Below are 72,089 nucleotides of genomic sequence, written 5' to 3' on the forward strand. Positions count from 1 at the left end.
TCAAGTTTCTTCAAGTGCAGTCGCAAAAACCATCAAGCACTATGATGAAACTGGCTCTCATGAGGACCGCCACAGGAAAGGAAGACCCAGAGTTAGGAAAGGTGGATACCTAGTCAATTGTACAACTGAATGCCTTCAACTGAAATGTGTCTTCCGCATTTAACCCAACCCCTCTGAATCAGAGAGGTGCAGAGGCTGCCTTTATCAACATCTTCAGGGAATAGTGGGCTAACTGCTTTGTTCAGGGGCAGAACAACAGATTTCTGCCTTGTCAGCGCAGGGATTCGATCCAGCAACCTTTCAGGTTACTGGCCCAACGCTCTAACCACTAGGCTAGTTACTTCTGCTGCAGAGGATAAGTTCATTAGAGTTAACTGCACCTTAGATTGCAGCCCAAATAAACGCTTCACAGAGTTCAAGTAACAGACACATCTCAACATCAACTGTTCAGAGGAGACTGCATGAATCAGGACTTCATGGTCAATTTGCTGCAAAGAAACCACTACTAAAGGACACCAATAAGAAGAAGAGACTTTCTTTTGCCACGAAACACAAGCAATGGACATTAGACCAGTGGAAATCTGGTCTGATGAGTCCACATTTGAGATTTTTTGTTCCAACCGCTGTGACTTTGTGAGACACAAGGGGGCCTCAAACCCACTGTTACCGTATCCTGCAGATTCACAGTTCACTGGTATATGCTACCTGGCAGCAATAATAATGGAGGTACATGACAGCTATTTGACAAGACCATAAGTTCAAATGTTTTTAAAAGTTGTATGTTAAACGTAAATGTCGTATAGACCTCCTTTATCTTTTTCCCGTAAAAGCACATGGATGTGTGTGAAAAACATGAGGTTTTGTCATATAGCAAGAAATCAGCACAATGCAATATTGGCACACTACAATTGTGACATACTAAGTGGAACATAAGTAAACCTTGAATTTGGAGGTTTAAAATATCCCTCTGGTGGCCAAGTTGACCTATTTTAAGAAATGCCATTGGTTGGTGGATATAAAGTATATGATCTTTGATAGGCTGATGCGGAATTTGTTACAGGAAATAATCACTGGCCTGCTGGTCAGGTTAACATCGTGCTAAATGTGGCAGGTTATCTTATGAGAACAGCTATACATTTAGCATTGTATCAAGTGCAACTACGTAGATTATTTTAATTGGCTACTGCTCATTTTGAGACTGAGAAGTTTAAACTTGTGTGGACCCATATTGTTCATTATATTAAGTTATAGCATGTTAAGGATATATCCCTATCAATTTGCAGTGTTGGGGAAGCTACTCTGAAAATATAGTTTACCAAGCTACCAATTAAACACAAAACCTCTGTTTCAAGTGAGAATTTGGCAGGTCTGATGCTGAAAAAAGGAAATGATTGTCTACTTCACCCTTTTTTTTTGGTTGGAAAAAAATGTTGTATTGTTCCAGTAGTTTTCTACACCGCTACATGGCAAAAAAGTAATTAACTACTGAAAACACTACCAAGATTTGTATTGAGTTCAACTGCCACCAAGCTACTGCAAAATGTAGGTAAATTACTAATTGAACTACATGTAATTCACTACTCCCCAACACTGTCAATTTGAACATTGCTGGAAACAGACTGTTCTATTGTGCAGTCACAGTGATGTTCCAGCAATGTTCGAATTGACAGTGTTGACAGCCTAACCTGCAATTTCATGCTTGTTTCTTTTTCTAGTTTTGATGCATACTGTTGCTTTAGCTCAACCTATTCAATCGATACAGTTACATATCGCAATATTATTTTTGACAATATATCATATCGTATCGTTTTGACAATATTGCAATATTACTTTTGCACTAGTTGGCTGTACCTGCATCAAACTCCAGTATTTTTCCTTTATAGCTTGTTCTCCATCTTCTTTTTAAATAGGGAGCTAATTTGTCTTCAGCACTTTTATTTCCATAATTGATCAACACTCGTTATCATGGCTCTCTCTTGTCCCTCTACAGCAGACCTATAGTGATGTCCCTGGCAATTCCCAACCCGACTATTCAATGTAAAGGCTTCGTTAGAATTCAAGATAAATTACAATGTTTTTTGAACAGGTACCTATTTTACGGGTGCATCAGAGGAATAAAGGCCTGATATGGATATTTCTTTACTTTTTTAACACGTTTTTGACAAATCTAATTATGATACACATTGTTCAATTTAAACTGAAGAAGTGGCATTGAAAATGAATTTGAATAGGGAGAAAAAGCCCCATGGCTTTGGAATTAATATGGTGTTGTTTTTTGTATTTTAATAATATTTTAGATCCCTTACAACCCGAACCCTGATTGTTGATGCTACTGTTTATTTGTCCAGGCTGACATGTTGTGTTCTCCTGTCCTCAGCTGTGGGTGAACCAGGAGGAGAGCACGACGGTAGAGACAGTTGAGGGGGCTAGCCCCAGCCCCAGTGAGGTCCAGAACGGGCATGCGGAGGCCAGTCCCAGCAGCAGCGACTGTCTTTGCCTGGGCCAAACCGTCCAGAATAGAGACCAGATGAGGGCCAATGTAATCAACGAGATCATGAGCACAGAGCGTCACTACATCAAACACCTGAAGGACATATGTGAGGTAGGCTTGGCTGGCTAGAGGAGATCTTCCAGAGACAGAAGGGCATATGTGAAGCAGAGGTTAAAGACCATGGATGGGCAACTTTGATTGGGGTGGGGGCCACATAAAATCTGAAAATGTCATGAGGGGCCACAGTGGGTCACGGGTCTACGTATCCATATAACCTAGCGTTGGGCTAGTAAATGAAAGGTCGCTCGCTGGTTCGAATACCCGAGCCAACAAGATGAAAAATCTGTTGATGTTTCTTTGATTAAGGCACGTAACCCTAATTTGCTCCAGGGGTGCCGTACTACTATGGCTCACCCTGTAAAACAACACACTTCACTGCACTTCTCCGGTGTATGTAACAATTAAACATCTTACATGCAATCAGTGCCAGCCCTAGCCTTTTGGAGCCCCTAAGGGACATTTTTTGGGGGGCAAAATATCTTTTACATTTTTGTTTGTTTTGGTCTTCGGCAAGGGTTTTACGCCCCTTCATTGGTGATTGGTCAACAGTAGGGATTCTTCAATTAAGTGTTTATTGTCATTCAATGAGAGACGACCCGTTTTCATGCACATTTTTTCACTTGCGAAATATACTGCAGATGTAAAAAAAAAAAAAAAAAAAGAGAAAAAAAAGACCTCTGCAAAAACGTATAAATTAATTACAGATTTCTTGAGTTATCTTTGATTAATTCAGGATATTTTGAGGTGTGTATACTGGCTATGGCATCTCAAGAGGGACAAACAGTCCTATTGCCGTTTTTTTTATTTTCAAGCATTCTTTTATGGGAATATGCAAGGCATAGACGTTCACTTCACCTAGTCGAGTTCTGCTAGGAGCAAACTGAACCTAGTATGCAGACGCCTTTATGCACTATGCTTTTCCGCACGCTTACTATACAACAGATCAATATAGTCTACCAGTCAACTGTCTATCATGCCCTCTATCGATAGTGACAATAGTGGTTGTTGGATCGTTTGTCCAGATCTGCAATAGGTTAACTATCAATCAGATGTGTTGACTATCAATCAACACATAAAATAATTTAAATCTGCACCAATTTTCCATATCAATCAACAAGATGGAGGAATAGCTGATAGGCAGTGGGGAGGCCAGGTGCGTCACTAGGCATTAAAGAACATTGAAGACATGCAGCTTAAAAAGCCCCCGTATTGATCTTGTTTAGGGACAATAAAATTATCCTACCAAGACTAGCCTACAACACCACAATCCAATTAATAATAGCGTTATTGTTTTCAAGTGAGTACAATTGAGTACAATTCAACTCTAGGCTGTAAACTGCAGTGAAATGTAATTTGAATAATGGCGCAAAAGCCTTGTTTCATTCCATTTGGATCAGCGGTGGGTCTACTTTGGACAGATTATATAAAGGTACCATAGCAGCCCGGTCTGGCTGTATTTTTACTTCTGATACTGATGCGTTGTCTGTTGCCGATCATCATTCTCCCAAGTCATCCTTTATATGCTCCCAGCAGGCCCAGTTATTCAGGAAAGCTGAACAGGGTTCTGCCTCCTTTCCCATCCGAGCAGTTATGACACGACCTATAACCTAACGCTACAATCTATCCTAAATATTTGTAATTTAACTTTTAAAATTCATTACCTTTATGTGTGGCATAAACACAACTAGTCACAATGCTTTAATCTGATAAGGCTACTTCAAAAGTCTCCTGTATGCTGCCTGCGCATGTTCATCCACTCCATCCAAACTGTGCAGCGGCCATTCGATTAATGGAAGGAGACATCTGTTACAAAACACCAAAAAGTTTCATTACATTCGAGATTGTCAAACAAAGCCTACGATGCTGAGTAGGGAGGGATGCATTTTCTGCTGGTCAAGATTGACATACTCTACTTCAGTGGTCTCCAACCTTTTCTATTATGAGTAATACTTTAAAAAAAATGAAACATGTCACAAGCTACAATTTCCTTTCTAGCTTTCCTTTCTAGAAACTCTTCCCCAGGTCCTTAGTGTACATGAGAAAATAATGTTTCTGTTAATATACCTGGTAAAATAATAGTTAATAAACAACTCTAAACGGGGCCCTATCAAATCAGAGATTTATTTTCCCCCGAATGCTGTTTTATATTTTCCAAAATTCTGTTTTCTCTGTTTTATTGTTCCTGGTTTTAGATATTTTTTTCTTTACTCTTAAAACTACAATTGTTCATAGATAAACAATGAAATTGGATGTTCTGAGTCCATGTCAATGCTTACATCACATCAGAAGACCATTTATTTTAGGTCTGTAAGGAAATTAACAAGTAGATTTTTGAGTGTAATTCCCCTTTAATTGCGAATCTGGCCCTTTAATTGTGCATATGGTGGGTGCGGTATAATGTGCAGGTCTAGTGATGGTTCTGTTCTGCTGCTGTTCATTTCATGGCAAACTTTGCAAATAATATATACAAATGATATACTTCCTCATGATACACTTCTGCCAGGTAAGCCTACTTCGCAGTTAACATTTAATTTAGAAGGTTTTGGGGAAAGTATTTCTGTTAAACCACAAGACGGTTATCATATCACCTGGCTACACACGGAGTGATACACATACACGCACACAACACAGGGCATTATTGCTGGAAATTAATTGGCAGATATTGTGTTAGGTTTGTCTTTTTAAGCTATTGGTAGCTAACCAATGGTGGGATAATGTTGCGTTGATTGGATAGTAGCTGGGAGCTTGCAATGTCTGATACTTGGGAGATTTATTTATTACAGTTTGTGGTGGAACACGTAAAAATTGCATGCACTTTCAGAATTGTTTGGTGAGCTACTCGTATGTGGCCTGTGAGTTACTGGTAGTTTGTGATCGACCTGTTGGAGACCCATGCTCTACTTGATTGTGGTGTTGACAACGCAAACCATGATGATAAGCGTTCCAAGTCGGTATGCGGTTATGCATTGCTTATTGGTTGTGTGTGGTGCATTGGGACAGAAACCTGTTGGTGGAAAATTCGTTGCATGTATTTTATATAATTTATAAATATCATAAAATGTTAAATGGATTTCCCCCTAGCTGATTCTGCAGCCGATTCTGCAGCCGATTCTGATCGTAGTGTAACGAGAGTCATTTTTTGTTGTCCATTTTTCGGTCATTGTCTGCGAACCCTTAACCTTCTGGACCGTTAGCCCTGATAATAAACTGACTGTGCCACAAAACCATGCTAAAGTGGTAAAGTCGATAACTTCAACGGTTGCTACAGTTATTGTTATTTATGGTGGTAATCATTATTTTTGAGTACATTTTGAGGGGGGAGGATGTGCAACATTTTTTACAGTACAAAGGGAGGGTCATGTGAAGAAAAAAAATGTGTTGGGGAGGGGAGTGTTTTTTTTAATGACGTCTCGAGTTGCCTATCTCTGTTTTAGACAATTACCTTGTTTTAGGCCATTACCCAACCACTATTCATAGCAAGATAAGACAGGTTATTAGTGATGATCCAATATGAAATATTTAATGGGCATGGAAAAAAAGTGTATTTATCTAAGTACCCAATAAATTGTATATCCAATATTTCCACAGTGCTATAACAGCTCTTGTGCAGATTTAGATTATGCAGTACAGTGCTTTCCATGGGCTAGGAACAAAATGTGTCTAAAGGCAAACTTCAGTCATTTATGTTCTAAAGAGTAGTGACATGCTACAGTGTTTTAGTGAGAGATTAGAAGCGATGGCTGACCCGTAAGTGCTGGTTGTGGGCTCAGAAATAGCATCCCTCCCATCCCACACCACTCTTCCCCAGCATATATAGAAACAAGCACTCCATCTCTTCACGCACCACCTGTCTCCGTCAAACAACACACCCAGGAGAGTACATGAAAAAGTACTCAAAAAGCTGTTACCCAATCAGACGTTTTTCATCAGTTTTCCCTCTGTTCCCACATAAATATTACATAATCACAATGTGCTTCGAAACCCCCAAAATGACGCAGAGAAAACATAAATTGTGTAAGCAACATCACATGGCAAATCGTAATGTCTAGGTGACTGGAAATGCGTATTGAAGCGTGATGGGTCCCTTAAGTGTGAAACTATATGATATTTCATGAATGACTTGAAATGTTATTGGAGAAATGAGCTCCCACAGAGGGGATGAGTTACATAACTGAGAATCTTGCTTATAGAGCTGTAGCCATCTTCCCTGCCTTTATTTCCCTCTAGATCTAATCTGGGAAAAATGTGGTTAGAAAAATAAATTTGATGGGAAATTAAACAGTGAATAAACAATGATTATGATTCAGTCATTGGCACTGATGCCTTTTTTAAACTCAGACAAAACTGTTTGAATGCCCTGTGTTATGTACAAATATTCCCACTGTGAAATAGTTCCCAGTTCAATAATTGCACGCGCAGATCTTTATGTGGATGGCTGAGCTCGTGCAGATGTTTCTCTCACCCTGTCGTGACCTCGAAAAACTGTTCTGTGAGAACGCGCATTTGCTTCACACATCTGCCATTCAATGGTGACCAGGAGTATTGACACTGACCAATCAGAAGCTTGTTGAGGCGTGAGGTTGGCATATATACACCCGGACTCACGCGTCTAAGTGCTGAGGGTTGATGTGAGGAGAGATATGTTGCCAGTGTAAAGACTTGGGCGCTACGGGAGGGGGCGAAAGAAACATCCGCCTAGCTGCGCCATCCACATAAAGAGACGCACGTGCAATTATTGAACTGGGAATATTTTCACGTTGGGAGAAATTTTGCATGACGTTACAATCACAACACAATCAGAACGATTGGGAACTATTTCATGCTGGGAAGATTTTTACATGGACACCCTGCAGTAAAGAAAAAATCATCTGAGATGCCATGCAACATCAATGACATACTATCATTTGAAATGCATAATATTGGATCAAAACCATTTGTTTTTCTTTGTTGCCTCAGGGTTACTTCCGGCAATGTAAAAAAAGAAGAGACATGTTCAATGATGACCAGTTGAGGGTCATATTTGGGAACATTGAAGATATCTACAGGTTTCAAATGGGCTTTGTCAGAGACCTGGAGAAGCAGTACAATACAGAAGAACCTCATCTCAGTGAAATAGGTCCCTGCTTCCTAGAGCATGTAAGCATTTTTGTATCTCTCAAGATTTCAAGTGTTTTTTAAATGTAATCCCTCAATAGGTTTGAGTAAACCTTGTGTATCATATCTACATGTCCATTGGATTCTCATCATTTTTCATACATCGGAGAACCTTGATGATGGGGCATTTCAGAGTTCCCGTTGGTTATTAATTTCAATGGTAACTTAAGGCAGTAGTGCACCCTCACTATTTTGTTAACTCCAAAAAAAAAAAAAAAAATTCAGCTTATTTCAGCATTTCAAACATACTGTGTACACGTTTATCTGTTGCAGCAAGATGGCTTTTGGATCTACTCAGAGTACTGCAACAACCACGTGGATGCCTGCATGGAGCTCTCTCGGCTGATGAAGGATGGCCGCTATCAGCATTTCTTCGAGGCGTGTCGCCTGGTGCAGCAGATGATTGACATTGCCATTGATGGCTTCCTGCTCACGCCCGTCCAGAAGATCTGCAAGTACCCTCTGCAGCTGGCAGAGCTGCTCAAGTACACTGTCCAGGAGCACAGGTACCTGTCCCTTAGTCTCAATGTCACATCAAATATTTACATTCACCTCTGTGTCATGATGAAGCATTGTTTCTACTAATAAAGATACTGCTGGAATGATTGGTATTTTTTGCTCTCAGGCTAATTGGCCAGTATGAGACTTGAGGATCTTTCATTAATATGTGAGGATCCTAGACGTGGATGCTAAACTTAAAGTATTGTTGTTTTGTGCAGTGAAGCTGTGATAGAGATGTGGCACGGTATGCCTGACTATCTACAGTTCTTTTGTTGATCTATTCCTCCTTCTTAGTCACCCCCACTATAACATTGTGTCTCCTCCCCTCTCGTAGTGACTACCGTTACGTCGCTGCAGCGCTGGCTGTCATGCGGAACGTCACTCAGCAGATTAACGAGAGGAAGCGTCGCCTGGAAAACATTGACAAGATAGCACAGTGGCAGGCGTCTGTGCTGGACTGGGAGGTAGGACTGAGACAGGGTGACATGGCTGAGGAACTAACAAGTACTGTGGGACACACATACAACAAGCCGTTTTTAGTTAATGGTTTTGCTCTGTCAACTCACTCCTTTGCTACTAGTTTGTTTTGGTCAGAGTTTGAAACATAATGTATTTTACAATGCAAATATTTTGATAAGCTGTCACATAGACCTTTTATGAAGGTTTAGAGGCAAGAAGTTGTTTCTGCCAAAGGAAAATATATAAATTGCTCCTTTTGGAGTATGTACTCTTTTGATGAAATAAGAAAACAGACTGTCAGATGCGGTGCATTTTGAAGCACTCCTTTTCATCGGGGTGAAGTTAATCAGGAGTGAGAAAAGGAAGTGGAAGGATCTGTGTTGCTAGACTCGAGCCTGTATTCGATGTGAGAGAGCTAGCGTTATCAGGCCACTCTGACCTAGTTGAAGAGTTTTTCCAGAGTTGCACAATCACTGAGGTACTGTAATTATGTCAAGTTAAAAAAAATCAAACCCACCAGAGTTCTACTTTGTCACCATCTATGTATTTGAGGAAGCGGAAGCCTGTCTTACCAGAGGAAGCCTGTCTTACTAGTCAGTATCTTATCAGTCACTTTTCTAATGTCATAAGCATAAAATGATTCCGTTTTCTTGACTATGTATCACAGACTGTGTTATTGATCCTGTTTAAAGATCTGACCGTCTTGTATTTCTCTGTGCAGGGGGATGATATTCTAGACAGGAGTACAGAGCTGGTCTACACTGGGGAGATGTCATGGATCTACCAGCCATATGGGCGGAGTCAGACCAGGGTCTTCTTCCTGTTCGACCATCAGATGGTTCTGTGTAAAAAGGTAAGGTGGCCACATCTGGGTCACAAATGCTATTGAATTGATCGGAACCAGTCTTGGCACTCCCAGGTGTACATATTGCCTATGTAACCCCTCTCTTTTGCAGACAGAGTTGGCATGAATTTGTTAAGAATGTGATCAACCGGTCAGTTTGTTTGTGAATAAAGCATGGCAGCAAAATCAGTACGTGTGTTTGTACCCTTAGTTACACTCCCAGGTTCAAGGCAAATGAAGGTCGCTGCTTGATAGAGTCAAGTCACCAGATTAATGTGCCTAAGGGGTAATGATTTATTGTGCGAAACAGAAAGTCACAGGCTTGTATGAGAAAATGCTTAGCCTCACCGCTGTGGTGACAAAGACAGAGCTTAGGACATTATAACTACCGTTTTTATGACCGAACAGGCTTGTTTGATAGTAGTTTTTATGCTCGAACAGGCTTGTTTGATAGTAGTTTTTATGCTCGAACAGGCTTGTTTGATAGTAGTTTTTATGACAGCAATTCCTCTTTACTCCCCAATTCCGACATGACATTTGAGTCATATACACAAAACTTTAACTGTTAAAAAAATAAGCATCTCAAGAAAAAAATAGAAATTTACGAAGTTCTGAAATGCATCCAATAGCTCAACATGTGTTGAGAGATTCTCAAATATCATGCTAAGAGATTCTCAATTCATGAAGTGTTTAGCTCTTAAACCCACAATCAATCCCATGAATTAGGCCTATTAGTATGAGTCTTTGTAAAAGCTGTCATTCAAATGTGATGGTAGCTCACAAACTACTAACTTATGTGTGATATATTGTCACCATGCGATTTGTAGTTTGAAATTAAAATGGTCAGGAACACATCTTTAATTCAGCTCCTGAAAATGGACCCTGTGGTACTTGTTGTAACAGAACTGGATGGAGATTCATTCCTGCTTGTCTGTGAGGTCTTATCTTTTATCTCCATCCCCTCAGCACTGTGATTGATTCCTGCTCCTGAGGTGGATGACAACAGTGTTGTAACATAAGGCCGTCATGTCCAAAGGGGAGCTAGGGGAAGCTGACAGGCTTACAGTACAGTACACAGGGCTGTTGTGTCTCTGAGTTTACCCCTACCGCTGGGACATGTGTGACACAAGCTCTCTGAGGGGACAGGAATACATAGTACGCAGCAGAAACATCACTAATGGGGATGGGACACCTGGAATCAGGAGCAGCTGTTTACAGCAAAGTGCATTATTCATCAGGGTGATTGCATGGAACCCTGTCTATCACAGGGAAATTGATAGGCTGCAATTAGTAAAAATTCACTTATTTCTTCCTGGCTGCCAAGAATTCAAGCCTTTTCATTTCCTGTCTGTCACATGGGTTTCGCAGTGCCTCACTATTGTTCAAAGCACTGGTGTAGATAATTCAAAGTAAATTAGAATCCACTCTCTACTTTATTTTTCCCTTCCACTCCTCACTCCCTTACTTTTCCCTCAGGACTTAATACGACGAGACATCCTGTACTACAAGGGCCGCATGGATATGGACAGGTACAATTTAGTTGATGCTGTGGATGGGCGGGATGATGACTTCAATGTGAGTGTGAAGAATGCGTTCAAGCTGAGTAATAAGGACTCCGACGAGATCCACATCTTCCTGGCCAAGAAGCTGGAGGAGAAACTTCGCTGGCTAAAAGCTTTTCACGAGGAACGCAAGATGGTGCAAGAGGATGAAAAAATAGGTGTGTATGTGAAAGAAATGTTCATTTGTACAACAAATGAAAATGGTGAATGAATATAACAATTATTTATATTTTTCAGGTTTTGAGATATCAGAGTATCAGAAGCGACAAGCAGCGATGACAGTGCGAAGAATGACCAAACAAAAAGGTAAATGCACACTTTCCCAAATTAGTTAACTAACAGTTTTTGTTTTTAGTCCATCTATAGTGTATCTCTCTCCTCCTTTAATATATCTCTTCTCCCATGTGTAGGCCATAGGTCTGTGCCCCCTGGATACCCCCCTCCTATGGACCCCATGAATCCAGGACAGTACTTGGTAGGAGACGGCATGGAACAATCAGAATTTGAATTCCCTGAACCTGAAAGGTGCAAGTCTCCCTTCTGGCAGAGCTTCAGCAGGTTAACTCCCTTTAGGAAATAGAGAAGAGATATATTTTAGAAAGACCACCTTATTTTTTTGAGAAGCACCATTGTATTTCAATTGTGACTCTTAAGGGAAAGCTGAACACGAGTATTTGGATTGTCAAACATTTAGCTTGTGAGCATCTCATTGATGACTGTGCTGTTGTAATCACTTTACCTGTATGACTGCAATGACAACTACCAACACAACTACCACAGCGAATGACCACACCTTTGGAACCTGAGAGAAACCAAAACACCTTCCTATCTCTTGATCTGTGAGAATATTTTTGTGACCTCTACTAATCCTTGGACAATGGAAAAGGGAACCGTGAGTTTCAAGGAAAAACGAACAGAACATTTGTGTCCACATTTAAAACTGAGGAAGCACTAGTCATACATTGATCTTTATGCCAAATCTGGTTGTGTCCTACAGTTCACTGTGACCTTAATGGGCATTTTATGAGTTTTTATTTTTTTTGTTAAAGTAAAATGCTGGCCAGATTCATCAGTCTTGTATTGTTTTTGAGTATTTATTTCCATTTTATTTTTGTTAATTTATAATGCATGGTGAAGTCCATTGTAGGTATTTATTGTGCAATTATATTCTTACGGGTCAAAGGAAAAAGAGAATCCGCTTCATCAACTTCAGTGTGACTCATTCAAATACATCTTATATTGTTGACAGGGTATATATGTTGTATATATTTTTATTACATGTAGGTACTTAAGTCTGATAGGAATATCATCTTGTGGTGTTCTCTTAAATAGTCATTCACACTGATTTTACATAACCAGGATGGTAGTTTGAGACCTGATATTACAGTAGGCTATATTCAGCTATCATTGCATAGTGCTTTCTTTACCACCGGGCACCTCAGTCATTGTAGAATAATATGTGGTTATAGTTGCACTTACCTAAGATCCATCTGTGATTTCATCAGGTAGAAGAGTCTGCTAGAATGCCTTTCAACCTCCCAAGTCATTTAACAAAGATTGTGATCGCATAAGTTTCAGAAATAAAAAGGCCTACCATAAAATTATTTGACGATAGTTCCATAAATGACCATGGTTAAACCCCTATTCATTGGCTTTATTTTCATGTGATATTCATTCTTGATAGTGAAAGAATACCACTTTAAGGTAGCCAAACTACAGTTAAAACATCTTGGTAGTCTTTTTCCTGTGGTGGCTTTCATAGTGCCAGCACAATGTTATGACATGACTGATTTTACGCCTGTCATTGCAGGTTAAATCCTTCGCTTGGTCTGCCACCAGGCTTAGATGAAGCAGAAGATGGGGAACATTTCAGGGGGATTCCAGTGTGGGGTTTTTTTAGGCATTATGATGGCTACTTCAACAACAAAGTTATACCAGAATTTCACATGAAAAATGCAAAGGAAATGCTGGTGGTCAAGCTTGTTATCTATATTTGTATTCAAAGGGTAAAAACAATTTTTAAAAGGATATTTATTTATATGCCTAAAAAGATCAACTAGGATTTAATACATTGCATTAGATACAGTATAAAAGCGCAATATGAAAGTGTGCAGTAATATTGAAGGAAAAAAACACTTTAAATATTAAGGCATTTTCTCTTGATGAACTGATATGGAACATTCATACATTTATTTTAAAAAGTGCATTTTATAATGAAAACAAATGCTTAAATATCTGAATTGATAAGTTGTTTAATTTCATTTTTGGTTTTATTGATAATTATGGATGATTTATCATTAATTCTGTGACAATGGCTTGGAATAAATCAAAATGCGTTAACATGATTGTTTCCTTCTTAATAATTGAAGTTGTGCAGTACCCTGTTAGGTGTTAATAGATGTGCATTAACAAATTCTAATGAGAGGGATAACCACCAAGATTATCTAAATTCATTTCTCTGAATGCCAGGTGTTTGTTTACTTTTTCCTCAAATAATCACCATCTCTCCTTATCTTTCCTTCTTAATGTACCAAAAGACAGTCTAATGAAGCACACCAACCTGTAAGAGAAGTCATGTATAAGATCTACTATTAAAGAATTACCATTAATGTGTAAAGAAATCAATTTATTGTCTATTGCAGATACAGTGCCTTCGGAAAGTATTCAGACCCCTTGACTTTTTCCACATTTTGTTACGTTACAGCCTTGTTCTAAATGTATTAAATTAAATTAAAATCCTCTACAGTCTACACACAATACCCCATAATGACAAAGCGAAGATAGGTTTTTAGAAATGTTTGCAAATGTATTTATTAAAAACAAAACAGAAATACCTTATTTACATAAGTATTCAGACCTTTTGCTATGAGACTCGAAACTGAGCTCAGGTGCATTCTGTTTCCATTGATCATACTTGAGATGTTTCTACAACTTGGAGTCCACCTGTGGTGAATTCAATTGATTGGACATGATTTGGAAAGGCACACACCTGTCTATATATACGGTCCTACAGTTGAAAGTGCATGTCAGAGCAAAAACCAAGCCATGAGCTCGAAGGAATTGTCTGTAGAGCGCCGAGACAGGATTATGTGGAGGCACAGGTCTGGGGAAGGGTACCAAAAAATGTCTGTATCATTGAGGGTCCCCAAGAACACCGTGGTCTCCATCATTCTTAAACGGAAGAAGTTTAGAACCACCAAGACTCTTCCTAGAGTTGGCCACTCTGCCAAACTGAGCTCACGGGGGAGAAGGGCCTTGGTCAGGGAGGTGACCAAGAACCCAATAGTCACTCTGATAGAGTTCTAGAAGGACAACCATCTCTGCAGCACTCCACCAATAAGGCGTTTATGATAGAGTGGCCAGACTGAAGCCACTCTTCAGTAAAAGGCACATAACAGCCTGCTTGGAGTATGCCAAAAGGCGCCTAAAGACTCTCAGACATGAGAAACAAGATTCTCTGGTCTGATGAAACCAAGATTGAACTCTTTGGCCTGAAGCCAAGCATCACGTCTGGAGGAAACCAGGCACCATCCCTACGCTGAAGCATGGTGGTGGCAGAATCATGCTGTGGGGATGTTTTTCAGCGGCAGGGACTGGGAGACTAGTCAAGGATGAGGAAAAGATGAACGGAGCAAAGTATAGAGAGATCCTTGATGAAAACCTGCTCCAGAGCGCTCAGGACCTCAGACTGGAGCGAATGTTCACCTTCCAACAGGACAATGACCCTAAGCACACAGCCAAGACAACGCAGGAGTGGCTTTGGGACAAGTGTCTGTATGTCCTTGAGTGGCCCAGCCAGAGCCCGGACATGATGTGCACCCTATCGAACTTTTCTGGAGAGACCTGAAAATAGTTGTGCAGCGACGCTCCACAACCAACCTGACAGAGCTTGAGAGGATCTGCAGAGAAGAATGGGAGAAACTCCCCAAATACAGGTGTGCCAAGCTTGTAGAGTCATGCCCAAGAATAATCAATGCTGTAATCGCTGCCAAATTGTGCTTCAACAAAGTACTGCGTAAAGGGTCTGAATACTTATGTAAATGTGATATTTCACTTTTTTTTTAGCAAAAATATCAAACACTTTTTTTGATTTGTCATTATGGGGTATTGTGCATAGATTGATGATATATATATATATATATTTTTTTAAATTAGAATAAAGCTGTAACTTAACAAAATGTGAAAAAAGTCAAGGGGTCTGAATACTTTCCGAAGGCACTGCATGTATGTTGAAGGACTATATGAAGACTTTAAACATAATTAAAATGATGTTTGAAACTGAGAAATTCAAGGATAAACTACAGTATAATTGCACTATGGCCCCCAACTGGCTAGTTAGGGAAGTGATAGACTTGGTAGCCTGCTGGTTGTGTGTAACAGCCTTTCAGTTGTTTACACTAATCAGTGATGTAGTATAGCCTACTACTGTAGCTGTGGATGACTTAATAAAGAAAACAAATGTATTTCAGGTAAAAGTGATTTATTAAAGCATGAAAACATTCTTAGATGTGCATCTTTGCATACATTACACGGACACGTTAAAGCATACATTAAAACAAAACTCAACCTGAAGCTGGTACCGCTTATGCTAAAATAATGGGTTCAATTCCATCTGTAGAAAGATCTAGTTAAGACTGCAGCTTTCCCAACATTTGTGTGCCGAACGTTCATTGTAAGGTAGTTATTCACCCTCACCAGGTTTAGGATAGGCACACTGAGTGATTTGTGCTTTCTGCTGTAGATTGACCTATCAAGATGGTGTGGATATTGTGGTTTGAGTCATCGGTACCATCTAGCTTTGTTTATACCTGGCGCTAACATACGTCCTTTGTCCTGATCTTGTCCACATTCTTATTGTGCCCACATTTTCTGAAATATGTCTACACAGGGTATTAAAATGTGTCTCATACCCATTGTGACCAGATTTCCTGGTCCCTCCCTGTATGCAAATTATTTGACAGCCATTCTTTCACAATATGATTTATTTGAAGAAATATTGATCCCGGCAGCATACCACCCTGCATCCCATTGCTGGCTTGCCTCTGAAGCTAAGCAAGGTTGGTCCCTGGATGGGAAACCATATGGTGTTGGAGGGCCAGTAGGAGGCACAATTTCCTCTGGTCTAAAAAATATATCCCAGGGCAGTGATTGGGGACTTTGCCCTGTGTAGAGTGCTGTCTTTTGGATGGGATGTTAAAAAGGTGTCCTGAGACTCTGGTCAATAAAGATCCTGTGGACTTATTGTAAGAGTAGGGGTGTTAACCCTGGTTTCCTGGCTGAATTCCCAATCTGGAAATCATACCATCATGGCCACCCAATGATCCCAAGTTTCCAATTGTTTCATTCTTCTCCCCTGTAACTATTGTTACTGTAAATGAGAATGTGTTCTCAGTTAACTTACTAGGTAAAATACATTTAAAGAATGTATTCCATAAGTCAATGGTTTTAGAAGATGGGATAATGATGATTTCACTGTCCAGATCCGTCTGCACTTGTAAGATATCCAGACACAGTGGGTCCTTGACTATCTCCAGAAGTGGTCAAGAAGATCAGATCACAATGCGTCTTTCAATCATCTACACCTGTCTGAAAATGTGGGCACAATAAGAATGTGGACAAGGTCGGGACAAATGTTGTGTGTTAGACGCATGCATACATTCGCCTTCTACTAAACAGTAACAACACAGTACTGTTAGGCCTACACAGTATCAAGTCTGAGATTTTCATCCTGTTGATACTGTATGAGTTCTCTGAATGATAGATACTACTCCATTCACTCCCTATGTGCATGACTACAGATTGCATGGCTCTATTCCTGCTGGCTGCCAATCGAAGGCATCAGAACTTAAAAAACAACAACAAATGCAATATGCTGGGCAGAAGCATTAATGCATGTTTGTCTTTAGGATTCCATGGCTAACACTTAGACACGTGTTCATTTGGTTTAAGATGATCTCAAACTCAGACCATTGTTCATATAAAAACATAATCCCTGAATTCCTGTGTATTAAGAATCCATACAATCTGTTTCAGCAAAATAATGAGCAATGAGCAATGTCCTTTTCATTGCATAACATTTGATACAAAACAGCATTGTGACACAGTGCATGGTAAGGTGACATTCACAGTGTAACTTTGATGTGATATTTTTACAGTGAATGTTGATGCCCCAAACTACAAACCAGTAATTTAAACCTTTTTTGACAACACCGTCTACTTTCTTCTCTCATAGATGTTTATATCTGATCAATTTCAAAGTGCTTTTATTTTGTACATGAAAGAAGAACTGCTCTCTTTGAGATAAGCTACCATCTGTTATGACATATATTTAATGTGATGTTGCATTTGCTCCACTTGTTTTGTGAAATGGAAAGTATTTGTGTTTTATCCCATCTTACTTTTTCTCCGTCTGATTTACACTTTAGACTGCCGGACATCCTTCCATTCCATCTTAGTGTTCTGCAGGGCCTGAGTCTTTTTCTCATCCACCTGCACATAGTCCACCCTGTGTTCATCAGTAAGTAAGGGCTTCTGGAAGACATCACAGCAGATTTGGTGTACAGTAAACTAAGGTAAGGACATTATTAAATCCAAACCTGTATCCAGAATAGAACTACCAGTCTTACATAAATGACACTTCCCACCTTTCCATAACGTGAAAAACAATTTTAAATTGATGCTGTTTTGTCAGTTATTCAATGGCTATAATGCAGTCTTATAGTTCGTGTCATATGTCCTCTCTATGGTCCAGCCTGTATTCCAGCCATTAGTATTCCTTTCACTATGTCTTTTTGCTGTGAATCAACAAAACAATAAGTCACAGATTCATTACCATGGAAATAGGCACAACTACACCTTGCAAGTGCTATTTGAGCCAATTCCACAATGTACTGTATTGTTTACTTCTGGGCTATTGAAAACAGATGGAAGTTGGACCAATAAAACCAAACAAATAAGATGATACATGCAGTATATGTATGTTGTTCACTGTTTTAAGGTATGACCAGTACGTATGGTTTCAAGTACTATTGAAATGAAAACCTATTCTGCACCCCTGCTCAGATGGTGAAACAGACCAATAATTTGGCTTGATTTCTAACATATGAGTCAATGCAAAAGTGGCACTTAAAGAAAATGTCACATACAGAACACAATACTTTCTACTTATCTGTCCTATTTCACATGTGTATTAATATTCATGTGTGAATTGGAAATACGTTTTTTGCATATCCCCCACTCCCAGAGAGTGGGGTCACAACCAGCTATTATCAACGATGACCCTGGATTAATTAGGGTTGAGTGCCTTGTTCAAAGGCACATCGGCCGATTTTTCACCTTGCTCGATCGGGATTCGAACTAGTGATCTTTCAGTTACTGGCTCAAAGCTCTAACCGTTAGGTTACCTGCCGCCCTATGCTTTCTACATTACCAGTCAAAAGTTTGGACACACCTACTCATTCAAGTTTTGTTTTTTTTTACTATATTGTAGAATAATAGTGAAAACATCAAAGCTATGAAATAACACATATGGAATCATGTAGTAACCAAAAAAAGTGTTACACAAATCAACATTTATTTGCGATACTTCAATGTAGCCACCCTTTGCCTTGATGACAGCTTTGTATTTTCTCAACCAGCTTCATGAGGTAGTCACCTGGAATGCATTTCAATTAACAGGTGTGCCTTGTTAAAAGTTAATTTGCTGAATTTCTTTCTTCTTAATGAGTTTAAGCCAATCAATTGTGTTGTGACAAGGTAGGGGTGGTATACAGAAGATAGACATATTTGGTAAAAGACCAAGTCCATATGTCAAGAACAGCTCAAATAAGCAAAGAGAAATGACAGTCCATCATTACTTTAAGACATGAAGGTCAGTCAATCCGGAAAATTTCAAGAACTTTGAAAGTTTCTTCAAGTGCAGTCGCAAAAACCATCAAACGCTATGATGAACTGCCTCTCATGAGGACCGCCACAGGTCCTCTGCTGCAGAGGATAAGTTCATTGGAGTTAACTGCTCCTCAGATTGCAACCCAAATAAATTCTTCACAGAGTTCAAGTAACGGACACATCAACATCAACTGTTCAGAGGAGACTGCATGAATCAGGCCTTCATGGTCAAATTGCTGCAAAGAAACCACTACTAAGGGACACCAATAATAAGAAGAGACTTGTTTGGGCCAAGAAACACGAGCAATGGACATTAGACCAGTGGAAATCTGTCCTTTGGTCTGATGAGTCCAAATTTGAGATTTTTTTTTCCAACTGCTGTGTCTTTGAGACGCAGAGTAGGTGAACGGATTATTTCCACATGTGTAGTTCCCACCGTGAAGCATGGAGGAAGAGGTGGGATGGTGCTTTGCAGGTGACACTGTCAGTGATTTATTTAGAATTCAAGAAACACTTAACTAGCCGGGTTAACTACCACAGCATTCTGTAGTGATACGCCATCCTATCTGGTTTGCGCTTACTGGGACGATCATTTGCTTTTCAACAGGACAATGACCCAACACACCTTCAGGCTGTGTAAGGGTATTTGACCAAGACGGAGAGTGATGGAGTGCTGCATCAGATGACCTGGCCTCCACAATCACCCAACCTATCAAGGCACAAGGCGAGACCCAGATGCAGACACAGGACGCAGATGGTTGCAGTCTTACAATGTTTATTAATCCAAAGGGGTAGGCAAGAGAATGGTCGTGGACAGGCAAAAAGGTCAAAACGAGATCAGAGTTCAATAGGTACCGAAGGGCAGGCAGATTCAAGGTCAAGGCAGGCAGGATGATCAGGCAGGCAGGAAAGTAGTCCAGAGTCAGGCAGGGGTCAGAACCGGGAGGACTATAAAAAGAGAATAGAAAAGGAGTACGGGAAAACCACGCTGGTTGACTTGACTAAACATACAAGACGAACTGGCACAGAGAGACAGGAAACACAGGGATAAATACACTGGGGAAAATAAGCGACACCTGGAGAGGGTGGAGACAATCACAGGAACAGGTGAAACAGATCAGGGCGTGACACAACCTCAACCCAATTGAGATGGTTTGGGATGAGTTGGACCGTAGAGTGAAGGAAAAGCAGCCAACAAGTGCTCAGCATATGTGGGAACTCCTTCAAGACTGTTGGAAAAGCATTCCAGGTGAAGCTGGGTGAGAGAATGCCAAGAGTGTGCAAAGCTGTCATCAAGGCAAAGGGTGGCTACTTTGAAGAATATAAAATATAAAATATATTTTGATTTATTTAACACTTTTAGCGACTCCATATATACAGTACCAGTCAAAAGTTTGGACACACCTATTCGTTCAACGGTTTTTCTTTATTTTTACTATTTTCTACGTTGTAGAATAATACTGAAGACATCAAAACTATGAAATAACACATATGGAATCATGTAGTTACCAAAAAAGACCTGTTTCCTCGATACAGGCGCATTGAACCTGTATCGAGGATCACCACTTTATTTTAAGAAAGTGAAATGTCAGAATAATAGTAGAGAGAATGATTTATTTAGGCTTTTCTTTCTTTCATCACATTCCCAGTGGGTCAGAAGTTTACATACACTCAATTAGTATTTGGTAGCATTGCCTTTAAATTGTTTAACTTGGGTCAAACGTTTCAGGTAGCCTTCCACAAGCTTCCCACAATAAGTTGAGTGAATTTTGGCCCATTCCTCCTGACAGAGCTGGTGTAACTGAGTAACTGAGCCTCCTTGCTCGCACACGCTTTTTCAGTTCTGCCCACAAATTTTCTGTAGGATTGAGGTCAGGGCTTTGTGATGGCCACTCCAATACCTTGACTTTGTTGTCCTGAAGCCATTTTGCCACAACTTTGGAAGTATGCTTGGGGTCATTGTCCATTTGGAAGACCCATTTGCATTTGTCATCTATTTTGTGAAGTGCACCAGTGCCTCCTGCAGCAAGCACCCCCACAACCTGCTGCTGCCACCCCCGTGCTTCACGGCTGGGAGGGTGTTCTTCGGCTTGCAAGCGTCCCCCTTTTTCCTCCAAACATAACGATCGTCATTATGGCCAAACAGTTTCATCAGACCAGAGGACATTTCTCCAAAAAGTACGATCTTTGTCCCCATGTGCAGTTGCAAACCGTAGTCTGGCTTTTTTATGGCGGTTTTGGAGCAGTGGCTTCTTCCTTGCTGAGCGGCCTTTCAGGTTATGTCAATATAGGGACTCGTTTTACTGTGTATATGGATACTTTTGTACCTGTTTCCTCCAGCATCTTCACAAGGTCATTTGCTGTTGTTCTGGGATGTATTCGCACTTTTCGCACCAAAGTACGTTCATCTCTAGGAGACAGAACGCGTCTCCTTCCTGAGCAGTATGACGGCTGCGTGGTCCCATGGTGTTTATACTTGCGTACTATTGTTTGTACAGATGAATGTGGTACCTTCAGGCATTTGGAAATTGCTCCCAAGGATGAACCAGACTTGTGGAGGTCTGCCATTTTTGTTTTCTGAGGTCTTGGCTGATTTCTTTTGATTTTCCCATGATGGCAAGGAAAGAGTCACTGAGTTTGAAGGTAGGCCTTGAAATACATCCACAGGTACACCTCCAATTGACTCAAATTATGTCAATTAGCCTATCAGAAGCTTTTAAAGCCATGACATCATTTTCTGGAATTTTCCAAGCTGTTTAAAGGCACAGTCATCTTAGTGTATGTAAACTTCTGACCCACTGGAATTGTGATACAGTGAATTATAAGTGAAATAATCTGTCTGTAAACAATTGTTGGAAAAATGACTTGTGTCATGCACAAAGTAGATGTCCTAACCGACTTGCCAAAACTATAGTTTAACAAGACATTTGTGGAGTGGTTGAAAAACTAGTTTTAATGACTCCAACCTAAGTGTATGTAAACTTCAGACTTCAACTGTATATGTATCTGTTGCCTGGTGTAAAAATTGTCAAATCAAATCAATGTCTTGCTTTGGAAACAAACCCATTCCTACCATTTGACCTCTGTCTATTCAATCAAGCTTACCTTTTGCACAGGAGAGGGGGATGCGGAATTGAAATCCAGTGAAAGGTAGTCAAGGTTTGATCTCCTAAGCCACGGCTGGGAGGCTCCCTCGTTTGTAGAGAAGAACTGTTGCCTTGACTCCTGAATTTAAAGGAATCTCAGTTACAATGAGTCTCACCTCACATTCATCCATATTTTGATCTCGGAATATGTTATGTCATATGGTTCACTAATACTGAACATTTTCCCTTTTGTATCGCTAGTTTCAGGTGAATATCAATTGTAATATTTTAAACTTTTCTTGCTACCCCAAACATGAATAAATATTCATGATGCTCAAAGCTTTATTCCCCTGCTTTAGGCAGTTTGGAACTCAGAGTTTAGACACAACAGCTGAATTATTCATGGTAGGGGAGGGAAGTAGTCTATCTATGAACTGACTTGGGTACTTTTCTTCTCGCTGATGATTGCGGAAACAGAAGTGTATGTATAACTATTTATAATGTCAATATAGAAGGTAACTTTACTACTGGAATGCTGGCTTCTTGGTCTCCTTTAATTCCCAGTTTTCCTTGCAGTGAATTTCTGGGAACAACACAAACAAACACAAACAAATAAATCCAGCTTTTTTTTCATTTTAGAATTTGGACAGAAAGAGAGCTGAGAGTTCAGGATGAAGAGAGTAAAATTTCGGACTCACTCTGGCTCTGTCATGGTTCTAATCAAAGGCATATGAGTCAGACATTCTCTGATAGTGGACAGACCCCTCAGGTCCAGTGGTGGAGGCCGTGCTGCAAACCAGAGAAACAATATGGTGAGGTGAGGCAAGCAACCCTCAAATTCTCTATCGGACAATAATGATCAGCTGTACTTTCCCCCAACAAAGGACATTTGTGTTGAAACAGCAATATTTCAAATAGAGCCATGCTGCAAATGTTGACTCAGGAAATACTGTCCTGAAAGGAGACTATCACAGGGAGTCACAAGATTCAATAGAATGTGAAAACCTTTTTCATTTTGCTTTTCAGCAAAATACATGCTTATGAAAGCATTTTTTATGCTTCCTCTACTTAGTACCCACTGCTGGAATGAGGATTAAATACATTATGAAGCCCTTTTATACATGTTTTTTTACTTCCTTTTTGTTCATTACCTCTCCTGCGTGGTTTGAGATCCCTGTTGATTGGAGGTGGTTCTAGATCCCCAGGTAGATCTGCAATGGGAAGGGGGGTGGGAGCGAGAGGGGCCTCTGTTTTGCCATTAGCCTTGAGGAAGCTGATTGTAGTGGGGCTCATAGGGACGTAGCCGTCCGATACATCTTCACCAACAAAGACACGCGGAGAGGCCATGGACACGTAAGAGTCCTCATGGCAGTTAGGACTTTGAGTGGCAATGAAATGTGGCTACAAGACAACAAGACCAGACCAACTTAGGGATTTGTACTACAGCATGGCCTAGAATGATGTAATAAGTCACTTGCAAATCCTATATTGTTGTTTGAGATTCAAAAAGGAAACAATGACAGTTAAGAATTATTCCCTGCTGTGAACTATCCGACAAAATGATGTGCAAAACATTTAGTTCTCATCCGTTGTAAGTACATGTTTTCTCACCAAATTGAGACTAAGCCTTTTGTTCCTGCTCCTCAATGCACTCCCCTCAATGTCTCCTAGATAAGACAGAAATATCACTAATGAAGGTGGTTATCATGTTATATAACAGAAACAATGACACCAGGCATACTATGTGGTTGGAAACATGTTAGGTCAGAATAAATACACGTGCTGATTATATTGATTACATGCACCACATTGATGAGCATACAGTATGTGGCGGCAGGTATAAAGGGCCTAGACCAGAAATCATCAACTACATTCAGCTGAGGGCCGATTTTTTTCTTGAGTGAATGGTCGTAGGGCCGAAACAGTATGAGTGGAATGAGTGGATTCAGCTATTTCAGTCACAGCGTTCCTGACGTGTATAAAATCGAGCAAACATCCATGCAATTTCCATAGACGAACATTGGTAGTAGAATGGCCCGTACTGAAGAGCTCAGTGACTTTCTACGTGGCACCGTTATAGGATGCCACCTATCCAACAAGTCAGTTTGTCACATTTCTGCTCTGCTAGAGCTGCCCCGGTCAACTGTAAGTGCTGTTATTGTGAAGTGGAAACTTCTAGGAGCAACAACGGCTCAGCCGCAAAGTGGTACGTCACACAATCTCACAGAACGGGACCGTCGAGTGTTAAAGTGTGCAGCGAGTAAAAATCGTCTGTCCTCGGTGGCAAAACTCACTACCGAGTTCCAAACTGCCTCTGGAAGCAACGTCAGCACAATAACTGTTTGTCAGAAACGTCATGAAATGGGTTTCCATGGCCGAGCAAGCCTAAGATCACCATGCGCAATGCCAAGCGTCGGCTGGAGTGGTGTAAAGCGTGCCGCCATTGCACTCTGGAGCAGTGGAAATGCGTTCTCTGGAGTGATGAATCACGCTTCATCATCTGGCAGTCTGACGGACTAATCTGGGTTTGGCAGATGCCAGGAGAAAGCTACCTGCCTCAATGCATAGTGCCAACTGTAAAGTTTGGTGGAGGAGGAATAATGGTCTGGGGCTGTTTTTCATGGTTTGGTCTAGGCCCATTAGTTCCAGTGAATGGAAATTTTATCGCTGCAGCATACAATGACATTCTAGACGATTCTGTGCTTCCAACTTTGTGGCAACAGTTCGGGGAAGGCCCTTTCCTGTTTCAGCATGACAATGCCCCCGTGCACAAAGCGAGGGACATACAGAAAGGGTTTGTTGAGATCGGTGTGGAAGAACTTGACTGGCCTGCACAAATCCCGGACCTCAACCCCATCGAACCCCTTCGGAATTGAATTGGAACTGCGAGCCAGGCCTAATCGCCCAACATCATTGCCCGACCACAATTATGCTTTTGTGGCTGAAAGGAAGCAAGTCCCCGCAGCAAAGTTCCGACATATTTTTTCTTTTTTATATAACCTTTGTTTAACTAGGCAAGTCAGTTAAGAACAAATTCTTATTTACAATGACGGCCTACACTGGCCAAACCTGGACGACGCTGGGCCAATTGTGCGCCGCCCTATGGGACTCCCAATCAGGGCCGGTTGTGATACAGCCTGGATGGAAAGCCTTCTCTTCTCAGAAGAGTGGAGACTGTTATAGCAACAAAGTGGGGACGAACTCCATATTAATGCCCATGATTTTGGAATGAGATGTTCGACGAGCCAGTGTTCTCATACTTTTAGTGTAATTATACATTTGGAGACTGCAAATTGACCGCAAGAAGCTAGAAACAGATATAATATTTGACGAAAACATAATCATTTCAAACCTTGCTTACATTTCAATACAATCACATACATAGCTCTATTTTGTTTAGGAATACTTTGGATCAGATTTCCACATTTAAAATCACTTGGAGCTGATTTCCTGGTGTTTTTGGAGTCTTAAATCCAACAATAAAAAATAAATAAAAAATGCAGAAATCTTGGGGGGCAAAATATAATCACAGTTGGGGAACCCTGGCCTAGACTGAAGGACTCTGCTGGTTATATACTGTACCTCTTCTGAAGTGGTCTGGCAGGCCTGACAGAGAGATCCTCCGGGGGATGAGTGCAGGTTTGCCTGTGAGCTGCTGCCTAATTCCTGCCAGAGGCCCGTGGGAGCCGTCATCTCTGAGGTGCTCTGAGAGGTGGACAGGTTTGGGGGGTAGAGGAGGGGGAGTTAGTCCATCACTAGTTGCCTCCAATATGGCAGAAGAGTATGGCTTGTCAAACTGGAAGACATTCGGTGTACGATGGAGTGTTCGAGGAGAGGATGAGGTTGACGTGGGGCCACATGGTGCGCTGAAAGGGGGGTCATGCATCCTAATGTGGGGGAAGGGAGACGGAGATGGTCCAGTGTGAGGGAAGGGGGACGGAGATGGTCCAGTGTGAGGGAAGGGGGACAGAAATGGTCCAGTATGGGGAAAGGGAGACGGAGAAGGATCAGTGCCGAGGGGTGAAGAGAAGACATCTTCAGTAGTAGCGTCTGATGAATTTTGTTCCAGAGATCTCTCCGAATTTGAAAAGCTGTCGCATCTATAAAAGAAAGAAAAAGAAAAATACAGTGTTTATCGTTTATCATCATTTAACCTAAACATCAAAATATGTGATACGTCTGTAAACGTATCACATCAAATACGTCTGTAAACAATCCAATGAGGTGCAGAAGTTGGTATGATGTATCAATTGGGGGAGGGATCGTCTTCAGGAAGCAGAGCGACGTGAGAGCATGGTGTGAGCGAAGGTTAAGAAACATTTCAGACTTTTGCATGTTTAAATAGAGATAACTTGACAAATCTATAAAGAAGCATATTTATTAGGTTTTTAACATATTTTGTTTTTATAAATATATTTTTTAAATTTAGTTTTCTTTTTGTTGCCTCAGGGCAACATTGAGCAGTTATGCTACTTTTCAGGGCAATATCATACTCAGTGAAAGACATGTAGTTTGATTGAAATGATGGCTTTGGTCAATGTTTTTACCAACATATCCACTGACATTCACAGGCAATTGACACAGGGAAATTCTACGGGCAAAATTAGCCTAATTGAGCAGTCAGGATCTTGAGGACAGTGAGGAAGAATGAACCCCAGAATCAGGTTTGAGAGGCAGTGAAATACTATATGCCCAATTTGTATTTTCTTATGAAAATAGTCTCGTTTCTACTAAATTTCACTTAATAAATGTTCTGAAAATATCAGATTTTCCTTGGTGTTTTAGTACCCCTATGGCACAGAGTTGCCCTGAGGCAAAACATTCTAATCTGTGTGATGGGGGTAAAAGTAATTTTTTTGTTGTTGAAATTATTGATACATTATCAGAAAGCCTAAATCTTCCAAGAATAGAATGGATATTTTTGGGGGGGGATGCAATATGTAACTTTATGGGTGACCTGACCAAATTCACATAGAAATGTGAGTTATAGATCTGTCATTCTCATTGAAAGCAAGTCTAAGAAGTGGTAGATATGTTCTATGTGCACTATTTCTATGCTTCATGTTCTTAAGTTTCGTTTTTGCGTCTTTTACTTTCGGTTTTGTACACCAGCTTCAAACAGCTGAAAAGACAATATTTTGGTTATTGAAAATATATTTCACAGCGGTTTGGATGGTACAATGATTCTTTAAACTATACTTGCTTGTTTTGTCACATAAACTGAAATTAGGCGAACTGTTCGAATTTTTGCAACCAGGAAATGTCGGAGCGATTTCTGCATACTGCACTTTTTTTTAAATGAAAAAACTAAATGTGTACAGTAGAGTGTTAAACAACGTGTGGTGTTGATATGGTGTCCAGCTTGATGTTTGAGAGGCTATTTACCTAGAGATGCTGAACCTCCCTGTCTCACACTGTGAGAGGAAGAGGTAGTCCAGTGGATAGTTGGGTTCCATCTGGCTCGGCATCTCCACTCTGCTGTTGCCATTGGCCATAAAGTCATGGTTGGAAATGAATGACATACTTCGGGAGAGAGCTGGTGAAACCTGCTGGGGGGTTGGGGTGTGAGAGAAAACTTCCTCTGATTCTGAAAGACAGAGAGATGGGGAGAGAGCGAGGGAGAGAAAAAGAACAGGGGGATTAGAGAGAATAGAGAGAAGAAATCCATAGTTTCTACATTAGTTCTGGGCTGGCTCAGGATAATGTTACACAGACATTGGGGCAGAGTCAGACAGGAATCCTGATCTGTCTCTTGATAAATGTGATCTCTGAAACGTAGTTGTCAGTACTCTCCAGCAGGTGGCAGTGCAATGAATTTGTAGTGCTTTTAATGCTTTTGCGCTTGTCCATGGTCCTCTTACTGTAAACGAATCCCCCACCATGTAACTATTCAGACTGAGTAACCCCTTTTCTAATAAAAAGTCCACTATGGTACAGTATAACCACAACACATGTGTAGGTATAAACATGTTATACACTGAGCATACCAAACATTAGGAACACCCCCCCACCCACCACCCCCTTTTGCCCTCAGAACAGCCAGAGCATGGACTCTACAAGGTGTTGAAAGCGTTCCACAGGGATGCTGGCCCATGTTGACTCCAATGTTTCCCACAGTTGTGTCAAGTTGGATGGATGTCCTTTGGGTGGTGGACCATTCTTGATACACAGGGGAATCTGTTGAGCGCCCATTCACCCTCTGAATGACAAACATACACAATCCATGTCTCAAGTGTCTCAAAGTTTTAAGATCCTTCTTTAACCTGTCTCCTCCCCTTCATCTACACTGATTAAAGTGGATTTAACAAGTGACATCAATAAGGGATCATACATGTCACCTGGATTCACCTGGTCAGTCTATGACATGGAAAGTGCAGGTGTTCTTAATGTTTTGTATACTCATTCTATTTTGTGTAAATATGTGACATGTAGAATAACCATTATTGGACCAGCACCATAAAACATAAGAATGAGAAAAAAAAGACCAGGCAGTGTAATTATTGAAAAACTTAGTATTTCTTTACTTTTCCAAACCATATACTGTACATACTGTAGTTAGTGACTGTGTGCTGTGCATGCATAGTTATGTGTTTGAATTTTCAATTGAAAATATTTTAGGCGAGGTGCTGACTAGTAGAACATAGCTATAACTATTAATTTTCTGTTAAAATGATTTTAGTTGAGTGGTGAGAACATGTAGACAGGAGCCTGAGATCTATATACGAGGAAACATCAATGTTCTCATCATTCAAACATTGCTTAACTAATAGATTGTCGTTACTTCATTACTGGCAATCATCTCTGCTGGGCTTTCAGTAACTGAGGTCATTATAAACTGAACAAAAATATAAATACAACATGTAAAGTGTTGGTCCCATGTTTCATGAGATGAAATATAATATCCCAGAAATGTTCCATACGCACAAAAAGCTTATTTCTCTAAAATGCTGTGCACACATTTTTTACATCTCTGTTAGTGTGCATTTCTCCTTTGCAAAGATAATCCATCCACCTGACAGGTGTAGCATTCAAGAAGCTGATTTAACATCATGATCATAACTCAGGTGCACGTTGTGCTGGGGACTATAAAAGGCCACTCTAAAATGTGCAGTTTTGTCACACAACACAATGCCACAGATGTCTCAAGTTTTGAGGGAGCGTGCAATGGACATGCTAACTGCAGGAATGTCCACCAGAGCTGTTGCCAGAGAATTGAATGTTAACTTCTCTACCATAAGCCGTCTCCAACGTCGGTTAAGGGAGCGTGCAATGGACATGCTAACTGCAGGAATGTCCACCAGAGCTGTTGCCAGAGAATTGAATGTTCATTTCATTTCTCTACCATAAGTTGTCTCCAACGTTGTTTTACAGAATTTGGCAGTATGTCCAACCGGCCTCACAACCGCAGACCATGTGTATGGCGTTGTGTTGGGTGAGCGGTTTGCTGATGTCAACGTTGTGAACAGAGTGCCCCATGGTGGCAGTGGGGTTTTGGTATGAGCAGGCATAAACTACCGACAATGGACACAATTGCATTTTATTGATGGCAATTTGAATGCACAGAGATACCGTGATGAGATCCTAAGGCCCATTGTTGTGTCATTCATCCGCCGCCATCACCTCATGTTTCAGGATGACAATGCATGGCCCCATGTCGCAAGGATCTGTACAAAATTTCTGGAAGATGGATATGTCCCAGTTATTCCATGGCCTGCATACTCACCAGACATTGAGCATGTTTGAGATGTTCTGGATCGATGTGTACAACAGCGTGCTCCAGTTCCTGCCAATATCCAGCAACTTCGCACAGCCATTGAAAAGGAGTGGCACAACATGCCATAGACCACAATCAACAGCCTATCAACTCTATGTCGAAGGAGATGTGTCGCGCTGCATGAGGCAAATGGTGGTCACATCAGATACTGACAGGTTTTCTGATCCAACTTTTTTTAAAAGGTATCTGTGACCAACAGATACATATCTGTACTCCCAGTCGTGAAATCCATAGATTAGGGCCTAATTTATTTATTTCAATTGATTGATTTCCTCATATGAAGTGTAACTGTAACTGTAACTCAGTAAAATCTTTGAAATTGTTTAATGTTGCGTTTATATTTTTGTTCAGTATAGTTATAAAGACCAAAGTATGAGTGTGAGTATCACCATGTGGTAGAGTATAATAGCTTGGTCTATCAACGCTTTGTGTATTCATATTTCTGGAGACAATTAGATACACTGTAACTACTATTTGAAAATGATTTTAAATGTTGTAAGTACCTTATAGTTATGTATCTATAAGAGGCATATTGTAACATCATGGCAGAGCCTAAAGTTATTTATTCAGCACATGAAACTGCAGAAAATAATGACATTTTTCACACAATGGATTTACGACAGTGTGTGTTGGAAAGATTTTTGTGTGTGTACTGAATAGTAAACTAGTTCAGGATTTCATTGACTGAATGTCTGACATTGTGTTATCATTCCCAGTAATGTGTAAACCTGGGGTTTGCCACTGTTCCTCTGGGCTATAATCTCTTCTCTTTGTCTGGAGATCATGTAGTCGGCTCTATCTGCTCCACACAGAACAATGTTTAACTAAATGTTCCAACTGACAGCTCTTATCCACAGCTCTCCCCCTGGTTTGGAGTTAATAAGACATGAAGACAAGAGAGCTTGGTGTCTAACTGTTCAAGCATCACCCTAGCTGAACTTGCATGCCTGTGGAGAGTTGTAATATCTATGGCACTATGAGTTTCACAGAGAAAGATAGCTTATAACTAAATTGGGTCAAATAAATCACATTTTACTTCAGCACTGTCCAGTGATTTACTGTTTGTAATCAGAAGCTCTCTGCAAAATGGTTCTGATTTGATTATTGCTATAACATTGAAGTAGGTGTATGCATGCGTGCGTGTGTGCATGCCTACATGTGTGCTTGTGTGTGTGTGTCTGCATACGTGTGTGTGTCTATCATTTTAGTATGCACTTTTCTGATTGTACATGTACGTCAGGGTCCTTTTGCGAAAAAGATTTCTAACCTCAACCTAATACTCTTAAAATAGTTAATATACTACAATATGTCATTGAGGGACATCAGTACATTTCTTGAGCCCAGGGACTTTAACAGCCAAGAAGAGGCAAAGTATCATACTTGGCTTGGAGCATTAATGAGAATAAACACATTTAATTCAAACGTCTCCTTTAAATGCAATGCAAAACTACACATGACAAATGAATATTCACATCTTCAAATAATATTTTTGCAGGAATCTCCGCCGGGCTTCTCTGAGACAGTCATTGATTTACCAGTCATGTCCTCAAGACATTTTTAAGATGCTCATAACACAGATAAATCATCAGACACCTAAATGGTTTGTTATCTCATATGTATATACTGTATTTTATACCATCTATTGCATCTTGCTTATGCCGCTCTGTCATTGCTCATCCATATATTTATATGTATATATTCTTATTCCATTCCTTTACTTAGATTTGTGTGTATTAGGTAGTTGTTGTCGAATTGTTAGATTACATGTTAGATATTACTGCACTGTCGGAACTAGAAGCACAAGCATTTCGCTACACTCGCAATGACATCTGCTAACCATGTATATGTGGCCAATAAAATTGGATTTGATTTATCTCAGTCTTGAATATAGACAACCTTCCCTAAACATGGCTACTCTACCCACACATGAACACATGCACACACATTCTTACTGTAGGTCACAGGACAAAAGCCTCCAACAAGAGTTGAATACCAAACAGTGTTTCTCTATATTCTTTGTAGAAATTGAACATGTGAATGTGATTTTGTAACTAATTATAATAAAAATATATATTTTTAATTGAACCTTTATTTAACTAGGCAAGTCAGTTAATAACATTTACAATGATGGCCTACACCGTCCAAATCCGGACGATGCTGGGCCAATTGTGCACCGCCCTATGGGACTCCCAATCACGGCCGGTTGTGATACAGCCTGGATTCGAGCCAGTGTGTCTGTAGTGACGCCTCTAGCACTGAGATGTGCAGTGCCTTAGACCGCTGCACCACTCGGGAGCCCCTAAACTGGTCATCAACGTAATTAGAGCAGTCTAATTAATTTAATTTGTAATGCGCATTTCTAATACCCAAGACGTTTAAACTGTGACCATTTTGAACTGTGTCTCTGTGCCAGGTCCTTACCTGTCCCATCATCCAGACTCAGAGGTCCAAAGTGACAGATTTCCCTGATCTGGCTGACCCAACTGTTCATCTCCTCCTCAGTCTTGGCCACCAGGTAGAAAATGCGAGACGACGTCTTGATAACGAAGAGGTGCTGGTTCTGGAACTCCCTCTTGACCAGGCGTTGCTCCGTCTGCATCTGAACCTCACACTCTCTCAGGTCGATGGTGCGGATGGGCTTCTTTGAGGTCGTGTTTCGGTAGTACTCCAACACATCTGGATTCCCACTCATACGTCCTCTTCGAAGAACAAACCATCGTCTCCTCCATGCCTAGGGGACAGGGAGCCAGACAGATCAACATACTGTACTGTTGCATGTACTATTAGACTTAAGCAATAAGGCCTGGGGTGGTGTGGAATATGGCCAATATACCACGGCTAAGGGCTGTTCTTATGCACAACACAACGCGGAGCCCTTAGCCATGGTGTATTGGCCATATATCACAAACCCCCGAGGTGCCTTATTGCTATTAAAAACTGGTTACCAACGTAATTAGAGCAGTAAAAATAAATGGCATACCCTTGGCATACCACGGCTGTCAGCCAATCAGCATTTAGGGCTCGAACCACCCAGTTTATAATGTCTGATATACATCGGCTGTCAGCCAATCATCACTCAGGGCTCGAACCACCCAGTTTCTAAAAATATATATACACGGAATAAAAATATAAATGCAACATGCAACAATTTCAAAGATTTTACTAAATTACAGTTCATATAAGGAAATCAGTCATTTGAAAAAAATCATTAGGGCAAAATCTAGGGTTTTCACATGACTGGGAGTACAGATATGTATCTGTTGGTCACAGAAACCTTTAAAAAAGGTAGTGGCGTGGATCAGAAAACCAGTCAGTATCTGGTGTGAACACCATTTGCCTCATGCAGCGTGACACATCTCCTTAGCTTAGAGTTGATCAGGCTGTTGATTGTGGCCTGTGGAATGTTGTCCCACTTCTCTTCAATGGCTGTGCGAAGTTGCTGGATATTGGCAGGAACTGGAACACTCTGTCGTACACGTCAATGCAGAGCATCCCAAACATGCTCAATGGGTGACATATCTAGTGAGTATGCAGGCCATGGAAGAACTGGGACATGCAATTAAAATGCAATTGTGTTCATTGTCTGTAGTTTATGTCTGCCCATACCATAACCCCACTGCCACCATCAGGCACTCTGTTCACAACGTTGACATCAGCAAACCGCTCTCCCACACAACGCCTTACACTCTGTCTGCCATCTGCCCGGTACAGTTGAAGCCAGGATTCATCCTTGTAGAGCACACTTCTCCAGCGTTTCAGTGGTCATCGAAGATTTAGCATTTGCCCACTGAAGTTGGTTACGACGCCGAACTGCAGTCAGGTCAAGACCCTGGTGAGGACGACGAGCACGCAGATGAGCTTCCCTGAGATGGTTTCTGAAAATTTGTGCAGAAATACTTTGGTTGTGCAAACCCACAATTTCATCAGCTGTCCGGGTGGCTGGTCTCAGACAATCCCGCAGGTGAAGAAACCGGATCTGGAGGTCCTGGGCTAGCGTGGTTACATGTGGTCTGTGGTTGTGTGGCCGGTTGGACTTACTGCCATATTCTCCTAAAAACGAGGTTGGAGGCAGTGAAATTAACATTCTCTGGCAACATCTCCGGTGGACATTCCTGCAGTCAGCATGCCAATTGCACACATCTGTGGCACTGTGTTTGTGACAAAACTGCACATTTTAGAGTGGCCTTTTGTTGTCCCCACCACAAGGTGCACCTGTGTAATGATCATGCTGTTTAATCAGCTTCTTGATATGCCACATCTGTCAGGTGGAGGGATTATCTTGGCAAAGGAGAAATGTTCACTAACAGGGATGTAAACAAATTTGTGCACAATTGAGAGAAATAAGCTTTTTGTGCATATGGAACATTTCTGGGATCTTTTATTTCAGCTCATGAAACAGTTTACATGTTGTGTTTATATTTTTGTTCAGTGTATTACAATTATTCTGCTTGCATACTGTATGTAGACTAGTTGCCTTAGTTGGTAAGTAACCTTAGAGGTATTTGGTTGGTTATTATGTTTGATGCATTTTGATGTGAATTTAGTTTCAACCAAGGCCTCAGCAATAGAATGTCAGTATATCTATGTCTATTTTATAGGTTATCAACAGAACCGTCAGTGAACAATCTGAACATGGTACTGTAGCTCAATACAGAATTGCTTTTAATATTTTTATGTCCCCTGACTGTGACTAAAGATGATTTGTACAAATCAATGTCTTATATCCTCATGTAGTCTCCAGCGTTGTGACCTGTGTCAATCAGTTTTTCACATACAATTAAAAGGAAAATGTATCACTGCTCTTCTAAACATGTTCACTGGGAAGTTTAGCTACAAAACCTTAAATTAACTACAGACAACACCCTTTTTCTTGCTTTTGGTACTGGAACTGACAACAAGAAGAGGAAGTTAATTCTATGTAAAAGAGAATGTCTGACACGAACAAAAAGCTATTTGTACTGCAGTGGGTCACTAACTTATTGGGGAAGATTAAAAAGGCAACCTCTTTTTCTGCTGAGATTCGTTTTTAATGCCAGTGTGGTTACTGATTGGTATAGGGGCAGTTTTGTTTTCTTTAATGCTTTGTAATTTGATGCTTTGCTGGCTCTCTTAATTTTGATACTGAGTAAGTAGGCCTAACTGAAGTATTGTTAACGTTTTGGTCTTGATCGTGATGACCTCATGGTCACTCACATGGGCTATAAGTCATAGGTTCATCTAAATTCTAATAGTCAAGTATTCATGACTGACCTCCATACTATGTCTGTTTCAAACTTCACCCATGTATTATTTAAAGCCATTTCCAATTCCAGCTTTTTAGCAGGAGTTGTATATTTTTATACAGTTGCCTCATAAATGCAGCATTCAGGTGATTCATGCATTATTCAATTAGTCAGAAGTCTGTTGGCATGGAACACTACATGACTTGAAATGAAATCAGCTGTTTTTGAGCTTTGAGAGTACATTTTGTGAAACAACCTATCATAAAGAAGACATGTGATTTGTTTTGAAGAGTCAGAGGTATTAGCCATACTGGCAACAACACTTTTTTGTAGTTGTCTATGTTACACTGTTTTTCCTATCTCAGTTGACAAAGTAAGTGTGTGCTATAATCCACCAGCCACCAATTTGGGAGTACATTGTGTCACTTTGTGATGATCTTTCTAGAGAGTTATGAAAATACTCAGACTGTTTGTTCGTTTGTTTGAAACCAAAACTCTGGCTTGGTGTGCCCACACTCATATTCAAATCCACTATAAACAGTGGACGAGTTGTAAATCCTAATTTGCATCACACAGTGCTAGTATAGAGCAGAGAGACAGAGAGCAGGGAAGCTCATGTCCCTCATCAGTGGTACATTTTCAGTAAGTCAAAGCACATTTAAAATACATAATGTGAGAATAATCAACCCGCTAACAGGAAATATACTCACGCTCTAGAAACCTCTATAGAATCATGTATGAAAACACTTCCTTGTTGTGGGTGATAACAGTCTTATTGAGCGTGAGTTCAACTATGCTAGAAAATAAACTATGCCTACTCTATTGAGAATGATGTTTCAAGTTTCTAAATCATAATATTTTTGTTTCCCCATGATATTCTTTATAACACTATTATAATGGTATATAGAAAATGTCAACACATTACTATTTTACCTTACAGCTACTTAACATTTTTTTTAACCCTTTTTTAAAACAGCATGGGCCACTAGCAATGGTAGCTGTGACCTCCCTGTGTTGGAGAATTTAAACTGTCTTGTGACTTACAGTTGAAGTCGGAAGTTTACATACACTTAGGTTGGAGTCATTAAAACTTGTTTTTCAACCACTCCACAAATGTCTTGTTAAAACTTCTTATGGCTGCAATCCCGTTAACGGGATGATATGACAACAGCCAGTGAAAGTGCAGTGCGCCAAATTCAAACAACAGAAATCTCATAATTAAAATTCCTCAAACATACATGTATCTTATACCATTTTAAAGGCAATCTTGTTGTTAATCCCACCAAATATGCTTTACAGCGAAAGCACCACAAACGATTATGTTAGGTCACTGCAAAATCACAGAAAAACACAGCTATTTTTCCAGCCAAAGACAGGAGTCACAAAAAGCAGAAATAGAGATAAAATTAATCACTAATCTTTGATGATCTTCATCAGATGACACTTATAGGACTTCATGTTACACAATACATATATGTTTTGTTCGATTAAGTTCATATTTATATCCAAAAACCTCAGTTTACATTGGCGCCATGTTCAGAAATGCCTCCAAAATATCCAGAGAAATTGCAGAGAGCCACGTCAAATAACATAAATACTCATCATAAACTTTGATGAAAGATACATGTTTTACATAGAATTAAAGATACACTTGTTCTTAATGCAACCGCTGTGTCAGATTTCAAAATTCTTTACGGCAAAAGCACAATATTCAATCATCTGAGAACAGCGTTCAGCCACAAAAGTAAGCCATACAGTTACCCGCCAAATTGTGCAGTCAACAAAACTCATAAAAAGCATTATAAATCTTCACTTACCTTTGCTGATCTTCATCGGAATGCACTCCCAGGACTCCCACTTCCACAAGAAATGTTTGTTTTGTTCGGTAATGTCCATAATTTATGTCCAAGTAGCTACTTTTGTTAGCGCGTTTAGTGCACATATCCAAACGCTCGTGCAGGTCCAGGCGAACGTCAGACGAAAACTTCAAAAAGTTATATTACAGGTCGAATAAACTTGTCAAACTAAGTATAGAATCAATCTATAGGATGTTGTTATCATAAATATTCAATAACATTCCAACCGGAGAATTCCTTTGTGTCTATAGAAGTAATGGAACGCAAGTCGATATCATGTGGAATGTGCGTGACCAGGACCTGGCTCTCTGCCAGACCACTGACTCAAACAGCTCCCATCCGGCTCAACATCACAGTAGAAGCTTCATTCAACGTTCTACAGACTGTTGACATCTAGTGGAAGCCGTAGGAAGTGCAAACAGATCCATACCCTACAGTGTTTTCAATAGGCGATGAGTTGAAAATCGACCAACCTCAGATTTCTCACTTCCTGGTTGGACTTCTTCTCAGGTTTTTGCCTGCCATATGAGTTCTGTTATACTCACAGACATAATACAAACAAGAAACTTCAGAGTGTTTTCTATCCAATACTAATAATAATATGCATATATTAGCAACTATGACTGAGGAGCAGGCCGTTTACTCTGGGCACCTCTGTGCACCTTTCATCCAAGCTACTCAATACTGCCCCTGCAGCCATAAGAAGTTATTAACAAACTATAGTTTTGGCAAGTCGGTTAGGACATATACTTTGTGCATGACACAAGTCATTTTTCCAACAATTGTTTACAGACAGATTATTTCACTTATAATTCACTGTATCACAATTCCAATGGGTCAGAAGTTTACATACACGGAGTTGACTGTTCCTTTAAACAGCTTGGAAAATTCCAGAAAATGATGTCATGGCTTTAGAAGCTTCTGATAGGCTAATTGACATCATTTGAGTCAATTGGAGGTGTACCTGTGGATGTATTTCAAGGCCTACCTTCAAATTCAGTGCTTGACATCATGGGAAAAATGAAATAAATCAGCCAAGACCTCAGAAAAAAAATTGTAGATCTCCACATGTCTGGTTCATCCTTGGGAGCAATTTCCAAACGCCTGAAGGTACCACGTTCATCTATACAAACAATAGTACGCAAGTATAAACACCATGGAACCACGCAGCCGTCATACCGCTCAAGAAGGAGATGCGTTGTCTCGAAGAGATTAACATATTTTGATGCGAAAAGTGCAAATCAATCCCAGAACAACAGCAAATTACCAAGTGAAGATGCTGGAGGAAACAGGTACAAAAGTATCTATATCCACAGTAAAACGAGTCCTACATCGACATAACGTGAAAGGCCGCTCAGCAAGGAAGAAGCCACTGCTCCAAAACCGCCATAAAAAAGCCAGACTACGGTTTGCAACTGGACATGGGGACAAAGATCGTACTTTTTGGAGAAATGTCCTCTGGTCTGATGAAACTGTTTGGCCATAATGACCATCGTTATGTTTGGAGGAAAAAGGGGGGGGGGGCTTGCAAGCCAAAGAACACCATCCCAACCGTGAAGCACGGGGTTGGCAGCATCATGTTGTGGGGGTGCTTTGCTGCAGGAGGCACTGGTGCACTTCACAAAATAGATGGCATCATGAGGTAGGAAAATTATGTGGATATATTGAAGCAACATCTCAAGACATCAGTCAGGAAGTTAAAGCTTGGTCGCAAATGGGTCTTCCAAATGGACGATGAGCATACTTCCAAAGTTGTGGCAAAATGGCTTAAGAACAACAGTCAAGGTATTGGAGTGGCCACCACAAAGCCCTGACCTCAATCCTATAGAAAATTTGTGGGCAGAACTGAAAAAGCGTGTGCGAGCAAGGAGGCTCAGTTACTCAGTTACACCAGCTCTGTCAGGAGGAATGGGCCAAAATTCACTCAACTTATTGTGGGAAGCTTGTGGAAGGCTACCCAAAACGTTTGACCCCAAGTTAAACAATTTAAAGGCAATGCTACCAAATACTAATTGAGTGTATGTAAACTTCTGACCCACTGGGAATGTGATGAAAGAAAGAAAAGCTGAAATAAATCATTCTCTCTACTATTATTCTGACATTTCACATTCTTAAAATAAAGTGGTGATCCTAACTGACCTAAGACAGAACATTTTTACTAGGATTAAATGTCAGGAATTGTGAAAAACTGAGTTTAAATGTATTTGGCTAACGTGTATGTAAACTTCCGACTTCAACTGTAAACTCTGATTGTCTGAGTCTGATCATCAGTGTTTCTAAGAGCTAGCTGCTCTGGGCCTTCACTTTGTGTGTGTAAGGAGCAGGGTTGGGGAGTAACGGATTACATGTAAAGGATTACAAAAAATGCTGTAACTGTATTCCGTTCCGTTACCAGCAAAAATATTGTCATGGGATTACAGATACTTTTGAAAAACTAGATGATTACTTCAAGGATTACTTTTAAATTCAGAAAGGATGTTTCTGTGTTTTCTCAATTACATTCGAATCAACATTGAATGGTCCAGATACTCAACTAGTCTAAAGAAGGCTAGTTTTATTGCTCCTTTAATCAGGACAACAGTTTTCAGCTGTGCTAACATAATTGCAAAAGGTTTTTTTAATGATCAATTAGCCTTTTAAAATTATAAACTTGGATTAGCTAACACATCTTGCTATTGGAACACAGGAGTGATGGTTGCTGATAATGGGCCTCTGTACGCCTATGTAGGTATTCCATTAAAAACCAACTGTTTCCAGCTACAATAGTCATTTACAACATTAACAATGTCTACCCTGTATTTCTGATCAATTTGATGTTATTTTAATGGACAAAAAGTGTGCTTTTCTTTCAAAAACAAGGGCATTTCTAAGTGACCCCAAACTTTTGAACAGTAGTGTATGTATCCATTGATTCTTGAAGAATTTTACTTATAAATGCCTCATGAGCTTAGTTCAACTGTCACGCTCCATGATAACCCAAAATATAAGTTTGTTTTTCTCCAATGTTTGGAAACATTGCAAATGTAAACAAACACTGCTTAGCCTCATAACAGGGTTAAAACAATCATTTTGATATCATGAATCCTTGCATCCATAGCTCTGTCTATTAATCTGAGAGTGGTTACATTTCTCCAGCCCCATCCCTCAGCTTTTTACCAAAACAAAGGTGTGCGGCCATTTTGTCATTGTTTCATCTGTGAATTTGTCCTTTAAACAGATGCATATTATCTGTTATCAAGATATCAAAGTGTCACCAACAAAATGGTAAACAATAGGCCTATAGCAAATGCAGAATATGGCATTCATTTTTAACATGCAAATAGCACAGTAGTACTCAAAGTATGCCATTCCATGAGGTCAGCAGTTAGGGTTAGGGTTTCAACTCGAATCAATGAGCCCAATAAGTTTTCCATGACAACAAAATCATAAACAACAGAGTAGGGCTGGCTAATAAGTCTTTAGTTTTGGGGTTATGCTCAGGTAAAACAATTTGGCTAATCTATTCTTCCATATTTCCAAGTACTATTTTTGAAATCAAGGGGTATAACATTTATTGGAACGACTGGAATTCTGATAGACTTTAGTTTTTAAATGTAAAGATATAATTTAATTGTATTATTATATGTAGTAGAAAGCGATGGGTTAGAAGAAGCCTACATAACCAACCCATAAAGTAAAATGTAACATCCACATATGGACAGCTATGTAAACTTTAACATAGATTTATCCTGCAATATATGTGGTTCAATTGGTAACATACATTTTTGTATTCTTCTAATGCCTCTTAAGGGGAAACTAATCTAAAAGTAACTGAATGTAATCAGATTACGTTACTGAGTTTGGGTAATCCAAAAGTTACATTACTGATTACAATTTTGGATAGGTAACTGGTAACTGTAACGGATTACATTTAGAAAGTAACCTACCCAACCCTGGTAAGGAGTGATGTCCAACGCATGCCCACACACATTGATATTGCGTATGGCTAGTCTGGTTCTTGCAATGGAAAACCATGTCCTTCCTGTTTGTCTGTGTCCTCCACAAAGCCCTTGAACTATTTCCCACCAAATAGTGTCTCTTAAGTGGCTCTCCCTCCAGTGAATTACCACTGCCCCCCTTTCTCTGTGCTAGTTTTCAGAAAACCCTCCTCCTCTCTCCTCTGGAGAGAGGAAGTGCAAACAGCCATCATAAAGCCTGGTCATTTCTGCCTGTCGGGTCATTTTGTATTGCTTGGCAGTGACAGTACTTCCCATGTTTTGCATTACATCCCCAATTTTCACAGAATGGGAGACCAACCGTCTCAACACACATCCCAGAATGAGTAGCCTCCCCCTTTCCTCCCTACACAACAACACTCTCACATGACCCCTACAGAAACACTGCAGATTTCCATGCAAGGCACTTGTCCCATTTCACTTCTGGTCAAACACGCTCATCCAGACATGTTAGCATTAGAGTATACTGCACTTGAATTATTAATAAGAGGCAACCCCAAATTATGAAATTCTTAACAAAGGTCAAAATAGTAAACATAATGGTTTACAAGCCGTTTGTATGTTTAAAATTAATTTGCATTTGCTGAAGGGCATCAACATTTTATTTTCACAGTGCATTGATGATGCACATCAGCATGACCAGCATGTCATACAGTATGTCATTAATGGCCACTACTATAGAAATGAGGAGGAAGACACAGGTGAGGTTGCATGAAAACACTGTTTACAAAAAGGCATGTAATGGTCATGATTCTACATGCCTCTGCAAGCTTCATTTGGGAAAATAAACCAACAGTATCTTGTGAACTAACGGCATTGCAGTGCAGTTGTGTTGATGGCTGAGAATCCCACACACACACACAAACACACACACACACACTGCTCTGCAGCAGGAACTAGTACTACTACTGCTTGGGTAAAATGTATCACAATAGCACAGATCCAGCCACCTGCACAGCCTGATCCTCTACTCACATATCTCTTTAGTTTCTTCTCAGGGGGAGATTTGATGAGCCAGCCGGTGCAGACCACATCCCCTGCACTCATCTTGACTGCAGAGGGAATCCGGCGTGTTTTCTAGATATAATTGTCTTCAAGCACTGCTGGCTGCTGCTGCTGTGAAACTGAGAGCAGCACCACGCGAATCCTGCGTTCTTGTATACAGCCTACAGCCATACCAAAAAGAGGAAGTCAAGCCATTGATCACACTGACAGACAAGGGGAGAGGGAGAGAGAGAGAAAGGCAGAGAGAGAGAGAAAGGCAGAGAGAGAGAGAGAGAGAGAGAGAGAGAGAGAGAGAGAGAGAGAGAGAGAGAGAGAGAGAGAGAGAGAGAGAGAGAGAGAGAGAGAGAGAGAGAGAGAGAGAGAGAGAGAGAGGAAAAGAAAGAGAGAGGGGAAGAGAGAGGAAGGGAGAAAGGGGGTGGTGTCTGTATGCTTGAGTCTGTAGATGTGTGTGGGTCTGACAGAGTGAGTGAGTGAGAGAGAGAGAGAGAGAGAGAGAGAGAGAGAGAGAGAGAGAGAGAGAGAGAGAGAGAGAGAGAGAGAGAGAGAGAGAGAGAGCAAGAGCAAGAGAGAGCAAGAGAGATCAAGATAGAGAGAGAGAGGAACATGCATGTGAATTTGTAAATGTATGTGCGCCTCATTAAAACCTAGAGCCAGCTGTCACATAAACCATCCCAATGTTCTCTGTCTTAGTCAGAATAACGGTATGCACCAAAAGAACAACCTTGTGCAAGTTAAATACACTAATAGAGAAAACACATAACACACTTTGGGGATGCATTTAAATTCTACAAAAAACTATATATAGTGGCTTTGAAACCTAAAACGCTTTGTACAGTAGGCTAGTTGTAGGGGGAAATTAAGAAACTAGAGCATAAATGTATTGATTAAAGTTAATTTAGCAGAGATATCTTGCTATAATTTAGAATCCCCCCCCAAAAGGTTCTGTTGGTCTAAGGCCATGTGATTTATGGCTCAAGAATATTGTTTTGAAAATATATAAATGAAACGGTCTAGCTTGTCTAGCTTGCCTACGGCTGGTGAACGAGACAGTTTTAAATGCTTGTCCCTGATCGCCATCTTGTGGTAGATATGCAGCAGGCCTCCTTTCAACAAATGAAATACATACACCCCTTGAGTTGGAAGAATATGGTTTATAAACTGTAATGAGGTTTTACAATAACAACCCAAGAAAGAAAGAAAAGCAGGTCCTTTTACTTAATTGTTTATGTTTTTGTTACCATAGGATTGCTTACTTATAAACAAATAAATGTTTTGTCATACCCGTCAGCATTCAGGGCTCGAACCACCAAGTTTATACATTACATTATAAACTGGGTGGTTCGAGCCCTGAATGCAGATTGGCTGACAGCCGTGGTATATCAGACCTTGTACTAAGGGTATGACTAAACATGTATTTTTACTGCTCTAATTACGTTGATAACGAGTTTATAATGGCAATAAGTCACCTCTGGGGTTTGTGGTATATGGCCAATATACCATGGCTAAGGGCTGTATCAAGGCACTCTGGGTTGCATCGTGCTTAAAGAACAGCCCTTAGCCGTGGTATATTGGCCATATACCACCCTCGTGCCTTATTGCTGAAATGAAACAGGGCTACCAATATTATTTCGAACGTTCTCGTGGCGTACATGGTGTTATCGCGGTATTTCAATGCTATATACTCGCGAGATATTATGAAGGGGGCGTATGCTCACAATGTACAGTCTATCTAATGACTTAGCAAGCCTTTTTGCCATGTATAACTTACACAGTCTGGTCTAAAATAACTCATGATAAAAACCGAGTCCACAGAATGTCAGATGAAGAGATTCCTTCAACTTCCAGAGAGCCTGTACCCGAAGAAGAAGAGGTGAGTATTTAAAAGCAGACATCTTCTTTTCCAGAAATATGAGATACACTGTACTGTTAGGTTGCTAGAAGTTTGCAGTTTTGTTCAATTGGGGGGGAACATGGCGGGAAGGAGGCTTGCACATCTGCATAGCTCTCTTACAGATGTTAGCTAGCTACCAGGTCAGACGCTGGGCTGGCCAGCAAACATAACAATGGGTTTCGTCGTGCAATTCATAGACATTTAGCCAATATTCCCGTAGACTTCTATAAATGCTGCCAATTTGTAACCAGTGTGACAAGCTTCGTAGTCCCAGACCGAGCCTCTGACTGTACAGTAGTAGCTTGTTGTGTGTCTCACTCAGCCCAGGCAGCACAACACACGCAGCACGAGCAGCCTCAAGCAAATCAGCTGTCAATTTCAACACTGGCTGTTGTGCTTTGGGGACTGTCGAGTTGGCTATAGCTAGCTAAAGTAGCTATGTAATATGTTTTATGAAGAGTAGCCTAACATTAAAGGTGAAGCTAAATGCTTGAACTTCAGAAGGCGTAACTTTTTGCACATTTTATAATACATTTTGAGCACACAATATGTGAACGTGCACAAAATTGATTGCACAAGCGTCACATGAAGCCAACTTGCAACCAAAGCCATAATCATTCAATATGTAGAATAATGTTGCATTAATTCAGAGGAAATTATATACAATACACAACAAATTCCCTTAATAAGGCTCACTGAAATAGCCAAATGAAATTGTTTTAAATTGCACATTACATTGATTGAATGTTACCAAATCATAAATATGTACAGTACGTTGAGAATGTAATAAAGTAGTCTACTGTGTTTCAGCTGAAGCCACCTCTGAAGGCTGTGCCCAAGGCGGAGGGAGAGTTGGATCCAGAGTATGAGGAGAAAAGGGTGAGACGAATTGCTTTCTCACAAACATTCTCTATAGATATCTAAATACGATTCATTTGAGATTTTAAGATGCATTTGCAAGACATATTACTCTAGGGATTATCACGTCACACAGAGTAGTGACATCTTGGTTGAATTCTGTGCCAGATATTTGATATGTTTATTTTTCATCATTTATTTTCCTCCAACTTTTGCAATGGGCTCCCCACTGTGGTAAATGTTTGGAATTGCAGTGTATAGAGAAAGTGAATGGCAAAATGACAGTTTAGCATAACATTGATCTCATATCCTTACTAGTAAAACATAACCTGTTGGTTTAACTTTTTATTTTCTCCCTGTCTTTTAATCATAGAAAACAGATAGAGCGAACCGGTTTGAGTTTCTGCTCAAGCAAACAGAACTCTTTGCCCACTTCATCCAGCCTGCATCTCAGAAGTCTCCTACTTCACCCCTGAAAGTGAAACCTGGACGACCTCGCGTTAAACAGGATGAGAAACAAAATCTCCTCTCTGTTGGAGAGTATGTGACTGCTGACTTGTTTTAAGAGTACTGACATTATTTGTATGTTTTTGAATCGACAGGTCTGTTATTTTAAATAAACAAGCTATTTTGGGCAATAAACCATGAATAATAAACAGTACAATCTGTTTACCATTGTACCAATACCAGATATCATTATTTACAAACTATTATTATTTACAAACTATTTGTCTGCCACCTGTGTTTTTACAGTAACCGCCACCGACGCACGGAACAAGAAGAAGATGAGGAGTTGTTATCTGAGAGCAGGAAGGCAGCTAACGTCTTGGTTCGCTTTGAAGAGTCCCCATCCTGTATGATGTTTTCATATAGCTTTAAATGCTAATTTTAATGCTCTCTGTGTAAATGAACAGTAGCAGGTGTAACTCAGTGTTGTATTCTATCAGGTGTATACCTTTAATTCGTAATTAGCTCCCATTTGAGAATAGCTGACGATGGATACGAATATCATTTCCTTTTTTTTCATTAACTTTTTACCGCAGTGGGCTAAATCAAGGTCTTACAGAGTGATTCTTGGTAGTCTTAAACAAATCTTCTTTGATACAAAAATATACACCTCACACACATTGAAGGTTATGGGTACCATGTCAGATATAGAGTTGAAATGTATTCCATTTTGAATTTGCATCCCAATATTACACTTTATATACATCACAGAAGACTGAAATATAACAAAACTGTTTGACATAGAAACACCAGATCTTCATTGTATTTTTAGAGGGCGCTTTTGGTCATTGACTGCAGGAAAGGGCTACTGACATAACCTATTTTATTTTCCAGATGTGAAAAATGGAGAGCTGAGAGATTATCAAGTCAGAGGTCTCAACTGGATGATCTCCCTTTATGAAAATGGCATTAATGGAATTCTGGCTGACGAAATGGTAACGACTGTACCGTAAACATGTAATTAACAATAGTTTATGTTTAAGTGCCAGAGCCTTATATTGAGATAAATATGTATATTATATCTATATCCAAATGTAAATAAGTGCCACTAGTTGTGAGTCAAGCTGTGTATGACAGGTTGTTTATTTAAGCAATAAGGCCCGAGGAGGTGTGATATTTGGCCAATATACTACGACTAAGGGAGATGCAACGCTGAGTGCTGGATACTGCCCTTAGCTGTGGTATATTGACCATATATCACAAACCCCTGAGGTGCCTTATTGCTATTTTAAACTGGTTACCAACGTAATTAGAAGAGTAAAAATAAATGTTTTGTCATACCTGTGATATATGGTCTGATATACCTCAGCTGTCAGCCAATCAGCATTCAGGGCTCGAACCACCCACTTTTTAATTAAGCAATAACGCACGATGGGGTGTGGTATATGGCCAATATACCATGGCTAAGGGCTGTTCTTAAGCACGACGCAACGAGGAGTGCCTGGATACAACCCTTAGCCGTGGTATATTGGCCATATACCACAAATCCCTGAGGTGCCTTCTTGCTATTATAAACTGGTTACCAACGTATTTAGAGCAGTAAAAATAAATGTTTTGTCATACCCGTGGTATACGATCTGATATAACACGGCTGTCAGCCAATCAGCATTCAGGGCTCGAACGACCTACTTTATAATTGTGTGTTGACAACAGGGCTTGGGGAAGACCCTCCAAACCATTGCGTTGCTGGGATACCTGAAGCACTACAGGAACATTCCAGGCCCCCACATGGTTCTGGTTCCCAAATCAACGCTACACAACTGGATGAATGAGTTCAAACGCTGGGTACCAACCCTGAAGGCTGTCTGTCTTATTGGGGACAAGGATGCAAGAGTATGTCCTGTTTTTTCTCTTGATTGACACTGATTGAAAATGTGCCCTCTTATAAAGCATTATCAAGTGGGTAGCTAACCAAGACCACAGATGACTCCTTTGACAAACGTTCTCCTTATTGGCCAGGCGGCGTTCATCCGCGATGTCATGATGCCAGGGGAATGGGATGTTTGTGTCACATCCTATGAGATGGTCATCAGAGAAAAATCGGTCTTCAAGAAGTTCAACTGGAGATACCTTGTCATCGACGAAGCTCACAGGATAAAAAATGAGAAGTCTAAGGTATGAACTCGAATTAAAATTATTGTGGTCTGAACCAAGCTTTTCTTTCTACTTTTCAATTATTTAAACCCTGGCAAATATATATTTTTTGAATGATATTTATGTAATCTTAACATCTATCCGGTGTTGTCAGCTCTCAGAGATTGTCCGTGAGTTCAAAACCACCAACCGTCTCCTCCTGACTGGAACACCTCTGCAGAACAATCTCCATGAGCTGTGGTCACTCCTCAACTTCCTGCTACCTGATGTCTTCAACTCTGCCAATGTGAGTGTTACCTCTGTCTGTTCTCTCCATTTATTTCTCTAGTAGTGATATTCCTCTCCTTTAGATGAATGTGACTGGAATACTAAATGGAGGAAGAAAATAAAATCATATCGCTCCAGGCAAAATGAACTGCATTATTTTGTTGTTTTGTATCAAAGGACCCTCCAGCAGTAACTTAATGTTTTTTGTTGTTCTATTTTATACCACCTAGTTTCAATGAGCATCAGTCAATCACGGAAGTCCTCAGCCCCACCTGACATGCTTCTTGTCTTTCCATGATGTGTCAGAGAGGGAAAGGTAGCCCCGAGCACAGGCCTCCCCCTCAGGCACTGCTCTGTTCTGTTGTCAGTTCCTCCAAGTTTGTCTGGGATCTCTCACCCCCACAAGCTGTAGCTTATCATATGTATCCATCCTTTCTCTAACACATTCCCCTCTGTAAATGAAGCCAAAGCAGAATCATCTTTACTCTCTTTTTTCCCGCAAAATTATTTTTTTGCACTTTCATGGAAAATCTTTACTCGTTGAAAACAAAAGGAAAATGTTCCTTATATTCTCAGGACTTTGATTCTTGGTTTGACACCAACAACTGTCTGGGGGACCAGAAGCTGGTGGAGCGTCTGCATGCGGTAAGCTGTGTTTCACATTTCCATTACTCTCAGAGATTACTGCAGAATTCTCCTTATCTATTATTCTGTTGCGTTAATAGATGGATACATTTTTTTATTTAGTTAGAAAAGCATTTGCCTTGTTAATGTGCTGTTTGTTATAGAGCCCGACCGATTATATCGGTTCACTGATATTATCATCCGATATTGGCCTTTTAAACGCTATATCGCTATCAGCTGATAATTCCACTGATAACCGATATTCAATAAATAGGATGAAAAAAGGGAATGTCATGCTGATCTGAACACTTCTCATGATGTCATTATTGTCACAATGTAAGACATCAAAATTTGAAGCATATTTCTTGGCCAATTGCTCTTTTGGATGGCAATTTATGAGAAATCAGTGTGGGGAAATGACATTTTTCTACTGTAAAACAGTATATCGGCAGATAAATCGGTATCGGTAAGTTTTAACCCCCCCAAAAATTTAATCGGTATTGGACCCAAATAAACATATATGTCAGGCTCTAGTAGGTGCTTAGGCCTTTCCTTCTTGTGTAATAGGCTGTTTGTTCAGGTGCTGAATTTTTTTCCTTCTTGTGTATAACGTGCTGTTTGTTCAGGTGCTGAGGCCTTTCCTTCTGCGTCGGATAAAAGCTGAAGTGGAGAAAAACCTGCCTCCCAAAAAAGAGGTGAAGATTTACCTCGGACTGAGTAAGATGCAGCGAGAATGGTATGTTTTTGGTTCAAATACTTTGTTCTTCCCAGTGTTGCCCATAGCTTGTGTTGGTTCAACATTTCTACTAATTAAATTCTTTCCAAAATAATTTCTAATTAAAAAATGTTTTGTTGTTCTATTTTTGTTAGGTACACACGAATTCTGATGAAAGACATTGACATCCTCAATTCTTCTGGAAAAACGGACAAGATGCGTCTGTTGAATATCTTGATGCAACTGCGGAAGTGCTGCAACCACCCATACCTGTTTGACGGGGCCGAGCCCGGGCCCCCCTACACTACCGACAGTCACTTGGTCACCAACAGTGGCAAGATGGTGGCCCTGGATAAACTGCTGCCCAAAGTCCAGGAACAAGGTGATATACCCATCATTCAATGATTTTACTGTAGTTTATCCCATTGAAAAAGAAGGGGGTTTAAACAAAGAATACGTTCTTCATGTATATTTGATGTGTTTATCTCAAAGAGCTTTGATCTGCGTTTGTCACTGTACATTTGCAGTTGTAACAGACTATGCGATAGGTTGTCTATGCAATATCTGATATATGGAAGTACATAATGGTCTTTAAAAGGCAAGGACAACCTCAGAGGACGCAGGCTCAAAAGATTGCGTACTGTTGAAGGATATCAGGATTCACATGTAGAATTTATCATTTTCTTGCGAAGTTTTCTTGATGAGAAAAGTTCATTTGACTCTCAAATCAGCCATGCTCATTTAGAATGACATGAATCAAACCTTTCTGCCATGCAAGAAACCCTATGAATAATTTTCTCTCTTTGGAGATTGCATTTGAGCTATGTGACCTGATAGTGTATGTATGCTGTTTTGCTCTCTAATGGAATGACTATGTTTTGTCTCATTGGTTGCCAGGGTCTAGAGTCCTCATCTTCAGCCAGATGACCAGGGTCCTTGACATCCTTGAGGACTACTGCATGTGGAGAGGTTATGAGTACTGCCGTCTAGATGGAAACACTCCACACGAAGCCAGACAGGTACGAAGCATGACTTCAGCTGATGAGGCCTCATTGACCACAACACAGGCACCCATGGAAACCATAAGGAGCTATAGTGGAACAGTTCAATCAAATCAACCATGGACTTTAGTTTAAGCCACTACTTTGTCTACCGTGCTCGTACTGACCCTGCTTGTAAAATGTAAAAATGTTTGCTCTAATGTGTAAAGTGTCTTTGCTTCAACTACATAAAAACAACTGATATTTTAGACATTGTCTGCCTAATGTTTTATGGCACAGGTGTCAAACTCATTCCACGGAGGGCCGAGTGTCTGCGGGTTTTTGCTCCTCCCGTGTACTTGATTGATTAAATAAGGTCTCTAATTAGTAAGGAACTCCCCTCACCTGGTTGTCTAGGTCTTAATTATGTGGAAAAAATGAAACCTGCAGACACTAGGCCCACCGTGGAATGAGTTTGACACCCCTGCTTTATGGCCGTGTTTCTAGGACGCCATAGAGGCCTACAATGCTGAAAACAGCAGCAAGTTCATTTTCATGTTGAGCACCAGAGCTGGAGGTCTGGGCATTAACCTGGCAACTGCAGACGTCGTCATCCTGTATGACTCTGACTGGAACCCTCAAGTGGACCTGCAAGCAATGGTGAGAAACATTTAATTTGTGGCTTCCTTGGAAACGTACATCTATATATTAAGTGTTTGGAAAAGTAAGTATTAGTCATTTAGTGTGAAATTCTATGTCATGCATACAAAAATACTAGTAATGTTAATTTATAACACTGGCTTGTATTTCAAAGAAATAAACACCTCATCAACTGAGGCAATCGGTGTGTTTGTTTTTTCCTCTCTAGGACAGGGCTCATAGGATTGGTCAGAAGAAACCAGTGCGTGTGTTCCGCCTCATCACTGATAATACAGTCGAAGAGAGGATTGTAGAAAGAGCTGAGATGAAGTTGAGGCTAGACTCCATAGTTATACAACAAGGTATTCAGCATGTTTTTGATTCCAACTTCATGGTTTGTCATTACATGTTAAGCAATGGTCTTTGGGACAGGTAAGACAGACAGACCTTGGTTAGGCTTGGGACAAAATGATACCAAATGCATGCATGTATGCAGATCACACAAGGTTGGTGGCACCTTAACTGGGGAGGACAGGCTTGTGGTAATGCCTGGAGCGGAATGAGTGAAATGGTATCAAATACATCAAACACATGGTTTCCATTTGCTCCATTCCAGCCATTATTATGAATCGTCCTCCCCTCAGTAGCCTCCTGTGATACAGATAATACTATCAGTTTACAGAAGGATCTAGACCCTGATACATGAATGTAAGAGGCTGCTGCAGGGTACATGCAGTCCCACACCCCAACTACTTCTCACATCTTTCAACTTTCCAGGGAGGCTGATGGAGCAGTCCAACAAGCTGGGGAAAGATGAGATGCTGCAGATGATCAGGCATGGGGCCACTCATGTCTTCGCCTCCAAAGACAATGAGCTCACAGACGAAGACATCAACACTATCTTAGAGAGGGGGGCAAAGAAGGTGAGTGAGGGAACAGCACATAGTGTTTGGTTGACAGACTGGCTGTTTGGTTCTCTGTGCTGACATGTCCTTTTGACCTGTCCTAGACGGCTGAGATGAACGAGCGCATGGAGTCTCTGGGAGAGAGCTCCCTCAGAAACTTCACGGTGGACACAGGAGGAGCAGAGACCAGCCTCTACAACTTTGAAGGGGAGGACTACAGAGAGAAGCAAAAGGTATCACATTACTACATGCTTTGTCATGACTCATGACCTGTTAATAGCATCAAAGAGACGCTTGAGATGATACTGTACTTAGATTAGCTTGTTCCTTTGTGTCTCAGGTTTAATTTCATCTCAGTTATTGAACTTTGTGAATACTGTGTGTTAGAGGTAGAGATGACGTACAGAGTATGCTATTCATAGATGCTTATGACATAAACTTTATGAAACCACCATAACCATGAAATGAGGTGTGCATCATATACCGTATACTGACTTGATTCCCCTTGTGAGTCATGGCCTGGCCTTGTTTTGTAGCTGAGTATGATGGAATGGATCGAACCTCCTAAAAGAGAGAGGAAAGCCAACTATGCGGTGGATGCCTACTTCAGAGAAGCCCTGCGTGTCAGTGAACCTCGAGCCCCCAAGGTAACGCCCACTCACAGATTAAGCACACAGAAACTTCAAGGGCTGCCGCCTTGCTTTGTATCCCTGCTTATAAACAACATGCTTATTCAAGGGCTGCCCCCTTGTTCATGGGTGAGTTGCTAGTCAGTAGTCAATCCTTCGTCTTGTTTCCCCATTCTTCCAAATAATGATGGCCAGTCAGGTCAGAAAGATGTCCATGGAAGTGGTGTAAATGTTAATCTTGCTCACCAGAACATGATTAATAATGATGAATGTATTTCAGGCCCCACGTCCCCCCAAACAGCCCAACATCCAGGACTTCCAGTTCTTTCCTCCTCGCCTGTTTGAGCTGCTGGAGATGGAGATCCTTTATTACAGGAAGACTATAGGCTACAAGGTAAGAGAGCTGTAGTTAAGTTCATTGTCTGATAGATAAAGAAAGTGTGCCCATGTTGTCCTATGTACAGTAGCTTTAAGCTTGGCTGTTTATGGTAATGTATTTTTGTTTCCACGTCTTGCTGGTTCTATTTTACTGAAACAATTTACAAAGTTCAATATTTAAAAACAACATTTTGAAATCTGTTGGTTTGGGCTTTCACAGAGCCAACATGTTACTCATGGGAGTGGTGGATAGAGTCCATAGAAGTGTGTCTCAACTCTGACATTTGTGAGCAGCATCCCAAGTACTTTGCTGTGCTGAGGCACTCACTGCCAGGGCAGGCTGCTGAACTGAGACAGATTGGAGCTTGTGCTCCTCCATGGTGCCAGAACCACAGAACACACACACACATTCCCCCTATGCCACCTGATCCCAGGGTACATCTGTTCAGTTAGTCTGGTTCCCCAACAGGCCTGTCTATCGCTTCACCCAGGCTTAGCAGTCTCTTGCCTCGTAGCGAGAGACGGATCCGTTCAGTGTTATGTCTCATTGGCGCTGTGTGTCTGTTCTCTCCCCTGTGCCGCTGCAGGTCCCCAGGAGCCCTGACATTCCCAACGCTGCCCAGGTGCAGAAGGAGGAGCAGAGGAAGATCGACGAGGCGGGGCCCCTCAGTCCCGAGGAGACTGAGGAGAAGGAGAAACTACTCACACAGGTACTGCAGGGCGCTAGGCGAGACACAACTTTCTAGATTCCTGCATGAATTATTTTAGTAAGTAAGATCCCTATTTGTTTGTCACAAAAAGTGCCATGTTATTGGACATTCTAAAGCTTGTATCTAAGCAAGTGCTGTGTTTGTGGTGATTGTTGTTTCACAGGGGTTCACAAGTTGGAACAAGCGGGATTTCAATCAGTTCATTAAAGCCAATGAGAAATACGGCCGTGATGACATCGACAACATTGCTCGGGAAGTCGAGGGGAAAAACCCTGAGGAAGTCATTGAATATTCTGGTAAGATACCGGTCCTCATCAGAATCATCCTCATATTTATTCCATCATAATTGTGTTTCCTATAGACACATTCTTGTATCTATTTTAAATAACCATGGTTATTACAGCTTATAACTTTTTTATGCGCCACACTAGTCCTTTCATACATGTTCTTGTTTTATTTTCAAGCCATTTTCTGGGAGCGATGCAATGAACTCCAGGATATTGAAAAAATCATGGCTCAGATCGAGCGTGGCGAGGCCCGTATCCAGAGGAGGATCAGCATTAAGAAGGCGCTGGATGCAAAGGTCAACTACTGTACTTTTTACTTCTATTGGGCACAAAATCATCTGAAACCAACCAAAACAACCAGCCAATGCATCCACAATTTGTAGAGTCACAAGCTTGATGTAGTCATTGCGTACTATGAATATGGGAACAAATACTAAACTTTTACTACTTTAATACACATGTAAGTGAATTTGTCCCAATACTTTTACTCCCCTAAAATGGGGGGACTATGTACAAAAAGTGCTGTAATTTGGATGGAAATACCCTCAAATTAAAGCTGACAGTCTGCACTCCATAGTCATTGTTTGATTTGAAATCCAAACTTTTGAAGTATAGAGCCAAAAAATGCTTCACTGTCCCAATAATTACGGAGGGCACTGTATTTTCCATGGTAGATACTCTGGAAATTACACATTTAAATTTGCTACTATGAACCTTTATTTGAGTATGCTCCAAGATTACTTACTATTTTCAAATTGACTAAATGGAAATGTTGTTTTGATCGTTTCAGATTGCGAGATACAAGGCCCCATTCCACCAGTTGAGGATTCAGTATGGCACCAATAAAGGGAAGAACTACACGGAGGAGGAGGACAGGTTCCTGATCTGTATGCTCCACAAGATGGGCTTTGACAAGGAGAATGTTTATGAAGAACTCCGACAGTGTGTCCGGAATGCTCCCCAGTTCAGATTCGACTGGTTCATCAAGTCCCGAACTGCCATGGTACAATATGTCTTGAACCGTTTGACTATCTATGTTACAGAAGTCTTGGGTGAGCAAACATGGGGACACTTACAGTATTTGAGATGACCCCTTGGGCTGCCTCTGGGATAGTTCATGAACCCAGTTACAGTGTCTTAAGCCCTGTTTATACATAGTGCTAACGTGCACATTTTGTCCTGATCATCATTATACCAGCTTTTAAAATCATTTGACATGTAGACTTATGGCATCTATTTTTTTTTTTAATTTATATTATTTCAAATAGTATGTCAAATAATTTGCATACATGGAGGAACCAGCTAATCTGGTCACAATGCGGATACAGTGGACGGATAAGAGACACATTTTAGTACAATGTGTCGACGCGACAAACCTTGATCAGATAGTGATTGGATCATATTGATCAGATCAGGAAACGTACATGTTAGTGCAAGGTGTAAATGAGGCTTTGGTGTACTACTCCTTCGCTTTTCTGGACCCATCATAAAAACTTGTTTTATTACTTTTATTATAGACTTTGCAGTGAGTTCAGAGACAATCTTGTTTGCTTTCCTCTCACATTATCTATAGTAGGTATGGCTGAATATAGAATTGTATTTGTTTCAATGTGGCCCTCCTTTACAAGTTGAGATGGATGGGAATTCATGGGAGGAAAGACTATTGTTCAGGTTCACGCATACAAAGACACTTCCTTGCAAATAATAATGAGTTGTTAGGACGTCCCCAGGACATCACGAAATGGTCAGCTGAAGTCATCAGGACGTTGTGTCATGGTCTCCTGGAGGTTTTTGTCTAGTTCCTGTTTTTTCCCGGGGACGTTGCCTGATTGTTGCAAAGAAACACCCCCCCCCCCCCTCAAAAATGTATATAAATAATTACACCACTTGTAACTGTTGCCAAGCCTATCAAGGCCCTGATTGGTGAACCACTGATACAGTCTCAGCTCTTTGTCTTTTAGCAATGCTAGGGACACCCACACATAAACAGTGCTTTTAACATAGTGTTTTCAACTTACATATTTGACATGCATGATTACGTTATGTATATTCATACAATTATTATTATTTAACATGTCCTCACCTGGGCTTTGAACTGACAACCTCTTGGTTCACAGCATTCTACTCTTCCTGCTACGCCATGTCTGTATCAATGACTGGTTTCACCTGTAGGCTTTTTCCTACACTTCGACTTCAAAGTAAATCTCAGCTCTGTTAAAAATACACTGAAGAAAAACGATTATATTTATCATAGGGATTCAGGAGTAACATAAAAACAGAATAATATAACATCAGACTACTGTATACTGAAAACCCCAACTCAAATCACTGAAATAAGTCAGTGAAATCAATGAGAGAATTGTCAGATTAACTGATAAGTCTCCTGCTAAATGCAGAGATTTATTATAGGTAATGAATGTGTAGAGGACTTCTGAAATTCGACAGACTGTGGCGCAGCAGAAAGATCAGCATACCCCAAATACAGAGTTTGAGAGTTCAAATCCCAGATGGGGTCATATTGAAAGTTACTAGTGATCATGTCAAATGTAATCATATTCTTGTTGATTGAAGATTTTTTTACACTATTTTAGCTGAACAGCGTCCCACTTACCTTAAAACCCCCATACCATCATCACGTAACAAAATCCTCCAGAAGGCCTGGACACAACGTCCCACGAATGTTCAGGGAACCTTAAGAGGACGATGACACAACATCCCAAGAATGTCCTAAAAATGTTCTCGGGGACATCCCCGGGACAAACCAGAACTAGGCAAAACCTCCAGGGAACCGTGACACAATGTCCCAAGAACATTCAGGTGACCTTTAGGAGACCATAACACAATGTCCCAAGAACATCTTAAAAATATCCCTGGGTCAAACCGGGAACTATAGAATGGTCCCCCAGAGCATGGTCCCTTGGGACCATCACGTAATGTTCTTAGAATGTGCTCGGAACGTCAGTGGGATAACGTCATGCCGAAACCCTTAAGGGACCTAATGTGAACATCGCCAAATGTCCTCAGTACGTCCCCTGTTTGCTGGGTTACCTCTCTGGGGTTATTGGGAACATCGCCAAATGTCCTCAGGGCATCCCCTGTTTGCTGGGTTCCCTCTCTGGGGTTATTGGGAACATCGCCAAATGTCCTCAGGACGTCCCCTGTTTGCTGGGTTACCTCTCTGGGGTTATTTGTCATTACTTTGTGTTTTTGACAAAGTGGTATGTTACATGAACTGTTTTGGTTATTAAAATGTCAATATTATGAACAAAAGCTGTAATAACCACACGAGGAGAATAATGAAGAAATCTAAAAAAAAATGTTTGCTTCAAACAGACTGGCTAACCGAGAGGAACATCAGCCATCCATTGTACTATCGTTTTGTTTTCTCTACAAACAGTTTCCTCTTCTTCCCCCAGGAACTTCAGCGACGCTGTAACACTCTCATCTCCCTCATCGAAAAAGAAAATATGGAGATTGAGGAAAAGGAACGTGCTGAAAAGAAGAAAAGGAACACAAAAAGCCAGATGGTAATTGATCTTACCGTTTCAAAACAATCATATACAGATTTTAAGGTACAAAATGGGTTTAACCAAAAACACACAACCAGTGGTTTTGTTTTTGGGGTAAACATTTTGTGTGAAGAAAATGGCGTATTGGCTAACCATCTTGAGGATTCCAAACCATGTTACCATAAAAAATGTGTCAATACTCATGTGTTAGAATATTAATATTTCAGTGATTACATACATTGTAACATTTACAAGTAGACATGTCATTGATTTGATTCTAATGTCATTTGTATTCTAAGGCTCACAAAAGGAAGGCAGATGCGTCATCAGAAGCCACAGGACGTAAAGAGAAGAAAGCCAGAGCCTGAAGACGTCATTGAACTAATGTAGCTCCCATCAGGCCCAATCCTAACTTGAAAGATAAGTCATTCGATAATTTGATTTATGCACACAGATCTCAAATTAGGATTTGGCCCATCATGAACAAACAGCATTAATCACCCACACAAAAAAAATACAATCACAACATTCAATAGCTGTAGTAATTTCTGTGGAAGTGAGTGGTTTCTCATTTTTAAGACATTTTGTATTGCTGTTTTTGCAAGTGTTTGATGCACTTTTAAACTCAACGTGCTATATACGTATGTACGGATTTGTTTTGATTGTTGTCTCATGTTTTGTGTAATTGGTGGTGAAATAACGATGGCTGTTGTTTAAGCTATGTGTTTGACACATTGTTATTATGCTTCATTAAGTGGTTCCCCTTATGCACTTTATATAACCTATTGCTTTGCACATATCCTAAGCTCTTTTTATACTGAGTTTAATTTCATCTATCCTTTTAAGCTGTGTTGGTATTTGAACAAAAAGTGATTGTTGTATTTCGCTTTTCCTGTTGTATTTTCTTATGTGCGAGTTCACTTATTAAACAAAATCCAACCTTAATTATATAGTAGTTGACATTTTTTGCAAGTAACTATTTTGATATGTCTCACAAAATCCTCCTACATTATATTATAATCACTAAACTAATGTAAAGGACACTGTGAACCCAACAGTAGCAGATAGTATTACAAAGGGACCATAACACGTTGGATCCCCATTTTTGTAGGCATAAAATGTGTGTAGTTCCCCTTTTAACAAGTTCTAGAGCAATAATAATCTTCACTGAGCAATGAGGTTGAATTTAAGCTGCTCATGTGTTATTGGGAGGAACTGCCTCCATGGCCCAATTCTTAATGAGGATGAAGTTACACTGTATGTCCACATGGGGGCATTTTAACGCTGTCCTAGAATAATAGGTGGTGTTGAAGCAGGGAACTAAACTAGTCTGAGAATAAGCTATATTCATCGTGTCATTTAAATAACCTGTTAAGAAACCCCTTATATTGCAAACCACCCTGCAGTCATGTTGATCTTCGCCTTGAACCAACTCAACTCATTTTTTTATTTGTATTATTGTTTTCAAAAAGCACACACATACCGTTAATCCAATTGAAATAGAATTGCTGCTTCAGAGAGTGTAAACTCTGAGACTGCGTTAACATGATCTGATGGAGACTGCGATATTAGCCCCTGCAATTTAACTAACAAACTTATAAACAACTATAGGAAAACTGAATGTGAATCTCAGTAGCTTGCATAAGGTGTCTTCTGCCAGAGCTTCAAAAAGTATTTTGTGGAGCTACATATAGTCTAGTTATAATTAACACATGATCACTCAGGTGTGATAAATGTTAACAATGTTACTTCCTTCCTAATGCATGGATTATCTAATTATCAGTTAATAGTGATGTTCTCATTTGTCGTTTCAAAAATGTATTTATTTAAATCCTGCACTAATTAGGAGCTTTAGTTTGTGTCACTTATTGTAGTTGTTATACACAATTTAAATTGTGACTGGTGACAACAGTAAGCCTATTTTAGCAGACTAAACTACATACGATGCATTAATGCTGAATAAGAATATTGTAGTTGTGTGTCTTATGTTTGGGTGCATTGTCAATCAATACAATATTACACTGTGGGCTACTGCATCATCTGAAAGAAAGACAACCATTGTGTGATATACTGACAATGTGTCAAATAGTCATTTCTTTGTGCTGATGCGTCTGATTCCCTTAGTTAAAGAGTGAGAGTCATTCTGTTGTCCTAGAAAATAGCCCAAGGTGAACTGTTGTCTTATAAATGCTCGGTGAGAAGAAGGAAGCCATGATGCATGACAGCCCTCATAAAACTGTCCCAAATCGTAGAGCCAGCCTATCTATAATTAAGAAATAATAAGGCCCTCTGAGATTGTCATCAGAAACAAAGGAGGAAAAACTTTAAAAGAAAGGAAAGCAAAAACAAACTCGAATTTCCTGGCTCTTTCACTGTGTTTCCCAGGTGAGACTAGGCTGATGAAACACAACTCAAGACAAGTTAGAAAGGTGATGTTTTCAAGTTGACTTAGTTCTTGTCCCTGTAGATTTGTACTCCGAGATAATTCTCAGTCACAAAGAGAATTTGTGTGTTGACAATGATATTATTGACCGTGAGTTTGTAATTGACTTCTCCAAAGATAGTATTCATCTACATTTTTCACAATAGGTGTATCAAAGTGTGAACTTTCATCTGAAATTACACATTTCATACCAATTTAGAACTATTAAAAAAAAAAATAGATTGTGTGAAATGGCCAAATTTGAATTGGAGTTGCCTTGTGGTAGTTTTGGAACGATTTACATTATGGGTGAAGAGATAACATCTTTCATTTTACCTGGACCGATTGTCAATATTCATACAAAATAGACAGATATATGTTTATTGATTGTTTGAGCCACAACACTGATGTGAAAAATCCATATGTTTGCAGAAAATGCTTAACTCAATTTTCTCCGTTTATGTATATGTTGGCCAGTCAAAATGGCATCAGCTCTGTCTGTGAGGAGAACACAATGTTGCCCCTCAGACTCTATTTGGCCAACTAAACACCCTGTGAACATGATAATAGCTTCTGTTCTCGCTGTTGGGCCCAGTAATAGAGGGGCCGAAAATGACTTGGCCTGTCTCCAAGTAATTTTCCATCACCTGATGGCTGCCAGTCAGGTTATGAGAGATGACACCCTTTACAGCGCTAACTGCTGTCTGGTGAGAGAGCAATGTTCTACATATGGCAAGATTACTTTATTCTGTTTTACAACCCAATTAGCAATGCTAATGATAGGTGTTTCATGAATTGTCTTCCAGTGTTTTCTGCAGAAACTTTTCAGGACTAAAGTGACCTACTTGGACCAAATCACCTCACCAATCACTAAATGAACAACAGGATGGAAATCATTACCATTCCCACCCAGTTTTGATAAATATTGTTTATATTTGTATTTATACACCTCATTAGGTTGCTCTAAGAAGAGCTTTATGCTGTCCACACAATCGGTATGACCTCCCAGTCTAATATCACTTCAGCATATCGCTTTGATGCATGATAGATGCCAAAGCCCTGGGTAGTGGTTGACAGATTTACAGATTTACATTCACACATGACCCTATCACAATGCCCCAAAGCGACAGGCTGTTTATTCCTTGTAGGGACTCTATCTACACTATCCAAGGTGCTAGTTGTGGAAAGAACAGTAGGATGTATGGGATGTGCAGTGCTAACAAGGGTTGAACAATTCTGGGAACGTTCAATATATTGCCTGGTTTTCCAGAAATCCTGGTTGTAGGATTACGGATTTCCTGCTTATTCCCTCCTGATTCCAACCGGGATTTCGAGGAAAAAAACAGGGAATTTATTAAAAGTTCCCGAAATTTTGCAACCCTAAATTCTGACTTGATTTCCAAGTTGTTAAATATGTTTTTTTAACAGTATGTTGTTTCTATGTATATCACTTTGCCTATCATATAATTCATATAGTTGCATAACAGACGACATCAACATGACAGCCAGACATCTGAGCGACATACAGTACAATGAAATAGAGAGTCTCTTTGAAGCCTGTAATTAATTCAGTTTACCATTCCTCCTACTCTTTTAACACTTGACATCCAGTCCTAATATCCCGTGGCCTTCTCTGCTGCTGGCTTGTCTCCCAGTGCCTTGCCACTATGCCTTAGTATAACTGTTAGTTCTGCTGTCAGAACTGCCTGCTGCTGCCTTTCTATTGTATTGTTTAGCCAATGCCAAGTACTTTTTCATCATCTCCATCTGCTTTCCCACCCACCCATGCGCCGTTCTTCCATACCCTCCTGCATCTTGTGATTCATTTCTTCCCCGAATTGAAATACCACATACATCCTGTGGTACAGCCATACTATCTTTTATCTAGCACAGCAAGTCTAACAGTACACCTGTTGACCAGCTCCCAAAATACTTCAATAAGCCCTCCCCCTGTTCTCCTGTGTGCAGGCACATCTGGCCACCGCTGCTGATTGGAAATTGATCTGGCTTTATGAGAGCTGTCAATGTTTCACCTCTCGTACACTGTTAAAAAGTCAGACATGCTCTGCTGGACCTCCATTTTTTAGATGGGCACAGGGACATGGCGAACAACTGGGTCACCTGTCACTTTATTTAAAAGAGAGAGCCCTGCATCCAATCTCACAGCAGATGTGTTCTGATCTGAGGAAAGGACTACTGTATTAAAGAGCAGCAGCGGAGCTCTGATTTTCTCCAACACCTGTAGAGGTGCTTGAATTAACCTCTGTATTCAGTCACACAGTGATTCCACTTCCTGGGGCAGGACATGGCCTAGATTACTCATTACAATCTAAATTACTCCCAGTCGAAGAGCCAGTATGGCATTCCCACTTTTTCTGCCTGTTAAATGAGCTGGAAATCCAATCTCACAATGTATTTTTGAGGTGGGAGGAAGAATGTATCATAACTCACTGTTCATTTCCTCAGATTTATTCTACAAGAGACCGACAGAGACAGTGTCAGACAGAAATGAAATGTATATCAAAATACGGTAGAAAGAAAATTATTTTTGATTTTAAGTTTTATGTATATATACAAACCCATGGGCAGTAATTTCTAAGTATCTTATGAATATTGTTTTTTCAGGTGAAATGTTATTTTTTGTAACATTTATCCCTACTACGATGACAGAATAATTAAAACATAAGTCAACATATTGAGGTTTCTAAATACCTAATGTATTCCTATTCCTAACTTCCAATTTATTGTGGACATACATTATAGTAGCCTAGATCTTGTAGAAATACCAAAATGGCTGGCAGGTTGACTTCATCATGTAACATGTAGGCTACCGCTCACACAGAGAAAATCTGCTGTGACCATCAATGGGTGAGGTCATAGGGGACAGAACAGATAAATCCATTGCAGAATACATTTAGATGAAAACTGAAGAGACCTGCCTGGTCAATGGCCACAGATCGACCCAGACCTACAGTAAGTGGTCACTGGTGACTTTGAAACAGTATTTGCACTGTTTGCTTGTAATTATCAGTATTTTGAAGTACAGGATTCAAAATGTTTATTTATGGCCTCTGACGTGGTTTATCTCAGAGTAGGTGTTGAATACATACTGGGTGAGTGTGCAACTTTCCTCCTCTCTTAATTAAAGTGGTTGATCTGCTCATGTTCCAAAAACCCTGGGGAGGTATAGTCATTCTTTTGTAGTCCCACTTTAATATCATGCACGTTCCCAGAAATGGATTCCAATTTGATATTCATGTGAAAACGCTTTATATAGAATTGTATTTTCAGACCCTATAATGTTGTTCTAATGTAGCCTAATAGAAGGAGTATGATAATGTTTTATCAAAATGTCACTTTTGATTTTAGTTTTCCGATTCTCTTTGTGAATGGTCATTGGCAGATCAAACCCACATCATTGTCTAGCTGTCTTGGTTCTAACAGAAATGTCTAGACTAGAGCTTGAAATTGTTCAGTGGTGCTATTCATAAGATTTCAAATAAATATAAATCTTTTTCTCATTTGTATTTTATTTAATCTACTTGGACACACCATTAATATTTTTGTTTTAAATGTGACATCCATAATAATCATTGTCATATAAATCAAGATTTGTATGTGGGCTGGTTTCTCTCTGTCAGTCTAGTGTATGCCACATTGGATTTGACAGCAGTAAGTATTCTGGCATGCACTGCTGCAAATTTTGTTTCTTAGCAACAGGCCTCCAAATAATACTGTACAAGAGTGACTTGTGATGGCTAGTTTCAGGCAAAGTGATTGAAATAATATTTAAATTGAAAATGCTTAGGGATGACATTACTAAACTTTCTTATAGAAAAATACTAGAATGTTGTTTCACTAAAACAATCTCACAGTTTAAACTCAAAAAGACGAGTTACACGTCTGACTTAAAATGTTCAGTATCAACTAACGTTTACTTCTTGATCTAGTTCATTGACAAACCATGTAGCCCTTTCCTGCAGTCAATTACCAAAATCGTCCTCTTTGGCTTAATGGGTGGAATGTTATTAATATTTTTCATAATTTCACAACGCATACATAATTATTTAGTTTTTACTCAGAAAATCCTGTGTTTCTATGTCAAACGGTTTTGTTATATTTCAGTCATCTGTGAAACCCTGCGCCCGTGTATCGACTACCGGGGCTTTAATGACATCACGGTTAAGAACCGTTACCCGCTACCACTCATCGCCTTGGCTTTCGAGCCTCTCCAGGAGGCTACTATCTTCTCAAAGTTGGTCCTTCGGAACGCCTACCATCTGGTGCGGATACGGGAAGGAGACGAGAGGAAGACAGCTACCACTCATCGCCTCGGCTTTCGAGCCTCTCCAGGGGGCTACTATCTTCTCGAAGTTGGTCCTTCGGAACGCCTACCATCTGGTGCGGATACGGGAAGGAGACGAGAGGAAGACAGCTACCACTCATCGCCTCGGCTTTCGAGCCTCTCCAGGGGGCTACTATCTTCTCAAAGTTGGTCCTTCGGAACGCCTACCATCTGGTGCGGATACGGGATGGAGAGGAGTGGAAGACAGCTACCACTCATCGCCTCGGCTTTCGAGCCTCTCCAGGGGGCTACTATCTTCTCAAAGTTGGACCTTCGGAACGCCTACCATCTGGTGCGGATACGGGATGGAGAGGAGTGGAAGACAGCTACCACTCATCGCCTCGGCTTTCGAGCCTCTTCAGGGGGCTACTATCTTCTCGAAGTTGGACCTTCGGAACGCCTACCATCTGGTGCGGATACGGGATGGAGAGGAGTGGAAGACAGCCTTTAACACGGCTAGCGGGCACTACAAATACCTGGTGATGCCATTCGGACTGACCAATGCTCCTGCAGTGTTCCAGGCCCTAGTTAACGATGTTCTCCGTGACATGTTGAACCGGTTCGTGTTTGTCTACCGCGATGACATCCTCGTCTTTTCCCGCTTAGCTCAAGTACATGTCCTCCACGTCCGACAGGTCCTCCAGCGTCTCCTGGAGAACCAGATTTTTGTTAAAGCTGATGCGAATTCCATCGCTCCACCATCTCCTTCCTAGGAGACATCATTGCTGCAGGAAATATGCAGATAGATCCTGGCAAAGTGAGAGCGGTGGTGGATTGGCCTCAACCCACATCCAGAGTGCAGCTGCAATGCTTCCTGGGGTTTGCTAACTTCTACCGCCGTTTCATCCGGGGTTGTAGCATCCAGGCTTCCCCTCTTTCAGCACTCACCTCTCCCAAGGTCCCGTTCACGTGGTATCCAGCTGCTGACTGGGCGTTCTTGTACCTCAAGCATCGGCTCATTACAGCTCCCATCTGAATCCATCCGGATCCATCCCGTCAATTCGTTGTGGTGGTTGACGCCTCGGACGTCGGAGTGGGGGCTGTCCTGTCCCAGCGTTCTCCCCACCACCAAAAGCAGCATCCCTGCGCTTTCCTTTCCCATCGTCTTAACACCACTGGGAGGAATTATGACTTGGGAAATCGAGAACTACTCACGGTGAAGATGGCGTTGAAGGAGTGGAGGCACTGGTTAGAGGAGCGGAACATCCGTTCATAGTGTGGACTGATCACAAGAACCTGGAATATCTCTGCACCACCAAGCGCCTCAACTCTATGCAAGCTCGATGGGCCCTGCTATTCACTCGGTTTAACTTTACCATCTCCGACCACTCGGGGTCCAAGAATATGAAGCCTGATGTGCTCTCACGCCTCTATAGCACCGCTGCTACACCATCGGACCCTGAGACCATCCTCCCTACCTCTTGTCTAGCGGCTGCACTCATCTGGGGTATAGAGAACCATGTCCGTGAGGCGAAGCATTCCCTGGGGGCGCCCGGCTAACCAGATGTTTGTCCCGGACTCTGCCCATTCCCCGGTCCTGGAATGGGCTAATTCTTTCAGACTTGCCTGACATCCTGGCTCCCATTGGACCCTTGCCTTTGTACGACAACGTTTTTGGTGGCCTGCCATGGTTCCTGACGTCTCCGTGTTTGTTGCCGCCTGCACTGTGTGTGCTCAGAATAAGACCCTGCGGCAAGTTCTGGCTGGCCTCCTTCAACCACTCCCTGTTCCTCACTGCCCCTGGTCATATATATCCCTGGACTTCGTCACTGGTCTCCCTCCATCAGATAGCAACACCACTATCATTATCGTGGTGGATAGGTTTTCCAAAGTCGCCCATTTCATTCCCCATCCCAAGTTACCCTCAGGTCCGTGGGGCGACGCACAATTGGCATAGCGTCGTCCGGGTTAGGGAGGGTTTGGCCGGTAGGGATATCCTTGTCTCAGTATGTAAAAAATGTAATAAAATGTATGCACTCTACTGTAAGTCGCTCTGGATAAGAGCGTCTGCTAAATGACTAAAATGTAAATGTAAATATCTCATCAGAACCCAAATTATATGCTTGTTTTTCTCCAATGTTCGTAAATAGTGTAAATGTAAACAAACACTGTAAAGCCTCAAAACATGGTTAACACTATAATTTTGATATCATAGATGGTCAATCCTTGCATCCATAATTCTATCTATAAATTTGAGAGTGGTTACATTTCTCCAGGCCCATCCCTCAGCGTTTTACCAAAACAGAGGTGGGGTGACCGCTTTGTTACTGTTTCAATTAAGGACTCTAGCTTTAAAAAATATGAAGGCAGTGTCATTTCAGGCTCACGGGTACTACCCAAAGTAACACTTTCTCTGCCTCATGGGAGCTGTATGTCTTCTCTGGGTCAATATTTGTCATGGTAGACTTCCAAAATGATACAATGGAATTCATTTAACTATTTATGTCCATCCAGGGATGGGAATACTTTGACGCCTTCTAGGCTTTTATGTACAGACTGGAAGCAGCCCAAACCAACCACACTTGAGAAGAAATTATTGACATGGTCTGGTAATAAAAGGATGGCCTGTTGTAAATATCAACAGCAATACTTCAGCCATGATAAACGGTGGCCATTGAGGTCTCACAGCAATAGATCATGCTACACTGCACAGTGGTTATTTGGGGAGAAACTTGGTAGTAAGAAGGTCCATATTTTCTCCACTGACAATGGTCCTCTACCAAGGCACAATCAGTCACGACAGACACCCTTTCATGCTGTTATGGGCACTTTCTTTAAAGCATACTTTCTTTTAAGCCATATTTTGCAGCCATCATTCTGTCCATGATATTTTTAAGGGAACTCTCAATGAAAGATGACCATGCCCCAATTCATACTGAGTAGGATTCCCTATCTGTGGGGTTATGAAATCTATCTATTTTTGCAAAGTTTTTTTTATTTGTATTTAACCTTTATTTAACTAGGCAAGTCAGTTAAGAACAAATTCTTATTTACATACCCGGTCCCACTCTGGACGATGCTGGGCCAATTGTGCGCCGCCCTGTGGGACTCCCAATCACAGCCTGAACCAGGGACTGTAGTGACACTTCTTGCACTGAGATGCAGTGCCTTAGACCGCTGCGCCACTCTGGAGCCCATTACATACTGTATAAGTTGTGTATACAGTATGTAATGTATAGATATACTGCATATGGGAAACCATACAACAATTTATATTCATGCGATAGCTTTAATATTTCATGCTGGAAACCTGTTTGAGAGAATGATACAAATTGTACATGTAAATTCTATGCCATATTAATAAATTAATTAATAAGTATTTCTTTCTGCAAAAGTGACGTCAAAGTCACCCTGGGGTGAATAGCGTTGAGTGGACATTGATGTAACATGGGAGATGAAATTAATGTATTCTTTTTATTTTGGTGCTGTGCCTATTGTACTTCATCTAATATCTGACATGGTAGTGTGTCTCACCATGATACAGTATATGATCTTAGGAGGTTACTTTGGCAGATATTTATTTTACCCATAATCATGGTGAGCAGCAGGAAATGTAATTTCAATGGTAACACATCATGTGGGTAAATAAAACACTTGGAGGTATATTGCTGTCATTGTGTACATTTTACTTCATCCTCAGAGCTTCATGCCCCATAAAATATGAAATATGTCCCTGTCAATATTTATATGCAAATGAAACCCTGATTCCTTACATTTTCCAAATGTAGACAGGGTTGGTGGCTGAAGATACTAATTGGCAGTAACCTGGCATGGGGGGTGTTTAAAGATCTTTCTTCAGCTCTCTCTCCCAAAAGTGAAGGCCTTTGAATTTGTCTTTATTAGGATTCTGCCCAGATGATGGATTCAGGGTGTCAGGTCTCTACCTGCCAGTCGAAAATGAATGTCTTTAGGATTGATTTGCTAACTTCCTTTTTTCTCAGCGTGTAGACTTGACAAAGGGTCAGCAAAGACCCTGGCAGAAGAGAGAATAATCTGTCCGTACAAGATGGAAACGGAGATAAAAATCTTTAAAGAGCCATGGAGACTTTCAGTGTGTCCCTTACTCTGCTTTTCAACATTGTGTGGTTGTTGATTTGTGGTTGGCTGACTATGAGCTAGTATATAGTCCTGACACGGACAGTAGATTTGAACCATCCATTGTGGACACACAATTCTAAAAAAATATACACATAGAATACTTTTTTTGTTTCTTCACACGTAATAAGGAAGTTAAGATGTGATTTTAATGTAGTTAATATGTGATTTTAATGAAGTTACGATGTGATTTTAATTCCGTCCTTATACAAGGTTAAAGGTTGACTATATTACACAAATATGAATATCACCGTACGCAAGAATATTATTATTGCATTTCAAAGATTATAATTAGGCTATGTTGCCAGTTTGATTCCAAATGACAACAAATATGGCACAATCTTTTGTCTATTCATTTGGTGAAGTCTTCATCAGGATAGTGTTGCTGAGAATCATTGAGACTCTTGAACCCCTAACCTGAATTCAAAAGTGAATTGCTGAATAAATATGGGATCATTTCAACTGTCTAGTACCTCAACAGGAAGATCTGACATCTCTCAAATGAGCTTCAGACTTCTCAGGCTTTGCCTTTAAAGGAACAGCTCATCAAGGTTACCTTTATGTATGCTTTACAAGGCATCAGGAAAAGTAAATCTCTTTCATCCCTTGTGAACATAGGTTCGAAATCAACTACAAAGAGATCCACACTTTGAATTTTAAAAAACCTATGAAAGGTAAAGGCCCGGAGTTGAAAGGAAATCGGACTTATTTTCAAGTGTCATACGTTTTAAAGAAATAAAACATTTATTTTTTTGCAAGAATGTGACTAAAGCATGCAATACAGTTATATTTCATTTCCCACACATAAACTTTTCTTCCTGTTCAGTCTCCTACCTCCAGGTACTTTATGTAGCTAAAGTAAAGGGTATAATAATATGGTTAATAAAGTTTTTAAAAAGTATTATTTATTTAACCTTTGTATAACTAGGCAAGTCAGTTAAGAACAATTTCTTATTTACAATGACGGCCTACCCCTGAAGCAGGGAGGAGTCACTAACTAAGCCTCTAGGAAATAAGATTCATACATCAATAAAATGGAAGGTCTTTGAAAACTAATTACACTAATACCACTTCAAGTTTTATGCAAAATCCCAATTTTTCGAGCCAACTATGCTCATGTTAAAATAGCTCATTAGAAATGGGCAAAGTGGCATCCACAGAGCATTTCGCTTATGGATTTCTGTTTCGTCAGATTTGACCCGTATCTTAATGTGAATGGATTTATTATATTCACTGACTTATTTTGTTGGCTACAATGAATGTTGCTGGTTATGAAAGACTGATTTCAAGGCTTGACCTTATAATGTAGATTGAATTAGCACTACTCTCGATAATTTGAGCACAAACGTGCACTCACATAATGCTGATGCAAAAAAATGCAACCTTGTTCAAGTATTAGCTCGATAGAAGGAGAAAGGCCAGAAAGACAATGTCTAAACTAGTTATTTGTGTGCCTATCTTTTCAATTTAAATGGGATTGAGGCAAATAGCTGGATATACAAAATAGATACCACAGGACATGGAATCATCTCGACATAAGAACAATTTTGAAGTCTAAAAACATCTGACAAACATTGATTTTAGAGTGAACTATCACTTTAAATGGCAATTGCACCAGAGATTTCTGACTTAGTCAGAATCACTTTATATTTGTCAAGTTACACATACCCGGAGTTTGACTTAGTGAATATTAATTATAAATAATTTAAAATGAGGTGCTCATGTCAGTAGCTGAGTCTTGATAATCATTTAAGTAGAGCTAGTTAATTATATACTATTTCTACATAGTATACTTAATTATTACATGGTGAATAAGCACAGTAAAAAGAAGCGTGACTTGAAGGGGGCAGAGTGTCTTGTGATTTATATTTTATTATTGGAAATAAACAGGAGACAGCTTGTTTAGATATTGGTGATTCCAAAGCCCAACTACACAGATCTCAGTTCAGTGGCTGTGGGCAGCTGTGTTATACAGCATTTATCTGACCCAGCAGGCCTGTAGATCTAACTATTACAGGTCTCTATATATCAGATCAGACCTGTAGCACTAACTGACCCAATTGCAATTAACAGTCTCTGGGTTTAACAGGTTTCACCCCGGCAGTTTACCCACTCACTTACAGGTCCCTCAGGGTACCATGTTTTATTTTCTAACATCAAAATGTTTATGAGGATAAAAGCCAGTGACAGGTTTGCATTAGGGACTGAAATATAGTAGCTAGGGTGATGATTCATACTGAAATGTCAAGATAAACCAATAGCAATGATGTCCAATTAAATGGGGGAATTGCTCAGATAGACATTGAGATATAAATTTCCTTTGATACTTTAGCAGGAAAACCATTTATATTGTAGGGGACAGGCCGGCTTAAACAACCTCAATATTCATGGTGTTGTATAAAGAAATGCCATCAGGAGCCCAAGGATAGATCCAGCAAGCACACAGTGACCTTAAAAGAGCAATAGAAAGCAACCGTGTGAGGCTGCCAGAGAAATGCCATTGCAAAACACACTACTGTTCTCCGTCCTTCTTTGACCCATTCTTCCACAAGTCCACTTTTATATCATGGGGTCAGATGCAGGTCATCTGTTTTTGGACTCAGCAGATAACGGAATCCAAAATTGAATTAAATATTCTTGGTACAAATGTGACAGAAACATTCTCTGGGGGAATGGATGAAAAAAAGCTTTATATAGCTACAAAATGTGTTCTGTACTTGCACTGTAACCTCATGAGTCAACTGAAATCTTGAGACTTGCACGCAATATAAACAACCTTTACCTACAGACCTCTTCTCAGATAGACTATTAATTAATCATGATAGGATTGTGGTCTACCCATTTAAGGCATTTATAAAGGTATACATTTTTGCAATACAAACAGAAATAGCACAAAATATGCAAAGAAGGAAATCCAAAAGCCCTGCCTCTTTTTAATTCTTACTTTAATGCAGGAGTTTCCTAACAGGATGCGGTATTGGTTTTCTTAATCTATTTAAGCATTCGATGTGGTTCAAGAATAATCTTTCTAAGCCTTGGACGTGATATGGCAGAATATCAGCCTCATTTGTATTGGGGGATTAGGGCATGCATTTCCTGACTGCATGACAGTGAATATGCCACTGACTTGGCTATTTGGGCACAAGGCTTGGCAACACATTCACCCTCTAAATGAAAAGTCAAATTTTCCTTTAATTACATTTTTTCTCAACAATGCCATTAAATACACATTTGTTGTGTGGTCAAGACTATTACTATTTTCCAGCCAGTAAAAATCTTCTATACCACCCTTCATACCTCTGATTTCCTCTGTTTGAAGCTAAGCAGGTGGAGCCTTTTCTATACCTGGAAGGGACATCATAAGACTCTGGAAGGGGTGTTGGAAGGCCAGTAGGGGACATGCCTCCCTCTGAGACCCCAATGTCAGGACAGTGTTTGGGGAGACTAGGAAGCTGCGAATAGGAAGCTAAGCAGATGTTGTGACTCTCAATGGTCATTCAAAGATCCCATAGCACTTGTCGTAAGACAATGGCTTCTAACCCCAGTGTCCTGTATAAATTCCTAACCTGACTGCCCATGCTACCATGGCCACCTGAACACCCCAGTCTCAGGTTGGCTCATTCAACCCTTGACTGCAACTCTTCCCTGGGTCATTGCTGAAAAAGAGAATGTGCTCTCAACTTCTCCTTCAATTTACCTGGTCAAATAAAGCTAACTAAATAATGTTAATTTTAAATTCAATTTATGTATAAGATCAACAAATATTTACAACTGTGACAAAAGGACCTTACTAAACATGTTTTATCCTATGCAAAGAGGTGGACTGGTCATCCATCAGCCTCCTGTCCATAGAAATGTTTAGATTAGCTTTAAATGCTAATCTAAGTGTTGGAATAATTATTGGTTGGTGGTAATCCTGAAGGGATTCATAAAGATCCTTTGTTTGTCTTCTTGAGGGCAGAGAGGTCTTTGGAGACAAACTGTGGAAAGCGTGGATTACTGTGGCGGTAAGGTCTGCATACAGATATATGCATACAGACTCTTTTAATAGCAAGAGCAAACCTACAATGCTTATGAGGTCAAAGAGTTAACTTTGAAAGTCATACCCATCAAAAGCTGTAAACACTTGTAACATTATACTTGACAGGAAAGTAAAAAGAGAAAATCTGTATAAATTCAGGCAAAATTCAAACCTTCCATATTTTCATGTTATATCAACTTTGTAGGGGAGAACGAGGCTGGTTCTCAAATATATCATCTATATTACTCAGCAATTTTAAACATAAACAACAAGACATGACATTTTTTATTTTGGTCGTGAAAAACCCTCTCCAGTAT

General features: G+C 40.4%; 3 protein-coding genes across 3 annotated transcripts in view; 2 read left to right on the top strand and 1 right to left on the bottom strand.

Annotated features, from left to right (window-relative positions):
• LOC120044276 (rho guanine nucleotide exchange factor 9-like) overlaps positions 1–13,559 on the top strand; it is a 23,552-nt gene extending 9,993 nt beyond the window's left edge. Inside the window, exons 3-10 of the mRNA XM_038988883.1 lie at positions 2,378–2,602; positions 7,508–7,687; positions 7,979–8,211; positions 8,541–8,670; positions 9,387–9,518; positions 10,986–11,229; positions 11,309–11,377; positions 11,482–13,559. Coding sequence (XP_038844811.1) covers positions 2,378–2,602; positions 7,508–7,687; positions 7,979–8,211; positions 8,541–8,670; positions 9,387–9,518; positions 10,986–11,229; positions 11,309–11,377; positions 11,482–11,651 — 1,383 coding nt within the window. The 3' untranslated portion in view covers positions 11,652–13,559. The remainder of the gene's footprint in view (positions 1–2,377; positions 2,603–7,507; positions 7,688–7,978; positions 8,212–8,540; positions 8,671–9,386; positions 9,519–10,985; positions 11,230–11,308; positions 11,378–11,481) is intronic.
• A 2,620-nt stretch (positions 13,560–16,179) lies between these two features.
• Positions 16,180–42,090, bottom strand: LOC120044277 (GRB2-associated-binding protein 3-like). The gene is made up of 10 exons (XM_038988884.1): positions 41,867–42,090; positions 32,240–32,549; positions 27,430–27,631; positions 25,627–26,144; positions 23,656–23,711; positions 23,196–23,445; positions 22,743–22,833; positions 22,570–22,627; positions 22,064–22,183; positions 16,180–17,602 (listed from the first exon to the last, which is right to left on the bottom strand). Exons 1-10 carry the CDS (start codon positions 41,936–41,938, stop codon positions 17,486–17,488), a joined length of 1,794 nt encoding a protein of 597 aa, XP_038844812.1. The 5' UTR covers positions 41,939–42,090; the 3' UTR covers positions 16,180–17,485.
• A 1,520-nt stretch (positions 42,091–43,610) lies between these two features.
• On the top strand, positions 43,611–57,834 carry smarca1 (SWI/SNF related, matrix associated, actin dependent regulator of chromatin, subfamily a, member 1). The gene is made up of 24 exons (XM_038989965.1): positions 43,611–43,766; positions 44,598–44,666; positions 45,019–45,185; positions 45,399–45,499; positions 45,987–46,087; positions 46,806–46,985; positions 47,112–47,267; positions 47,401–47,532; positions 48,090–48,158; positions 48,764–48,873; positions 49,008–49,234; positions 49,750–49,871; positions 50,340–50,492; positions 50,701–50,833; positions 51,249–51,394; positions 51,481–51,609; positions 51,913–52,023; positions 52,286–52,399; positions 52,971–53,093; positions 53,257–53,389; positions 53,558–53,676; positions 54,171–54,383; positions 56,797–56,907; positions 57,189–57,834. Exons 1-24 carry the CDS (start codon positions 43,710–43,712, stop codon positions 57,255–57,257), a joined length of 3,045 nt encoding a protein of 1,014 aa, XP_038845893.1. The 5' UTR covers positions 43,611–43,709; the 3' UTR covers positions 57,258–57,834.
• Positions 57,835–72,089: the final 14,255 nt, after the last annotated feature.

The sequence above is a fragment of the Salvelinus namaycush genome, chromosome 3 (assembly GCF_016432855.1).
Source record: "Salvelinus namaycush isolate Seneca chromosome 3, SaNama_1.0, whole genome shotgun sequence".
In the NCBI taxonomy this organism is placed as follows: Eukaryota; Metazoa; Chordata; class Actinopteri; order Salmoniformes; family Salmonidae; genus Salvelinus; species Salvelinus namaycush.

What these genes read in the sequence shown, in the direction of transcription:
- LOC120044277 (XM_038988884.1), bottom strand. Translation starts at nt 41,938, where the DNA reads ATGAGTGCAGGGGATGTGGTCTGCACCGGCTGGCTCATCAAATCTCCC. An exon ending in GCCAGACCACTTCAGAAGAG is followed by an intron (nt 23,712 to 25,626) that starts GTACAGTATATA and finishes TGTCTTATCTAG; the next exon opens with GAGACATTGAGGGGAGTGCA. An exon ending in AAGAAGCCAGCATTCCAGTA is followed by an intron (nt 22,184 to 22,569) that starts GTAAAGTTACCT and finishes CTTTAAATTCAG; the next exon opens with GAGTCAAGGCAACAGTTCTT.
- smarca1 (XM_038989965.1), top strand. Translation starts at nt 43,710, where the DNA reads ATGTCAGATGAAGAGATTCCTTCAACTTCCAGAGAGCCTGTACCCGAA. An exon ending in AGAAGGCGCTGGATGCAAAG is followed by an intron (nt 53,677 to 54,170) that starts GTCAACTACTGT and finishes TGATCGTTTCAG; the next exon opens with ATTGCGAGATACAAGGCCCC. An exon ending in TCAAGTCCCGAACTGCCATG is followed by an intron (nt 54,384 to 56,796) that starts GTACAATATGTC and finishes TTCTTCCCCCAG; the next exon opens with GAACTTCAGCGACGCTGTAA.